The following is a 72,089-nucleotide window of genomic DNA, read 5'->3' as shown; positions in this document are numbered from 1 at the left end:
AGGGACGCATATACATATACATATTTGAGATAAAGACATGAATACATGACATGTACGCAACCATTCGAATGATGAAGACTATTTGAAAAGATCCATGGCATGGGCTCAACCATCCAATATAGAAGGATCATCTGTAATCTAACATCCAAGGCATGGACATAGCCATTCGATATAGAAGGATCATCATAAATGTAAAGTCTCATGGTATGGTAACAATCATCCATATAGTAGAAACATGTGTACAATCATGAATGACATATAACTCCACACATCTTGAGTCATATCAGAAAAGACTCAGGGTCTTGTGCTCCATACCGACCCGGTCAAAGTACGAATTCTAACATGCGAATAAACATGTTGAAGTCGAACATGATAGAAAACTACCTGATTATTGGCCATTGATTTAGACCGTTAATAGGCACGAGAGGAACCACCCATAATGACAATGGCTCTCAAGGTATGACAATATAATAAGTGAATGTGATAATGAAGCTGAAGTCGAACACTCGTGGAATCATCCAATTAGAGGCCAATGACGAAAACCTGTTGTCGAATGTGAAGAACTTTGCTCTTAAGGCATGCATGCTCTAAGGTACTGAAAGGGAGTTTCTAAGTGATCTTCTTGGATAATGAGCTGAATTCGATAGGAAGTGATCTGTCGAAGGTGGGTCATAATGATTCCCCCATCATCATCATGAAATGAGGAACAAAGTGGAATAAGTTTCAAGACTGTAACAATGACTGAATTGGTGTATAGGTAAATAACTGTAGATTGGAATTCTCTTGAACATATTGGCAACACGACTCCAAAGTGTGGCAATGTTTATACTCAACATAGGACCAACGGTCATAATGACGAGGTGAAAAAGTTAGATGAGAGGCAAAAATGGATCACCCAAACCTGGAAGGACAAGTGACTAAGCAAGGATATCCCAAACCCAACACGAGAGCAGAAGAGTGTCATGTTCAAGAGCGACATGCTGCCTATACAAAGGATGTTTCATCTTTATTTTCCCCCACTATTTCTAGCAAGTACCTATTTATTTTTAAACAATCTTGAAGAGGATACCATCTGCTTTTCATATAAGTTTATCCTTCGGATGAATCCAAGCTAGTAAGTTTTACGAGCCCTAGGAAGGAGAAGCTTGGTCTCATCATGGTGATGACTCTTTCGTCATTTTATTTTTACGAGTCCAACGAAAGAATAACTTGGTATCTTTTTCATATTTAGAGAGTTTGAAAAAGAGACGAAAAAAAAATCCATCAAGTCCCTTTTCGTAATTTGTCTCTCGAATACGAAAAGGTAGAAAACGATATTTGAGAGAACCTCCTAGCCATGTTCGACTAAGGTGTTCCTTTTTCATAAATAGTCAATCTCAACCCAAAAAAGGGGTAAACATATACTAAGGTGATGTCAATTCATTTAATTTAACGAGTTCGAAAAGACAAGTACTCGATAATATTTTCATATTTTTGGAGTCTGAAAAGAGCTGAAAGAGGACTCCTCTTGGAGGAACGAGTGGTATAAAAGGATAGCAATTGGTTTCGATAATGATGGAACTACTCAAAACATGTAATGGTCAAGAGGCTGGCTAATAAGACCACTCATCGCAGATGTTCCTCAGGCAAGGGTAAAACAACCAAGTGAAAGCGTATGATCGGCCAAAGAGATGGTGGCGATGGAATGGACAAACCAAGGCTCATCTGGAAAAAATCAGATGATAAAAATGGCAATCACGGGATGTAAAACAGGAATGGTTTCATTTTTACACAAGCTTGAAACATGAGAAAAAACTCTGCTTGGATTTGGTTTCATTTTTACACAAGCTTGAAACAAAGATAAACTATGCTTGAGATAAGTTTGCATGCCCCTAGCATAATGACTCAATTTGAGAAACATGCCCCCCAAACTTCATTTCATTCACCTAAGTGGATGGAAATAAGGTTCACTTACAAGGTCAAGTGAAATATTTGACTGGGATTTTACGAGATCTAATCAAAGACTTGAATTGGAAGGGGATTTGTTTCATTTTTTAACGAGCTTGACATAAGACAAGGAACTTTGCTCTGTCCCTTGTTTCATTTTTGAAGGAGCTTGACACAAGTCAAAGAATTCTGCTCCATCCCTTGTTTCATTTTTTAAGGAGCTTGACACAAGACAAGGAACTTTGTTTCATAGTCCTTGTTTGATTTTTTAATGAGGTTGACATAGTAAAAGAACTATCCTCATATCCCTTGTTTCATTTTTTAAGGATCTTAACACAAGACAGGGAACTCTGCTCCAAAGGTCTTGATCACAAACCAAAAGAGGCTATGGCTTCTAAGAGTTTCTCATCAGATGGGAGAACAACAGTATGGAAGGGATACATTTCCAGGGATCCAATGGAAAATTCAGGCTCCGATACCCCCAGTACATGGCGTACTACATCACCTAATAGATCATCTGTAGATGTGGGCATGGAACAGGTGGCCACGTAATTAACCTACGGTGGAGGTGATACTGCTTGCACATAAGAACCATTCAAGGATGATGGTTGAGCGGGAGTTGATTCAGGACCAATTAATGTAAGTTGATCAATGATCACAATGCTTCCTTCATGTGGGAAAAAAATCACTCGAAAGAGGGAAAAAAACAAGAGCTCTCATGACATAAACATAGTCACGACCAAGGAGTAGATTAAAATCTAAAGGGACTTGGACAACCATCATGTCTATATAGACAGTCTTTCCTCCCAAAGAAATAGGCAACTTAGGAAGGATCCCTAATGGTTGACTGGTTCCTTTGTTAAAGCTAACATATTTTGGGTGACAAGGACAAGCAGAGGAGAACCTAAAGCTTTCCAAGCAGTTGAGGACAAAATTCTAACATATGCGTCCTCGATTATGACTGTGCCAGGTACGGCCATATGGTAAGTCTGTACTATAATTTGGAAAGGCACATAAGATGGAAGATGATATCCTACCACTCAACTCCAGTCAAAAGAAGTGACTAAACTACTCAGAGGGGGTGTCATAAGAACATGAGATTTTACTTCTTGATCGATGGGCACAAGAGAAATTTTCTCATGTACCTCGGGAACTGGAGGATTGACCTCCAGTTCATTCGAAATTGAGGAGACAAGAAGAACCTGAGCAATATGAGGTTCACTCTCTATCGGAAAGGTGTGGTTAACTGAAGGTGGAGTCAAGTCTTCCAGTTACTCAACCAATGGTTGGTCGAGAATGGACTCGCGAGACTCACTTTCAGAGAGAGTGGGGTAAACCAAAGATGACTTTCTATCAAACACTGGATCAACTAGCGAAGGATCAGGGGAAAGCTTTCGATACCCAGTCGGAAGATGAGGTTGAGAAGCTGTAAGGTTTTCCAAATCTTTGGAAGCTTCATCCATAAGAGGACAAAGGTGAATGGGATGATTACCTTCACACAACTTACAAGGAAATTTAACTATTCCGTTTTTCCGGTTTGTCACCAGCATGATCACCAAAGACTGATGACAAAGGTCAACGTGAACCTGAAGACCACACTTTTAAGACCTTGGGAATACCAGGACAATTCCGAAGAAGGTGGTCGCACTTACATAACATGCAAGGGATTTTTACTTTCTGGGGCTGGTTGGAAGATTTTCCTTCATTAGTTGCATCGGTAGCAATAACTTCTTGGTTTCCCCCTTGCTTATTTTTCTTATTATTCTTCAACCTCTTCTTCTTCTTCTTAGCTTCCTGGTTACTAGAATCTAGAATTTCAGCAAGCGAAGAGGAAGAATGAGGTGAAGAAATAGGCGAAGAAGAGAAGGGGTCAACTTTAGGATCAACATGAGGTTGATGTTGTTTAGGTGGAGGAGAACTTGGTTGAAAAATAGTTTGGACATTCGGAACCACTGAGATAAAAAAACCAAACTGGTAGACCAATGGTCAATCTAGGAAGGGACAGCATCACCATATAGGGAGCACCAGTATTTTCGAAATAAGGAAAAGGACTAGGATTCCCATCAGAGGGGTTTCCTTTATTGGTAGACTCAGGAAATATTGCCATTAGTATCAACCTAATATCTATTAAGGATTATTTCCATAGGAAGGATGTTGTTCCACAGTCAATTAATTTTAGTATTTGAAACAAAAACCTGGCATTTTCATGTTTTAAGAGTCGAGAAAAGGAAGAAAAGGTGACTCTAGTCGCTTTCGTAAGTTTAGCGAACTTGAAAGGATATGTGCTCGATGATATTTTCAAATTTACAGAGTCAAAAAAGTTCGAAATGACTGCTCAGGTGAATCTAGGTAAAAAGAGTACCAAGTAACCGTGAACTACAATATACACCTTAGCAAATAAATTTACCAAGGACTTGACGTCTGTGCAGGAAATCTCCCTGAATGCTGTGTTTGGTGTATCACGTTTATAGGGTGGTAGACTCGCTTCCTATGGATAAAGGTTTGCAACCTATGGGGATCTCCCTCTATATATAGGATGGTACGGGGAGCACCAGTCCGTGCTAGCGATTTCTAATGCCGAAGCGAACGACAACTGCTAAGTTTTAAAGATGCCAAATATATCTCTAACCTAGACCACTAGATATAAACATTAATGTTTCAAATGCTCCTTATATTAATTGATAGATTTTTAAAGTTGACCTTGGAATTATGTTTCAATTTCAAGGCTTTAACAATGTCACGTGAACACCTATGATGCAACTATATGAGAAAAGGAAAAAAAACTTTTCATTTCAATGAAAGCTAGACTAATCAAGGGAAGAAATTTCAATCAATAATGCATCATGAAAAATTCCTTCCACTAACTTTCATTTTCATCTTTCAAATGCAATGCCAAAAGTACAAATATTGTCAGTTTTCACTATCCTAAATGCAACTTTCGAAATCAAAATGATTTTGACTTTACTAAGATGCATTTATATGAATTATGCTTTTTTTTTTCATTTTGAATGATTTGATACACCTAATACAGTTTTTAGCTTTCAATCACTGAAAAAATTTAATCTATTCTCAATGATGAATCTCAAAAAATAACTTTTCAACGCAACTAATCTAATGCATTTCCACGAAAAGTAAATTTTGAAATACAAGATAAAACAAAGGCAAAACGATGTCTTCAATGATTTCCACATAAAACAATACTCAATCAATCAACAAAATAAACGTCTCAACAACACCAACTAACAACAAGTGATGGCCAATTGACTAGAAACCCTAGAATTCAGTTAGATTTCACTTCGAAGCCAATGAGACAAATTTTGCAAATTAATCAAGGCAATCAATCAAAACATTGACAAATCCAAGAATACAGGATGGGAAAATACCTTAGGGGCCAAGACACATTGGATTCTTAAGAAGAAACCTAAAAAATTCTCACATTCAAGGATCATCACTACTTTATATACCCAAACCCATGATTATCACTACTTTGCATAGGAAAAACCGCAATGACATCACTACTTTGTATAGAAAAAGTAGTGATGATTTCAGCACAACCAAAAAATGGATTTTTTTTCATCGCGACTATAAAGGTGAAAACCGTGATGCCATCGAGACTGTTAAGGGTAAACCTGCGATGGGTGGGGAATATGGGAAAAAATTAAAAAGATTCCAAGAAACAATCTAGACTTAGCACTCTAAGGCAGTAATCAGTGACGGTATAAAACCAGACTGATGCAGATAAGTTGAAAAATCAACGGTTGGTCAAACTAGTCAAAAGATCATGGTGAAGGAATGGAAGGAAAGGGTCATAGGCTCCCTAGTGGATTCACAATTTTGTTGACAAGGTTAATCCTCTCTGCGGACAAAGATGATCCCTCTAGCCCAATGAGTGGGTCTAGCAATTGAAGTGACAATCAACTAGACATATTCCTAGATTATAATTGAAAAGTAGAATGAAAGAGATGTCCTACCTCATTCTGATGCTATTCTGATTTCCTTTGTCGAGATCCTCGAACTGCTTGTGTCACAGACTTGTTCCTGCTTCTTTCAATGCTTATGTACCAGCACAAGTTATCAAGATACAATAAAACATTCCAAACACCAATAGAAAATCCAATAATAACCTACTTAGCTGATCAAGGAATGCCAAGCTAATACATACATGAACATATATATTTTGGGAAGATGAACCAACAATTGTATATTATTTAAATAATAAAGGGAAGCTTACAACCATGGTCTTGATGTTGAAAGGATTTCCTTGAGTGGTAATCCAAGTCCAAGCCAAGAAACTCTCCAAACACTCCTTCTCCAAGTCTAATGAATAACCTCTAAGCATAAGCTCAGCATAGGGGTGCAAATGGACATAGACCAACCATTTGGGAATGGGAGAGGAGGAATTTATAGGATGGGAGAGGGAGTTAGGATTTCTCCAAAGATCAGATTAGGCCCACATCTCAAGGAGGTAGCTCATAGGGATAAGATAAAGAGGTCAAGTTAGGAGTATTCGACCTCATCTATGCGAAACCACCTCCAGCTCGCTGCTCTAGAAGCTTCTAGAACACGAAGGTTCTCATCCTCTTTGGGAAAATTACCTTCTTGGGATCATCATAGGTATGAAATGGAGCAAAGTGATTCTATCGCGGGTCAAACACAGTGCAACAGGCAACCATTTTGGTTTTGAGCCTCATAAGAGCGATGACCCTCATTTTAGGGTTTTAAGAGCTATTTCTTTAGAGAAAGCTCAAGACATTTCCCAAACAAAGTATTAGGAGGGATCTGAATTGTATACATGGATGAGTATATTGTATAATGATCATGTTTCAGACACTTCAGGGTATGCCACAGGGAAGTGCAGGATGCATGACAAAATACTGTGTAAAAAGTAGTTATTAGGTGAAGAAAAACTTAATTCTAGTAGGTGCCCTAGAAAAATCAACACTAAGGAATAAGAGATTAATTGTGTGTTTGATGTGCTTGTGCATTAAGATTTAGCAGGACACAAGTGTGTGGGGATTTTCACAAGGAATAAGGGCTTCTAGTTTGCAAGAGAATAAGAGTTGGGTTCAACCAAGAAGGGAAAGTCAAGGCTTCAACAGGGAAACAATTGTGTGCAGGAACCAACACCAAAATGTGATCAAGGGAGGCCAATGATCAATTGTATTAGATGAGATTTGTATGAGAAGTACAACACTTTATCAAGGGAGACAAATTTCTTTGTAATAGAATCAATTACTCCAGAACAATCAATAAAATACCACATCAAGCAAGCAAGTTTTCCCTATTGGTTTTCCTGAGAAAAAATAAGTGTGTTAATTTGTGTGATGTGTTTTTATCCCTGTGTTTTTATTCCACTATTTATAAATTGTTAAGGGGCACTGTATCTTGGTGAAAGTTAACTAGTTTCAGTTTTCAGTTATTCATCTATGTAGTTGTAGAGTTTCATGGAAATTTAACAAAAGGGTGGTGAGATTTTTTTTGCAACATAATATGGATGCAGAAGAGATCAAAATTGGTCATTAGTGATGGGGTTTTCAATTAAAGATTGGAAACTATGTTTTAAACCTCAATTTGAGGAAGCATCAATTCAACCCATATGGGTGAAATTATATGCATTGTGACTTGAACTGTGGAATGATTGAACTCTTGTGGCAATAGGTGACATCCTAGATTTGATAATAAGGAAAAAAACCAAACTCAACAAGCGATGGCCAAACTCCTAGTTGATATGGATCCAAGAGAAAATCTTCTTAGAATGGTTGAAACTGAAGTAGGCCAATGGAATTATAGTCAAACCTTGGACTATGTTAGAATTGCAAATCCATGTTCCATAGTCAAATCCTAGGCTAAGTTAGACTTCCATTTTGATGGTCCAAGTTCCATATTTAGGAGCATCCAAAGGCCAAATGTATGACTAAATAGAGGAATTTTGAATGGCACAAAGTGGATCAAAGAAATCCTAATCAAAGGGAGATTGTGTATTAAGCAACTCCATCAAGAAATGATGACGGGAGGTAAAAACCATATTCAGTTATTGTTTGACATAATGTTGGATCATAATGGAAGTGATCAACCTCTCAGTTGTGGACATTCGAAAGGCAGCTACATAAATTATGGAGAGCCTCTCCAATACATCAGAGGAGAAAAACTTCCATGGAAAAAAGTCAACAATGTTAAGATGGAAAATCCAACCTAGAAAACAATATGGAAGAATTGTCCATATGGCGATGCATCATGAAATTGGTAGGATATCATCTCCCACTTGTTTCATTAGTTTGGAATCTAAAAGTGAAAAATCCACTAAGCTCAACTCCATTCCCCTAAGAAAAGGGGGCTTATACCACGCGCTTAAGAATTTCTGATCTAAAATGATCATATGTTAAAATTGATGTAGAATTGATTATGCCATTAATGAATAGAATGTTAACTAAAAGTGCTGAAATCATGATAACTGCTCGAGAAGAAGACTTTACGATAGATGAGAATACATAAGAAAGATGCAAAACAATAATGAAAACAATAAATACACAACGATACTAGACATATATATTGATTACGGAGTTCGTCCCTGATGGACTACGTCTCCGGGTTCGCTTTCAATATGGGTGACCACTTTATTAGGATTGAAACCAAGGAGGTAGATGACACAGAAGTTTGACCAAAATGAATGTGAATGCAGACAATTTTGGTCACTTTCATGAGAAATCTCTCTGAGCTGGCTTTCCAACGCTTATCACGGTTCTCAATTCTGACTCCCGAAGCTCCTGTTACACTGAAAACAAAAACTGCCTCTATCCCTCCAGAACCTACACATGAAACTCAAAACCACTCTCCCCTTCTTCCATGAGAAAAAACTCCTATTAAAACCCTCCTAGTACATTTGAACTTCCTTAGGTAGAGTTTAGGAATGAATCAGTTGAAATTAGAGTTTTTTGGTATCGGTCTTATTAGGTTTTGACACCTTAGGGATAACACCATGGTCATTCAATTAATTGTTTAACAAAATGCAACAACAAAACCCAAATATAAACTTTGGATAAGGGTGAAACCATCAATTTTTTTCTAACCGCGTGGAGGGGAGACAACCAACATGTGACAACTGTTTGCTGACGGTCTTGGCTGATGGTGCTCCAGTGGTTACCACGTTATGGTTTCCCGCTCACCTGTACCATAACTCCAATGGTTCTGTTCACATGTCATGATTGATGTTGATGGTTACGCTATGGTCAGACTCCTGGCGCTAACCCTAATGGCTTATCCAGACTCTGCTCACATGTAATAGTCTGCGGTTATGTAACTCCGCGCTCAATACTGCGACGGTTCCTCTACATCTCTGTCTGTTCACATGGACAACGACAATGGTTTCCATACCCGCGCGGTTAAGGCCCACTATCTAGGACTGTTATCCCATTTATAATGTTTTTTTATTGATTTTAATATGGCTGAGATTTGTTTCAACTTAGGTTTTATGTGTTTAATACATAGAAATGTAATATAGGTTTAGGACTTAGGTGTATATGTATTTTTTAATACATTTAGGATTGTAATCTAGTTTAGAACTTAGGTTTAGGAGTTTGAATGCATGGATCTAGGTGTATTAGGGTTTAGTCTTGTGTTTTGACATTTTAATGCATGGCTAGGGTTTTAGATCTTTACATCAAACAGAAAAAAAACCATTTACCACCAAATGTCACAAAGTGACATTAGCAACATTTGTCTCATGATGACGACAACCAAACCTTGTAAAATGGATGACAAAACCCACGTCGACACCAAATCCCGCAAAGTGGACAACAAACACATGTCGACGACCAAATCCTAGCAGAACTGACGACAACCATATGTTGATAGTTAGGTACAAAACCATATCACCATGAAAACCATTGACATCACCTGATCAACCTGAACCATAAACAACACTGTCGAAATTGAATGACACCAGACTAAATTGCTGACGACGACACTGAACTATGTAACTGATCTTATGGGTTCCTCCTGGATCAATCCTCTCCACTTGAAAGCTTTTGGACCACAAAAGTTTGACTTAAATAATTAGTCGATGAGGGTAGAGCTCCCTCACTCTCCACCTTTCCCTGATGATGTACCAATACATTCGATCAATCACCTAAAAGTGATGAACCTAATGATGTTGACCATGGCACATTTTGAATCGATGACCTGTTCCATCCATCTGTAGTATGTACAACTTGCGACAATGGTCAAAAAACCTATTATGAACATGGAAATTGATTTACTTCCATGAAATAACATGATTTAGTGATTCATAATCATCTTTGGAAAGAGTCTCTATAGGATATTGTTCAATACCGTTGACATGTACTAAAAATCTATATTGTGGAATGACAGAGACAATCAAATATATCCTTGACATCATACTAGCTATTTGACTTGATATACTTTTCTGATTCCTGATTACTAAGTGAACTTGCTGCCATAAACCCATCAAACTATAAGGTGAAAACTGCTGCAACTTAGTTTTTTTTTGAAAGTATTGAATTAGCTATTGATTTTTTTGAATCACTATTTCTTCATTTATTAAATGATGTTTCCATTGATTAGCACTTTCCCCTGATGCATAAGTTTCCCTTAGATACTTTGACACTGCTTTAGAAAAGGCTTTGAGATGAAAACAAATAGGTTTCCTCTCCACTTGAAAAGAGGCTTCCAAACTGTTCGAAACATGAAATGGTGACACAATACAAGAGAAATTTAAAACTGACTTTCCCCAATATTGAATTGCATCCCTATAACTGTTAACTTCCAAACTTGGACTGAATTGATTCATTCTGAAATTAGGAAGAGGAGATTTAGGCATCAATTGTAATTCATGTTATATTCTCTGCTTATGAGTAAGATGTTTGGTTTCTTTAAGTAGAACTGGAAAAGTTTCTATCTATTTGATCAAACTATCTTTAAGCTGAGACTCATAACTTGAACAATCATAATGTCAATTCTTATGTTGTTCCTTTACACACATGATTACAAATATTTTATTTGAACTTATTAATCGCTTCATCTGATTAGAAAAAATATTCAAATGATTTTGTTTTGATGTGCACTGACAATAAATTGAACCCCATATTTCTTAAGGTGATATTTATGCTCTCTCCTATAAAATACTACATCACGATCATAAAGATAAGGACTTCCGGAAACAACTCCACATATGTCTACTAGAACCACATCTAATTCCACTTCATCAATGTAATTAGCTGTAATGGAAAATCTTAATCGACAACGTTCAGTGACTTTTATCCGAGTTGATTTATTTAGCCATCATAATGGGTAAGGTCTTGGATGATTCCGTGTTTCCATACCCAAACTCTTAACTAAATATTCAGATATTAGATTGGCCTGTGATCCACTGTCAAACATTGTATCTATCTTTGTGTGCTTAGAAGTTATCCTTATGTTAAACAGTTCAACTCTTTTATCCTCATTTGAAGGATTTATGTTTGATGAAGATGCAATAGTATTCAAACTTGAACTGGTGTTAGAAGTTTTACCTGTCGTAGCCATAGCAGTTATCCTCCTTTGATCACCTGAATCGGAACCTAGATCTTGCTGGATTGCTGCAATTGCCTTCTTTTCATCCTTCTCCTTAAGGAACTTTTTGGGCTTAAGTTTTCGATGAAGTTTCCAACACTTAGATTCATCATGACTGATTCTCTAGCAATGAGAACAAGTAGGTCTTTCCTTCTGAGCTATCGCTGATTTATTTCTCTTCGAATTGTTCTTCCCTTTAATATCATTGGAATCTTTGATTTCCAACTCTTTGGATGATTGTGATGAAAACTTGAATGGTCTGCCACCTGATTCAATATGTATGGCTTGAACACACACTTCATCAAAATCATCAAGATTAAACATCAATAATGTACGCTGCAAATATGAATGTAAACTCCCAATGTATTTTAACAAAATTTCATGTGTATCCAATGAAATACCAAGTGCCAATGCTTTCTTTCTGAACTCCTGAGTAAACTCCTGAACACTCTTCCCTTTACCTTGCCTTAGATGCTACCAATCAATAACATCTTGCTGCATGTATCCTAAAGGATAGAATTTTTTCCTAAGAGCTTTTAAAAACTTATACCGTGAAGAGATGACTTTTCCTTTTCACTTTACATCTATCTGAGTTTTAATTTCCCACCAGATTAAAGTTGTTCCCCCCATTCTAAGTGTAGCTAAATAAATTTTTGTTTTACCATTAGAAATGTTCTGAATGCCACAATACAATTCTAACTGCTTAATACAGTTACCTAACTTTTCATGATTCATTTCGCCATCATAAATAGGTAACTCAAATTTCACATCAAGTTTCAAAAGAGATGTTTTCTTAGGTTTCTTTTCTGCTTCATATTTTGCACTGGAAGAAGAAGAAGAAGATGATGATGATGATGGAGATGATGGAGGCGAAGGTGGTTTATTACCCTTGCCTTTACCTTTGTCCTTCTTCGATGTCTTTGAAGAAGAAGTTGCATCTCTTGCCTTCTTGTCTTCATAGAGTTCTCCAAACATCTGCTGCATAGTCAGGAATGCTTGCTGAAACTGTTCATCACTCATCTTAGTTTCAATATTTTCACCTGCATCAGATCCTGTCATGGTCAACTTATGAACGACTCGTCTCTTTCCAATCTCTGGATCGATCTGCTCAAGGATTCCTTCTCCATGTTGCAACTTTGACCTAGTTAACATTCAATGGAAAATTCTACAAACGCAACTTTCTCCGATACCAAATTATATGATATAAAATAATCATATGTTAAAACTGTTGTAGAATCGATTATGCCATCAATGAATATAATGTTATCTGAAAGTGATGAAATTGTTAGAACTGCTTGATAAGAAGACTTTATGACATATGAGAATACATAAGCAAGATGCAAAACAGTAATGAAAACAACAAATACACAGTGATTCCAGACAACAAAATTGATTACGGAGTTCGTCGCTGATGGACTACATCTCTGGGTTCGCTTTCAAGATGGGCGACCGCTTTATTAGGATTGAAACCAAGGAGGACGATTACACAGAAATTTGACTGAACTAAATGTGAACGTAGACTATTCTGGTCACTGTCATGAGAAATCTCTCTGAACCAGCTGTCCAACGCCTATCACAGTTCTCAATTCTGACTCCCAATGATCCTGTTACACTGAAAACAAAAACTGCCTCTATCCCTCTAGAACCTGCACATGAAACTCAAAACCACTCTCCCCTTCTTCAGTGAGAAAAACTCCTTTTAAAATCCTCCAAGTAAATTTGAACTTCCTCAGGTAGAGTTTAGGAATGAATCAGTTGAAATTAGAGTTTTTTGGTCTCGATCTTATTAGGTTTTGACACCTTAAGGATAACACCATGGTCAGTCAATTAAATTTTTAACAAACTGCAACAACAAAACCCAAATATAAACTTTCGATAAGGGTGCAACCATAAACGGTTTGCTAACCGCGTAGAGGGGAGACAACCATCATGTGATAGGTATTTTTCGGCGATCTCGGATGACGGTGCTCTGGTGGTTACCACATTATGGTTTCTCGCTCACCCGTATTTAACTTCGACGGTTTCGTTCACATGTCACGGTTGATGCTGACGGTTCCGTTGCGGTCAGACTCTCGGCACTAACCCTGACGGCTTATCCAGACTCTGCTCACATGTAATAGTCTGTAGTTATGTAACTCTGCGGTCAATACTGTGGCGGTTCCACTACATCTCCGTCTATTCACATGGACAATGATAATAGTTTCCATACCCACACGGTTAAGGCCCGCGGTCTAGGACTGTTATCCCACTTATAATGTTTTTGTATTGATTTTAATATGGTTGAGAGTTGTTTCAACTTAGGTTTTATGTGTTTAATACATAGAAATGTAATATAGGTTTAGGACTTAGGTGTATATGTATTTTTTAATACATTTAGGATTGTAATATGGTTTAGAACTTAGGGTTATGAGTTTGAATGCATGTATTTAGGTGTATTAGGGTTTAGTCTTAGGTTTTTGACATTTTAATGCATGGTTAGGGTTTTAGATCCTTACATCAAATAGAAAAAACCCATTTACCACCAAATGTCACAGAGCGACATTAGAAACATTTGTATCATGATGACGACAACCAAACCCTGTAAAATGGACGACAAAACCCACGTCGAAACCAAATCTTGCAAAGTGGACAACAAACACATGTCGACGACCAAATCCTGGTAGAACTGACGACAACCATATGTTGACAGCCAGGTACAAAACCATATCACCATGAAAACCATTGACATCACCTGATCAACCTGAACCATAAATAACACTGTTGAAACTGAACGACACCGGACTGAATTGCTGACGACAACACTGAAATGTGTAACTGATCTGACGGGATCCTCCTAGATCAAGTTATATGTAGAAGTCTTGATTCTAGATATAAAGATAGCTCTCCTCTACACTCTTTCGAGGACTGCCTAGATTACACCCAACCTACTAGATATTTGCTTTGTTCTATAAATAAAGAGCCCCATAATATTTGGTGGATGTTTAGATCCTGGACATATAGGAAGCACTAATACTTTTAGAAGGAAATCCTTCCTATCAAAAAGGCACAAACAAAAGAAAAGCAAGAGGTTATATTACAATATAACAAATCAATTAAAAGGGCCATTCGAGCAGGGCACACCACAAATTAAATATGGCTGGTAGATAATTCATATCTACAAGCCAGATTTAATTTTATTTTAAAAAACTTTGGGGATGAATCAAAAGTGGAAATTATTTTGTCACTGGATTCAAATGGCAAATCAAGGAGACATGTTCCAGGCTGGAACCATTCCTTCAATCTAACTACTTCCTTTGAACTTGATGCAGATATAAATTCCTTGGAAATAGGTAAAGATATTTCAGTCATAAACCTACATAATTCATATAAGAATAGACACTCCGTCTGGGAAGGCTTCTTCAATCAATGTTTACTAAATCAAGAGAATATAATTATTGGAAGGGAACACAAGATAGGAAAGAAAACATTGTGATTTTTTAAAGCTTTTCAACTATTTTTTAAGAACCCCACAAACTTCACCTAAATCTATTCAACTTCAGATGAACTCAGATGAATTTGATTGCTGAATCAGTGCATCTTGAAGTTCATGCTGAAATTTGTCTTGAGATTCGACAAACATGTTCAGAGAAGCCTGCAAATCAGCAAATTTCAAACTTAAAGCTTCTAACCACCTCTCAATCCTTCTACAATTGGAAAAGGGTGCAATAGATCTCCTTGCCCTCTTAAATTAAATCATGAGTGGTTAGAAGATGAGTTTATATCTATAATCACAAAAGACTGAAGACCTTACAATGTTGATACTAAAGGCTCCACCATGTTTCAATTCTATGAGAATCTCAAAAAATTCAAAATGGAAACTATAAATTGAGCTAACCACAAATTCAAGAACTCTCCGAAGACACTTTGATTGGGAATAGAAATATCCTTATTGTTACACCAGAATTTTACTAAGGTATTTACAAAGATGAATAGAAACAAACTTATCAATTCAAAGGCAAGAAAGAAGAACTTGCTAGGATGGGAAGAAATTAATGGTAAAATAAAAGCAGGTAAACCTGGCTAAATGAAGGAGATACAAATACTAAATTTTTTCATGCATATGCAAAGAACTGAAAGAATATGGAAAAAAATAAGGAAGATGGAAGCCAAATGAGAAAATTCAAGGCCTGACAGATCTAAGGGTTGTACATTTCCAAAAACTTTACAAGAGATCCCAACGACCCACATAGAAGAGATAACCAAAATGACTTCCTTCTTCACCATGTTCATAAATGATGAAGCCAATGAAAATCTAATGGAAGAGGTATTAAAAAAGGAGCTAAAATCGTATTGTATTCATTCCAAATGAACAAAAACATAGGCTCTGATGGTTGGAGTATAGAATATTTTATAGGATTAGATTTAATGATTAATCTTAGTGGTAGAAGAGTTAAGAGTTTCAAGGAAGATGTTGGGGGCATTCAACTCTAATTCATAGCACTAATTATCAATAGCTGGCCTAAGGGGGTAGGTTGACTATGGTGAAATCAATATTAATTACTATCCCTGTTTGTTGGCATACTCTGGCACACATTCCTAAAGGCATGCTTGAAATAATGGCTTAAATTACAAGTTTAGAAATTTAAGATTTTTGAATGGCTTAAATTTCTATTCTCTGGCAAAAAAGAAAAACGGGGGTTCCCTTTCATAAAGTGGAAAGGAATTGCCAAACCAAATGAAGATGGAGGCTGGGGGTTAATATACATTCCTTTGGGAAGGCCCTAGCTACCAAGAGTTTGTAGAGAGTAATAAAAGGTGATGATCCGTATGGATCCTCTATCATTTGAGATATGGATTAGTCTCCCAGTTAACCCTATTTCAATTGTCATGTGAAATTCTCTTCTTCATCTTTCTCTCTTCTGGGTAATTGACTTTACGTAAAGGATAGAAAATGATGAGAAACTTAGGATAGGTGAGGACTCCTGAGTAAGGTCTGAAGGAATCCATAGGATGTCTGATACAACTACTGAATTTATTCACAACAATGGTATTTTCCCTCTTGCAGATGCTGCAAATCCCAACAACCACCATTTGTAAATAGTGTTGGAAAAAAAAACATCATTATTAGCCTTGGAAGCTGATTCAAAGGATAGCTGGAATGACTATGTCAGAAGAGTACAATCTAAGTTCAATAGAATTAGAGATGAGGAACAAAATCTTGTCCAAAAACCTAGGTACAGAATTAGAGATGAGCAATGTTTACTGAAGAAGTGCAAGGGGAACCAACTGGTGGTGGAAAAACGTATGGAAAATCAAAGAACAACTCAAAGAAAAATTGTCCCATTGATTAGACCTGAGGAAAAAAAATATTAGGCCTAGGTAGATGTGTTTTGTGCAAACCTGCAGAAAAGACCATCAACAACCTTTTGGTTTGTAGTCCTTTCACCAGAGTAGTCTGGAATGAGACAAAAGCACTCTTTGGCCCTATAACCATCATAAGGTAAACATATCTGATGGAGTGTTTCTTTTTGGATGTCCTGTGAAGTAGCAAGGGATGCCTTAGTAGCTTTTTGATAGGCAGGTTTGATAAGATTTTTGAATATGCCCTAGAGATGAATATTAATGTATTTAAATTTCTGCTTGAAATTTGAAATACAAAAAATATAAATCCTCCCTTGGAAAAAAAATAAAATCTTCAGTTGGAATACACTCTTTTATAATGTTTCCTCAACCTTATAGACTTAAGCTAAATCATTTCCTCAAATTACAAGCAAATGATTCTCTTTTGGTGGATAATTTTCTATATGCAAAGTTAGAATGATTCTCTATTTCCTATTGTAAAGGTTCTAAAACAAGTAGCCTTTATGGGTATAATGGATAGCCTTTAAGTCATATTAAAGGTAATAAATATATAATCCTAAAATCATATTAAGGGATAAATATATATAAATAAAATTTTAATGGAAAAACAACAAAATAAAGGGAAGGGATAATTTATATATATATAATCGTAATATCGTAATAAGGGAAATAATAACTAATATAATGGATCATATATAATGAGGAGTTAGGTGAGAATAAGTAAGAAAATTGTACTTGTAAATTATTATTAAAAATAAATAAGATATTATTAAAATAAAGTTATAAAGAAAGGGAGAAAATAAAACAAGAAAAATAAAAGGCTAAGGGAGAAGAAAAACAACAAGAGTCATGGCGGGAGATAAATTAGGAAGAGAAAGTTGATGAAAGAGCAAGAACCTATTTTTTACTGATTTCCAGTTGTCATCACTATTAAGGTTATTGGTTGCACGCTTCTCAATCTCAATAGCTTCCCTGAACTTTATGTGATGATAATGAGAAATCTTTGCAAGCATACGAGCATCTTCTATACAAATGTGATACTTAGTGTTAGAAGAATGCTCAGCCAAAGGCGAAGATCTAGAGTGATTATTTGAATTTCATTAGAACATAGATATATTAGATATGCTTCCTTTCAAGATCATTAAAATATAGCTCCTTTACTTGTTCAATAACATAGAGTTTCAATTCTGCAAAGTGGCATAGATTTTTAACTGTGCAAAATAACATAGACTTTTGAATATGTTCATCAGTGTAGTATTTTAAACCTTCTCAATTAGAATAGAATTTTAATTCCAGTTTGATACTCATTCCAATTCCTACATCAATGTGCTTTAATTTCTTGCAATTTAGTTTAATTGTTTGATCTTACAAAAATAACATGTGCATAACTTGACAAGAGCTAGTCTTGAATAATTGAACTTTACACTTTTCCTTTAAAATTGAAATCCTTAATAAATAAAAACCTCCTAGCATATATAATGCATATACACTTCCTAAGGATACGAACCCCGAGTTTGACAATTTAAAGAAGCAATTTAACTGATAATTAAATTACCAAACAACAATACATGTAACGATTGCATATTAAAATTTTATTTAACGTGCTAGACATATCATCTATATTGGATGTGGATAAGTTATCATGAATAAGTGTAACAATTATATATTGGTTGCATTTTGATTAATGTGGACCTTTATGTTGTCACATTTTATATAATATTGGGTCTCCTATATATATATATATATATATATATATATATATTAGTTTCTTATATTATTGCATTGACCAATAATGTAAAACATTTTTCAATTCTCAGGTCCCTAACAATGGGTGGAGTTTCCACCCGAAACGTTGGACAAGATCAAAACTCCTTCACACAATTTCACCTGCAAAATTTCTCTCAAAATATTGTGTTGCTCACTAATTAATATATGATGATTTACATTGTTACCAATAACAAAGTTTTATCTTGTAGATAACATATGAATGTAAACATTATATTTAAATGCAATAGTTAACATACAAAAATCAATCTTATTATAAACATTATTTGATTTTGACATCATTAAATGAAAATTTGTTAATAATAATAATATTATAAATAAACATGTTACTGCATATCAATGCATTGTATTCTTTTGAATTCGTTCGAATTGGTCTACCATTGAATAGGCATTGGTATGTTGTAACTTGTAACATGCCCTAGTTCCAAGTATTTAAAATACCATAATGATGATTAAAAATGTGAAAATGCTACTAGTTTAAATGATATATCCATGATTATATTTATCTATTTAAATTGTTATGGTGTGCATAATTAACTAACATATGCATTGGTGTGATGAATAGACATACACATCGATGTGGTAAATATACATACACATTGGTGCTTAGTAACAAAGACAATCATCGAGATCTCACCTCAATTTTTTAAAAGTTCATGTCTATACAATGTATATAGTAATATAGACATTGATGTGCCAAAAAAAGACCCAAGATGTGATAATAGTAACTTCACCAATACATTATATAAAAGGGAAACCAGAGCATCATATAAAAATATGTATATAGTGCGTAAAAACTGATACATTTAATTCTATGTATGGACCGATGCTTTTTAATAGGGTACCATTATTGATGCATAATATATGCAATTGAATTAGTTCCTTGGACATTTATTTATGTACTAGTGTGTTTATAAATATTGCAAGCACAAAGAAAAACCTCCACCTATGCATTTTTTTAAGTATCACAACATTTGTTTGAACTATCAAAAAATAATCCACTACAAATGATAGAGTTTGTAGCAGAGGCTTTTTTAAAAATGTTGATCAATGTTTTCATACTAAAAGTCACCACAAAAACTTTCATTACAAGGTGTTTCCTTGTAATTATTCTAAACCCGAGTTATTTTATGGAATTATTGTTCATCTATATGTAGTTACTTATCATCACGAACAACCTTGTGTCTTCCTCACATGTTGTATGTTTGTTCTTAATTGATGCTTCACTCTTTTAACCTTTCATCAATTTTGAAAGGTCATTTATATTGTCTTCACATTTTCTTCCAAATGGTATGTTGATGGGTTTTTAGTTCAACCTTTCATATACTTTTCTCATTAGGAAATTCACTAGAAGAAATCATGAAAAACATCACAAAGAAATTTTAAACTCACACATAAAATGATCAGCAAAGCTAAGATAAATTGCATAATGTTTTATTATTCACAAAGATGTACATATAAATACATTATGTGACCCTTTCTTTCATATTCCAAGAGGTCTCTTGGCTTTCATGACTATCGAATTTATTACAAGCCAAACCTTATGGATTAGGTATCCAACAGTCCTCCCTTAATTTGAATGGGTGTATATGAGGCCAAGAAGAGAGATAAAATAAAAAAAATGCAAAGATGCATCGCAAATAATGGTTGAATGTGTTAACACCCAGGTTGTTCCCTATGACTCCCAAGGGAATACGGCCGGGGTAACCACTAACCAATCTTTTAATCACTGTTTCTAGCCAAACAGTGATCAGAGAGGGCTCTCTCTTTATGATTTATATCTACAGTGATGGTGTTTTAGGCTAGGTATTGAGTACAGGTTATGTTTGTGTTTCGGTTGATGAAATTCCCTTAGACTTCAGTGATGTAGTTTTTAGATATGTTGAATATCATTGGGCAATGGAGTCTGTGGCTTAATGTGTTTGAATCTGTGAGATGAAAGATGGAACTTACAGGGCCTTTTGAGTGCTTTGTTAAAACATATTTTGGCTAAGTGACAGGAAACAGGCAACACGAAGTGAAAGCATTTAAGAATTTCCACTTATTGTTTACATATTTCCACGTGACAGAATTTGGAGCAGAAAACAGAGGTCACAGGGGCAATAATTTGAATCCCTGGGAATAGTCCGTTACAGCAAAGAGACAGATTGAAGTGCAGCAGTTAAGAATTGCAATTTCTATTACTGTTTCTGAAGAAAACATAGATGACAGTTCAGGTTTGAGTTCAGGGTAATGCTTGATTAAATCCTGAAACTATTCTTTCACCTTACTATCAAGTGTAAGACATTTAAACAACCAAAGAGAACAAAAGACTCAAAAAAAAACACATAACAGAAGATTTGAAAATACTTATAGTTTTATGCAACACCCATGGAATCCTGTAACATGCATCCTTCACCACCAGACATCAAATACACCAAACTTCTGGAAGTTCCATTCCTCCTTTGTATTAATTCTCTGAAAATATTACAGCAGATGGAAGTTATCCAAGAGAAAATTCCAGCAACCCCTTATGCGTTACTAAGGGGGGTATATATACAGATTTACATTTGGAAAAATATCTGAAAGAAGAGTAAATGCCTCATAAATATGCTGCCAACTGCTAGTGAGCAGTAGCCAAAGAAGTAAATGAAGAAGTAAATGCAGTAATAGCTCTTAGTCCTTTAGCTGTCAAAATCTGTCAGATGCTGTTGAATTTGTAGAGGTTGTAGTCGGCTGAAGGCGTGTGTTTCAAAATGTGGCTAGCTGTCACTGTTAGTGATGAATCACTTTTTAGATATTTTCCAGTCACTGACCACTTTATACTTGTCTTGCGGTGACCTGAGCTGGCTTTTGACCTGGAGTTTTGAAACTACTGTGGCAGAATCTGGAGCATGGCTTGCCACCAGTCCTCCTTGGGCATTTGATGCCTTCGCATTTTAATCAATGTCTCATCAAGCTCTGTGTATTTGAAAAAACTGGGAGGAGTTTCAAATAGATGATTAACTTCATTTTCAATAAAAAATGACCCTTCAAGCTGAGTGTACAAACTCTGTCCTGTAGGAGGAACAGTTTCTTCAGAAGCACTGCTGGATGCAGTGATTTGATTTTCTATGTACGCGGCCATCCTATTTGTAAATTGATCTCTGTTGATCAATTTCCCTGTACCGCTCAATAGGCTAGGCATTCCTCTTGCCTGTAGCATCCCCATTCTGAGCTTGAAGTCTTCAACTTCAGTCTGTATCTCATAGCTCCTCCTTTCTGCTGTCTGCACATATCCTCTGAGTGTTAGCACCTTTTTGGTCATAAGGATGGCCTCCGTTCTGTTGGTGATTCCAACTGCTGCCAGCTCATCTTTGTCTTGCCTGTTCAGAAAGTCTATCAGTTGGCTAGCTTGTTCAGGTCTATTTCCTAGTGCTGTCTTAGCCCTCTGGATATCTATCTGAGCTTGCACAATTAAATCCATATGTTCATGGATTGTTTTGAGTGATTTCCACTGTTTAATCATGCTTTGGGTGATTTTATTCCATAAGATCCTCTTGATCTCAGCCATGGTGTTTTTGAGATCAAGCTCTTTCTCCAGGGCTTTGATTCTGTCCTTTTGGGTCTTGATCTGTCTGCCCTGTTCTGCCACTGTCATTTTAGACTGGTCATACTTGGCATCTATCTCTGCCAGTTTTTCTTTTGCCTTCCTTATCTCATCTGCTTGTAGCTCCATTTGCTTAACAGCCTTAGTTAGTTCTTCTATGCTGGGCTGGTCAACTGTATTTGCTGTTGTAGGGGCCACTGCTGCCCCAGAGCCTGTTGCTGCTGTAGAATCTGTTGGGGGAGTTGGTAGTGTGGATTCTCCCTGTTTGTCCTGTAATGACTTCTCCAGCTCCTCCTCTAGCTCTTGGATCCTTTGATCCTGCTGCAATAGTAGATCAAGTTGTTGATCAACTTGTTTTTCTTTTTGCAGTTCAGTTGTCTGAGGATGTTCTGTAGGTGACAGCTTCAATCTCCTCTTCATGGCATTGAGATCATCCTCTTTTTTCTTCAGGAGGGCTTTTACCCCGGTTGGGTCACTAGGGTTATGCCCTAGATCAACAATAATCTCTTCAAGAGATTTTATCCTGTTATCCTTGGCCCTGGAAGACAATCTCTCAAAATCCAGTTGAGTATTTGTGTGCTTCAAGGATTCTTTCAGCTCATGAGCTAGTGTGGCCTTATCTACCAAGGTGGCATAGACCATTTCTCCAGTCTGCTTATGGAGCTCAATTTGGTCCATAGGATGTATGTCTTTGGCCAAGACCTCCACCCTTGTTTTGATGAAATCAGCAGTGGACATTGGGTTGGGCCCCTTAGGTTTGAAATGGCTGAATATCATCTTCTCCTCTTTGAAGTCGTAGACCGACATCAATCTTTCTTGTTGGGCTGGAGTGGCATCTATAAATTGTTTGTAAACCTCAGCCCTCAATAGTTCATTTGCTGCCTTGATTTCTTTGAAGGTGGCCTTAGCACCTTTGAGCTTCTGGCTTTGTTGAGAAGAAGATGATACCTCCAAGCCAAGTTGTAAATTCTGCTCCTGCTGAAAGGAGCTAGTCCCTGTGTGTTGGCTGCCCTCCCTATCCTTGGCTGTATCATTGAAGACATCTTCAGTAATGTCTTCTACTTCTGGGGAGTCTGCCCTCTGCCTTTTAGCTTCTGGTTGTTGGGAGGATCCACTGAGGGGAGTGGACTCTTCTCTTTGTCTTTTGGTCCCCCTTTCTTCATGTGCCGGGGTCTGTAAAATTGAAGTGGTTAGGGGCTCCACTTGAGGGGGTGGTGTCTGCAATAAGGTGGTTTCTGGCAGCCCAGTTTGTGGCAGACCGGTTTGTTCTTCTTGCTGCCCTGTTTCTTGCTCTGGTTGTTGCTTTCCCTGCTCTGACTGCTGCTTTTTTGCTTCATCTTCGGCGTCCATTTTTCCCTTTCCCTTATCCAAGCCTGGTGCTGTTGTTGGCGGCGCTGTCCTGGTAACTGAGGTTCCTCCTCCTGATGTTTGAGGCAGCCTGAAAGGTACCTGGATCACATAGTCCAGGTCAATAGTTTTTTCAAGTTCTTTCATATTTTTAGCTATTTTTTCCTCTTCAGACAAGCTCTCAACAAGGGTATCCAACTGCCACTCTTGTAAGTTTGCATACTGTTCTAGATGTGGATAGTGGCAGTGTTTGATGGCTAGGAGTCTGTACTTTGTTCTCCTGGCAGTGATGAAACCTTGAGGGTCATATGGGACCCACCGGAAACTGTAAGACAACTTATATTTGTCTTTTAGGATCAAATCTGCAGCCTCCCATCCTTCCTTCTTATTCATGATAAAAGGGCCCAGCTCATTTTTGAAGTTAAGGTGTGCTTTTTTCTTTGAGCTGTGGAAGTGAGTGAGGTCTGACTGGATTAATTGCCTGTAATATTCCAAGGCAAATAATCTCATGGGAACATACTTGGGTAGTCTGTATGGACAGAGCTCACACCCATACACTCTGAACACAGTGTGGTGTTCATATAGGTACCAATCACCTATTTTGTACTTCTTAGAAAGCTGTAAAGCTTTCTTGATCTCATTTGATATTCTAGGTGGAGGGGATTTCATAAGTATGCTGGAGACTGGGTATACAAACTGATCTACAAATTCACAATAGCTGTAGGGTGAATTTGTGATTTCATGATAGACTGAGGTCCAGAATATGACTGATCTTCTCTCCCCTTTGTTGTCCAGCCTTCTGATGTAGCATGGGAAAGCTTCAGAGTGATGATACATGAACAGGTGGTAGATGTATGCTGAATATCTAAAGACTCCTTGTCTGTCCAATTTGCACAATTGATCATGGATCCTATTGGCTATGAACTTGGCAAAGTTGTACTTTCGGGCAGGGGGTTGTCGTGGGCTGTAGGCAGATAGCATTACGAGCATGGCTAGATCCACATGCTTGCTGTTCTGGTAGCCTAGCACATAGGCTATCATGTCCAGGAGCAGCCTGCCTGAGTCATTGAAGTGCTCATGTGGATAAGGAGGTGGCCCTGTAGGCTGGTTCTCAGGCCACATGTAGTTCCTGGTGACCTTCTGCAGCTCTTCACTGGTCATCTTCTCACCTGCTTCCATTAAAGATCTCATGGAGAAAGGGACTAATAACTCTGTCTGTTCAAAGTGCAGCATTTTGTTGATGGTGTCAGCGTTTATATAGAACAAAATCCTCCCTAGTTGAGTGTTGACAGCTCTGTGCTCCTGATCATAATTTTGAGCACATAAGTGAATGATTTCAGGGAAAACATTCACAGCTGGGAGGCAGTAATAGGGCAGGTTTGACTCCCATATCCCATCTGTACCAAGTCCTGCCTTATAGTCTTCCCTTAATGTGGTGAAGGTCTTCAAAAAGTTTCTGTTTCCCTCAAAATCATTTATGAGACAGTCTTTGTCAACTAATGGCATAGCTTCCAGTTCCTTATTGGTTTGACTCAGTGGAGTGACACTGAGGGAGGAGGATGCAGATGCTGCCATGATACAGTCTGAAAGTGTGCAGTAGGATGCAGAGCTTTGATGAATCTCTTGAAGACTTTGAGCAGCAGGTAGGTGCAATTGGTGTGATGTCTTCTTCTGGTGTGAAGTTGTTCTGAAGCTAGCAAAGTACTGATGATTTTCAGGAATGTGGATTGTCTAAGGGAATGCTTACTGAGGTATTAGTATTTGTACAGGAAGAGTGTAGGTAACCAGTACTTGGCAAAAAGGAACAATGCCGGGTACTTCAGGGCGATTTCTGCAGTTTTAACCCGCGAGCTGGTTTGTACAGAGCTAAATTGGGGCTAATGGATGGCACAGGTTGCTTATGTCTGATTTGGGTGCTTAGGTAGAGCTAAATTTAGAGTTTTTAGCAGACTTTAATGGTGATTTTGCAGAAAATTGGAATTCACGGGCAGAATGGGAGAAGACGGCAAAATACCTGGCAAATCGACCTGGAAGCTTGCGGGCTGGGTTGCAAAGGCTTAATGCAGTCAAGCCTCGAACTTTGAACGGTTTACTTGTCGAATTTGATGGCTGAATGCAAGATTTCGCGGCAGCAGGCTTGACAACGGCTAGTTCAGCTTCGCATGCAAAATAAGCGAAAAATATGCGTTTAGCCGTTTAAATCGGTAAATTTGGCAAAAGTATGAATTTGGCGCTTTTCCGCCGATGACGTCAGCATGACGTCATGGCGGGGCCCAGGTGAGGGGTGACGTGGATGCTGAGGTGTTAGCCAGGTCGGCAGGACACGGTGGCGGGCGGGCGCAAAGGCGGGCCCGCGTGGAGGACCAAGGGACGATGGGGCGGGCACCGGCGGGGTGACGTCAGAGCGGCGTGGACATGACGTGTAGGCATGACGTGTGGGGTAGCGGTATACGGGGTGGCGGTAAGTGGGTTCCCCGCACCACCTTTGGGCAAAGGCGGTAAGTGGGAGGAGGGCTCCGAACAACCTTACCGCCCGCCACGCGTCCATTGTACGGGATAGGTAAAACCGCTTTCCCCGGACGCTAAATGTCGGCACATCGAGATCTGAAATTGACCGCCCACCCTTAGATCTGGGCGCTGGAGATCTGACGGCTGGCGGGCCTCCCGACTGGTCGAGCATGTTGGGGAAGGGTCCCGCCAGCGGAATAAAATATTCCATTTAATATTTGGGCGCAAAACTATAGGTTAGTGGGTTTTGAATGGTTTTTCATCTTTTCTCGCTTAACCCGTAATGTGGTGGGATTGGGAAACGTGCCAGAGGCGGGTTTTTTACCTTAGGGACTTTTGCAAAGATTTTTGTAGGCTAAAGGGTCTTGGAGAGGGGTTTTGCCCATGCAGAGGTGAATTTGAGGGTAAAATAACTTGCAGCAGAGGGGAAAGGGGTGGAAAAGGTTCACCAAAGTGGCCAGGTGCCATTTGGTCCCTTTTGAAAATACATGGCTATTATGCCTAGGGGAGGGAATATACATAAAATTTGGGGCTTTATACACCTTAGTGTTAGTATTATTAGGGGTAGGGGTAAAATAGGGGAGCTAAATAGTAGAATTAGGAGTTAGTATAAGTGAAGGTGGGGGATTTAGAAAGGGGGTGTTAGCAATGGAGTAGGGGGGAAGAGAGAAGTTAGTGATGCTCTGCTGTGAGACCATGAATTTCACCACCTTTTTGCTAATATATCCATTGCCTTGGCAAAACATCTTTGACCACTATGTAATGGTGAACATGTCCTTTCTGCAACCACAACTGCCTACCCAACTATTTCCCCTAACATTTTTTGTTTCTTCTTGGAGAGGCACTTGGACTTGCAACCCTCAATTGCCTTTTCTTTTCTTTGGCTTTTTTCCTTTTCTCCCTATCTACTTCTACCCTTATCTCTTCCAAGGTCCCAGATTAGACTTTTGGGAACCTTTGTTTCTCTACCTGAACTATTTGTCTGCCAAGATTAAGCTGTTTGGACAGACTTCTTTCTCTATTCTACAACTCAAAATTGAAACATGGCATGATCCAGTTTGAACTGTTGAATCACCCAAAAAATTGTAATAAGGTCCTCAATATTTGAAATACTTCACACACCTCTGATTTTCTGGAAATATGGGATCTTTGTAGTAGCAAAGCAGAGCATATTTGGATTTTCAATAATCAATCATGAAATATGAAACCTATTACTATAGGTATCTAACAGTGGCTCCACATGGGGATGGTTTTTCTTTTGAAAGACCAAGAACAGCAGGTCAGATTGCCTTGTTCCTTGACTGTCCATCTTAATCTTTGGAATCTGATGCATGCAACCTGTCAAAATTGTGTGCTTTTCCTTGGGGAACCTTTGATTCTATCTGCCTATTGCTGCTAGGTGCAGCACTTGAAAACATCTTTTTACAAACAAAAAACATATGTGGGCCTGCATATATACAATGAACCTTTGGATCCCTATCATAGTGAACCATCATAATAGTGCTTCAACATCCTGCCATTGACAGGACCTTCATCCAGTTCAGTTACAGTCAAACTTTTAAGGAAATAAGTGTTATTACCTTGTACTGCTTGGACAGCAAATGGTCCTTTCCACAAAGAATCAAATTTCCCATGTTTCCCTTTCTCTTCTCTTCTTGCATCCCACTTTAGAACTTTGTCTCCCATATTGAAATCTTCTGCTTTGGTTCTTCTGTCAAAGGCCTTTTTCAGTTTTTCTTGTAATATTTGCACTCTGCTGAAAACTTGTTCTCTGGTCTGCTGTAAACAGATTATCTGGTTGATCCTTCTTTGCATATCATTTGGCTCTGCTTGACTTTCTTGTAGAAGTTTCATAACTGGCACCCCTAGTGATGAAGGAAATCTGGCCTCTAATCCATAGACCAACTCATATGGGCTGGTACCAATTGATCTTTTGGTGGTTAATCTATCTGCCCATAAAGCATTTACTAGTTTCTTGTGCCAGTTCTTTTTGTTCTCTTCCAATACTTTCTTTATGATGTTTATCAAGCTTTTGTTTGATGATTCAGCAAGACCATTTCCCTGAGGATAGTAAGCTGTAGAATGGCCCAAAGTAATGTGAAATTTATGGCAGAAGTTTATCATTCTCTTGGATTTGAAGGCAGCAGCATTGTCTGTTATTATCTTATCTGGGCAGCCAAATCTAGCCAGTATATTATTCTCCAAAAATTGAATGATCACTGAATCATTTGCTTGTCTGCATGGGGCAGCTTCAATCCACTTGGTGAAGTAGTCTGTTGCAGTCAAAATCCATCTGTGTTGTCCTGAAGATGAGGGATGAATCTCCCCAATGAAATCCAAACCCCATTGTTGAAAAGGTCTTTCTGTTGAAATGGGCCTCAAAGGAAGTGGCAGCAACTGTCTTCTGCCTTCAAACAGTTGGCACTTGTGGCATGATGTTGTGAATTTCTTCACATCAGAGAACATAGTGGGCCAGTAATAACCAGCCCTTAATATTTTGTCTACAGTGGACTTCCAGTATAGATGTCCACCACAGTCTCCAGCATGGAATTCTTGCATGATGTTGTCAGTTTCACTCTCAATAAGACAGTGCAGCAAAATACCTTCATGGTTTTTCCAGAGTAGATTCTCATCCATCACACAAAACTTAGATGTTTTCATTTTCAGAAACCTAGACTTAGTTCTGGACAGTCCTGGGGGAGCACACAGGTTTTGTAACACATAACAGACATCAGAGTACCAAGGAGATTGTTCAAAGGCTACATTGATCTTTGGAGTCGCCATCTCTGTTTCACTGTCCAGTTGGTTGATATCTAAGGCTTGGAAATTTGCTTCTGTCATTAACTTGGCCAAACCTTGCCCTTTAATCAGCTTTGTAGGTTTTATTTCAATGTCAAATTCAAGTATGTTTGCAATCCATTTTCCTCTTCTACCCTCTAAGTTTTCTTGGGTGAGAATGTCTTTGACAATAGGACTTGGTACATAAGCCACAACATGAGAGTAAAGGATATAGATCCTAAAATCTTTGATAGCTTTGATTAATGCATAGGCTTGTTTTTCCATTATTTGGTACTTCAAAGGAGCATCTCTAAGAGCTCTGCTGAAGAAGGCAATGGGCTTTTCATTCCCTTGATCATCTTTCTGCAATAAAACAGCAGCAATAGTATGCTGGGAGGCAAAAGAAAAAATAATAAAGTCTCTGTCAAACTGAGGATTAGTTAATACCGGGGTTTGGGTTAAAGCCAGTTTTATGCTTTCAAAGGCTTGCTTTGCTTCCACAGTCCACTTAACCTTTGAATCTTTCTTTAGCATATTGTTTAGTAGTCTGATCAATTCTGCTAAATTTGGGATGAACCTTCTTAAAAAATTGAGTTTTCCTAAGAATCCTTGCAACTCTTTGACATTCCTAGGGTGAGGCATTTGTAGGATCGCTTGTATCCTATCTGGATCAATTCTTATGCCATCTTTTGAAATGATGTGTCCTAAAAGTTTCCCTTCTTCCAAACCAAATAAAGACTTCTTGGGGTTTAAGGAAATGCCATATTTTCTGCATGTTATGAAAATCTGTCTTAAATGTTTCAAATGTTCTTGGTCAGATTTTGAGAAGGGTGTAAGATCATCTAAGTAAATGACCAAGAAATCATGAATTTCTTTTGCAAAAGCAATGTCCATTGCTCTTTGAAATGTTGCCCCTGCATTCTTCAATCCAAAGGGCATTTTCACATACTTGAAAGTTCCCCATGGGGTAGTAAATGCAGTTTTGTCTTGATCATCAGGGTGCACTAAAATTTGATTGAAGCCTGAGAATCCATCAAGCAGTGATATCCTTGAGGCTCCTACTACTCTTTGGAGGATGTGATCCATTTTTGGTAAAGGGTAGTTATCTTTGAGTGAAACTTGATTCAGATTCCTTAAGTCTACACAAAGTCTGATTTCACCAGTTTTCTTTCTGGTAGGGACTAAATTTGAAATCCATTCAGAGAATCTGATTGGTGCTATAATACCAGCCTTGAACATTTTATGCAACTCTTTTTCAATGGAAGGAAGGAGCACAGGATTGATCCTTCTCAATTTCTGTTTGAATGGTTTTTGATTAGGCTTGAGGGGATGGTATGCTGGATGACAGATGTGTCATAGGACTTGAGATCTTCATATCCCCAGGCAAAGACATCTTGAAACTCTTTAAAGAGATCAATGTACTTGGGCTTTTGATCAGGGGGCAAAGAGGCAGATAGCTTTATTATCTTAGGCTTTTCCATAGTGCCAATATTGCATTCTTCAATTCTTGCATCTAATGGCTGCATCTTTGGCTTCCTAGGGATGTCATTTGAGTCAAAAATATCCTCTAATGGGGTAAGGCCCACTGGGAGGAAGTTGTCTTTGAGTTGTATGATTTCAGTTTCAATGTTACTCATCTCTTCACAGTCCATTTGTTTAATTTGTTGAATGTTTTCATTGTTGAAAATGGTTGGGCTGAGTAGTTGTTTTGCTGTCCTAGGTGACATTGGGTGAGCAGATTGTTGAAACTGTATTTGTGATTGACATGCTTCATTAAATATTTGTGATTGACTTGCTGTCTCAAGATCAATATTTAATCCTGTGAACTCCTGTTGCAGGGTTAAAAAATTGTTTATTTGCATGTCATCCTCAAATACTTGCCATTCTCTGACATTGTTTGGAATAGAGGGTCTGTACCTGACCTCAGCTGTGAAACAATTATTAGGTTCCAGTGGGAATTTGAAAGTGCTGGCAAATGTTGCCAAGCTATGTGCATGGAGGTTATGGCCCCTTGGAATTTTTGTGATAGCAAACTCATGAAAGGTCTCTAATATTTCGATTACAGCAGCCCTGTAGGATCTCAGCCTCTTGTCATTAGTGACAAAATTGCCTTTTACTTGTTGAATGACCAGATCAGAGTCTCCCCTGATAGAGAGGCTAGGTGCTTGTAATGATTTTGCAATCTTGAGGCCTAGTAATAGAGCTTCATATTCTGCCATGTTGTTGGTGCATCTGAAATTCAATCTGTAGGCCTTGCCTGTTGCACAGCCTTTCTCTTTGTTATGTATCCATACTCCCGCTCCTGCTCCTAACTTGTTAACCGAGCCATCAAATTCTAAGACCCACAAGATGCCTTGCTGGTCAGGAGGTTTGAGGTTCTGTTCATGGGGTGGTAGTGTGAGCATGAGTTGGGGTTTCTTCTCCCATTTGTTTTCTAGGATAGCTTCATCATTTGCCTGACCATCTTTGACCCCTAGGGGAGAGCTAAAGTGTTTTGTTGTACTGATTGATGTTTGACAGGTGCTACTTGTTAGAATGATGTTTTGTTCTGGTTTAAATGTCTCTGTGCTAATGTGACTGTCGGAGAAGCCAATGCTGTCATTAAAGAGGATGTAAGAGTCTATGTCCGAATGAACAGCATATATTGGGAAATTTTGGGGTTTTTCTTCACTGCTAACCATATACTTCATGAGTGTTTCCCTATAAAGTCTTTTTGGTTGTCCAAAGACAGAGATGGTTGCATATGACATGTCTAACTGCAGGGAGCCTTGAAGCTTTGCTCCCCATGATCTTGATAATAGCATCCCATACTTGGGTGGGATATCAGCAACAACAACATCCATCAAAATGGTCTTGTTGGGGAATTGGACCAGGGACACACACAAATCCTTAATTAGACCCAGGCACTTGACTTGACTAGAATCAAAAGAAAACAAGTCTTTGTATGGTCTTGTGATATCTAAGTTTAATCTTTCCATGACTGCTTTTGGCATCAGATTATGAGAGGCTCCTGAGTCAAACATTGCATTGTGCAGAATTTTGTCATGTACATGTAAGCTGACATAAAACGGTAAAACCCCTGTGACTACTGTTTTTCCATCTACCTCTGGACCAAATAGTAACTCTGGAGTGTCATCTAATACATTTACATCATCTTTGCTATTGGTGAGCTGAAGGGATTTTTTAATCTGTTGTTTGTACATGTCATGCTTTGCTAGCTCTGAGAGGGGAATTGCTACCTTTAACTTGCCAATCTCTACTCCTAGGTCAAAGGGTTTGTCAATTTGCAATTTGGGATCACGGGTAGCAGTTCTTTCTTTGTTTATTACATCTTCTGGTGGGATTTCATCTTGATTTTGGAACCTGCCCCTAATATTGATATCTTGAGGGGCAATATTTGGGTTAGGCTCAGAGGATAAGGTTGCCATGGGTTGTTTTGATGGTGACAGTGGTTCAGTAACCTCTTCAACCACTACTTCCTTTGTAGGCAAGTTTGGCACATGATCAGGTTCAGTGACTGAGCTTTCTTTGGTTTGCTGTTTTTCTTTTATCTTTTCGGGTTGATTTACATTTACAGTCCTACTCCTTAGTTTGTATTGTTTGTGGACTTCATAGACAGCAGTGTCATATCCTTGTTTAAAATCAAAGGATTCCCCTGACTTAGTTTGAAATGTATTGCTCTCATCCTCCTCATGGTCTTCTTGGGTTAAGAATACATGATTTTTGCCATCCAGACCTATTAAATTGATTTCAGGGTCCTCATTTAGCTGATTTGCAGTAGAAGTTTCTGCATAATTTTCTTGAAAAGGGGGTCTGATATCTTGGTCAGCATTAGTCTTTCCTATATTGGGGTTTTGGGCTCTCCTGAAATTTGGGTTTCTAGGAGGATTGTTTTGTGGTGCCTCCCATGATGATTTTCTTTCTACTGATTCCACTCTCTCCCCCAACCTCTTCATGCTATTTAGAATTGCATCTAGCTTTTGGTCGAAACCCGAGGTTTCTTCTTTGAAGCCAGTTTTCTTTTCCAGCTTTGCCCTGTTTCTTTTGGCAATTAGGTTGGCCTCTACAGTGACTGCAACCCTTTGAGCTTCTGCAAGGGTTGGAGGGTCTCTTTCTCTCAACTGATAGGCCATATCAGAATCAAAACCATCAGGGAAATTATAAAGGGCCAAATCAGGAGGGGGTCTTAAGTTCTGAGGGATAGCATTGTATATGTTGTTAAACCTGGCACAATACTCTAACACTGTCTCTTGGGGACCTCTTTTAATAGTGTTATATTCACCAAGTATGTGGTGGGGATCTCTCTTTTTCTCCCATCTGTTAGTAAATTCCTGGTATAAAACTTCAGGGGTTGCAATTGAATTTGCATTTAAGGACCTAAACCAAGTCCTGACATCCCCAGTTAAGCTTTGAACAAAGATTCTCATCCTGACACTATCATCATCAATTTCATAGGTCTCAAAGTGGTCTTGCATCTTTTTAGCATGCTGGATGGCCGTCAAAGGGCCATGGGAATCAAAAAATGAGAGTCTGGTTTGATAATCTTGGGGTAGGGCTGGAGCATTGGCTGGAATCTGCAATGGTGCATATCTGTTAGCCATGTTTATAGGGTTAATAGGGTTGATAGGAACAAATGGGACAACTGGGATTACAGGTGTACTGGGGTTAATAGGATGGGTAACAAGTGGAGAACTGGTTGAGTGAGTATGTGCAGATGGTGAAGATGGAAAGGTAGGACTTTGAGGGGTTGAAGATGAACTAGGGGAATTGGGTGTGGAACGAAAAAGGACTTTGCAAGGAGTGGGAATGAGGATGGGTTGGTCTGACCTTATATCTGAATCAGCAGGTTTATCCTGCTTGTGCTGTTTCCTTATGTTCTTTGGGATGATATTTGGGTTATCAACAATGATGGGTTGATCAGGGTCAGGGTGTGCCCTAGTATGCCTTGGGTTTCTTTTAGGAGCCAGCTTCTAAGTGTTCTTTCAGAACTTTATACAGAAGTTTTGTATTTACAAGGGCAAAATAAGAACTCTGGAATGACTATATATGTTTCAAGGCTAGGATAAGTTTCCCTAGTTAGCTCTTCCCTAAGACTGCCCCTGTATTAGAGAAACAGTCCTAAGATGTCTTGGCTAGTTTCAGGCTTGATGAAAGCTTTGGAAGATAGATAGTGATTGAATAGTCTTAGTTCCCCAGTGGAGTCGCCAATTATGTTAACACCCAGGTTGTTCCCTATGACTCCCAAGGGAATACGGCCGGGGTAACCACTAACCAATCTTTTAATCACTGTTTCTAGCCAAACAGTGATCAGAGAGGGCTCTCTCTTTATGATTTATATCTACAGTGATGGTGTTTTAGGCTAGGTATTGAGTACAGGTTATGTTTGTGTTTCGGTTGATGAAATTCCCTTAGACTTCAGTGATGTAGTTTTTAGATATGTTGAATATCATTGGGCAATGGAGTCTGTGGCTTAATGTGTTTGAATCTGTGAGATGAAAGATGGAACTTACAGGGCCTTTTGAGTGCTTTGTTAAAACATATTTTGGCTAAGTGACAGGAAACAGGCAGCACGAAGTGAAAGCATTTAAGAATTTCCACTTATTGTTTACATATTTCCACGTGACAGAATTTGGAGCAGAAAACAGAGGTCACAGGGGCAATAATTTGAATCCCTGGGAATAGTCTGTTACAGCAAAGAGACAGATTGAAGTGCAGCAGTTAAGAATTGCAATTTCTATTACTGTTTCTGAAGAAAACATAGATGACAGTTCAGGTTTGAGTTCAGGGTAATGCTTGATTAAATCCTGAAACTATTCTTTCACCTTACTATCAAGTGTAAGACATTTAAACAACCAAAGAGAACAAAAGACTCAAAAAAAACACATAACAGAAGATTTGAAAATACTTATAGTTTTATGCAACACCCATGGAATCCTGTAACATGCATCCTTCACCACCAGACATCAAATACACCAAACTTCTGGAAGTTCCATTCCTCCTTTGTATTAATTCTCTGAAAATATTACAGCAGATGGAAGTTATCCAAGAGAAAATTCCAGCAACCCCTTATGCGTTACTAAGGGGGGTATATATACAGATTTACATTTGGAAAAATATCTGAAAGAAGAGTAAATGCCTCATAAATATGCTGCCAACTGCTAGTGAGCAGTAGCCAAAGAAGTAAATGAAGAAGTAAATGCAGTAATAGCTCTTAGTCCTTTAGCTGTCAAAATCTGTCAGATGCTGTTGAATTTGTAGCAGTTGTAGTCGGCTGAAGGCGTGTGTTTCAAAATGTGGCTAGCTGTCACTGTTAGTGATGAATCACTTTTTAGATATTTTCCAGTCACCGACCACTTTATACTTGTCTTGCGGTGACCTGAGCTGGCTTTTGACCTGGAGTTTTGAAACTACTGTGGCAGAATCTGGAGCATGGCTTGCCACCAGTCCTCCTTGGGCATTTGATGCCTTCGCATTTTAATCAATGTCTCATCAAGCTCTGTGTATTTGAAAAAACTGGGAGGAGTTTCAAATAGATGATTAACTTCATTTTCAATAAAAAATGACCCTTCAAGCTGAGTGTACAAACTCTGTCCTGTAGGAGGAACAGTTTCTTCAGAAGCACTGCTGGATGCAGTGATTTGATTTTCTATGTACGCGGCCATCCTATTTGTAAATTGATCTCTGTTGATCAATTTCCCTGTACCGCTCAATAGGCTAGGCATTCCTCTTGCCTGTAGCATCCCCATTCTGAGCTTGAAGTCTTCAACTTCAGTCTGTATCTCATAGCTCCTCCTTTCTGCTGTCTGCACATATCCTCTGAGTGTTAGCACCTTTTTGGTCATAAGGATGGCCTCCGTTCTGTTGGTGATTCCAACTGCTGCCAGCTCATCTTTGTCTTGCCTGTTCAGAAAGTCTATCAGTTGGCTAGCTTGTTCAGGTCTATTTCCTAGTGCTGTCTTAGCCCTCTGGATATCTATCTGAGCTTGCACAATTAAATCCATATGTTCATGGATTGTTTTGAGTGATTTCCACTGTTTAATCATGCTTTGGGTGATTTTATTCCATAAGATCCTCTTGATCTCAGCCATGGTGTTTTTGAGATCAAGCTCTTTCTCCAGGGCTTTGATTCTGTCCTTTTGGGTCTTGATCTGTCTGCCCTGTTCTGCCACTGTCATTTTAGACTGGTCATACTTGGCATCTATCTCTGCCAGTTTTTCTTTTGCCTTCCTTATCTCATCTGCTTGTAGCTCCATTTGCTTAACAGCCTTAGTTAGTTCTTCTATGCTGGGCTGGTCAACTGTATTTGCTGTTGTAGGGGCCACTGCTGCCCCAGAGCCTGTTGCTGCTGTAGAATCTGTTGGGGGAGTTGGTAGTGTGGATTCTCCCTGTTTGTCCTGTAATGACTTCTCCAGCTCCTTCTCTAGCTCTTGGATCCTTTGATCCTGCTGCAATAGTAGATCAAGTTGTTGATCAACTTGTTTTTCTTTTTGCAGTTCAGCTGTCTGAGGATGTTCTGTAGGTGACAGCTTCAATCTCCTCTTCATGGCATTGAGATCATCCTCTTTTTTCTTCAGGAGGGCTTTTACCCCGGTTGGGTCACTAGGGTTATGCCCTAGATCAACAATAATCTCTTCAAGAGATTTTATCCTGTTATCCTTGGCCCTGGAAGACAATCTCTCAAAATCCAGTTGAGTATTTGTGTGCTTCAAGGATTCTTTCAGCTCATGAGCTAGTGTGGCCTTATCTACCAAGGTGGCATAGACCATTTCTCCAGTCTGCTTATGGAGCTCAATTTGGTCCATAGGATGTATGTCTTTGGCCAAGACCTCCACCCTTGTTTTGATGAAATCAGCAGTGGACATTGGGTTGGGCCCCTTAGGTTTGAAATGGCTGAATATCATCTTCTCCTCTTTGAAGTCGTAGACCGACATCAATCTTTCTTGTTGGGCTGGAGTGGCATCTATAAATTGTTTGTAAACCTCAGCCCTCAATAGTTCATTTGCTGCCTTGATTTCTTTGAAGGTGGCCTTAGCACCTTTGAGCTTCTGGCTTTGTTGAGAAGAAGATGATACCTCCAAGCCAAGTTGTAAATTCTGCTCCTGCTGAAAGGAGCTAGTCCCTGTGTGTTGGCTGCCCTCCCTATCCTTGGCTGTATCATTGAAGACATCTTCAGTAATGTCTTCTACTTCTGGGGAGTCTGCCCTCTGCCTTTTAGCTTCTGGTTGTTGGGAGGATCCACTGAGGGGAGTGGACTCTTCTCTTTGTCTTTTGGTCCCCCTTTCTTCATGTGCCGGGGTCTGTAAAATTGAAGTGGTTAGGGGCTCCACTTGAGGGGGTGGTGTCTGCAATAAGGTGGTTTCTGGCAGCCCAGTTTGTGGCAGACCGGTTTGTTCTTCTTGCTGCCCTGTTTCTTGCTCTGGTTGTTGCTTTCCCTGCTCTGACTGCTGCTTTTTTGCTTCATCTTCGGCGTCCATTTTTCCCTTTCCCTTATCCAAGCCTGGTGCTGTTGTTGGCGGCGCTGTCCTGGTAACTGAGGTTCCTCCTCCTGATGTTTGAGGCAGCCTGAAAGGTACCTGGATCACATAGTCCAGGTCAATAGTTTTTTCAAGTTCTTTCATATTTTTAGCTATTTTTTCCTCTTCAGACAAGCTCTCAACAAGGGTATCCAACTGCCACTCTTGTAAGTTTGCATACTGTTCTAGATGTGGATAGTGGCAGTGTTTGATGGCTAGGAGTCTGTACTTTGTTCTCCTGGCAGTGATGAAACCTTGAGGGTCATATGGGACCCACCGGAAACTGTAAGACAACTTATATTTGTCTTTTAGGATCAAATCTGCAGCCTCCCATCCTTCCTTCTTATTCATGATAAAAGGGCCCAGCTCATTTTTGAAGTTAAGGTGTGCTTTTTTCTTTGAGCTGTGGAAGTGAGTGAGGTCTGACTGGATTAATTGCCTGTAATATTCCAAGGCAAATAATCTCATGGGAACATACTTGGGTAGTCTGTATGGACAGAGCTCACACCCATACACTCTGAACACAGTGTGGTGTTCATATAGGTACCAATCACCTATTTTGTACTTCTTAGAAAGCTGTAAAGCTTTCTTGATCTCATTTGATATTCTAGGTGGAGGGGATTTCATAAGTATGCTGGAGACTGGGTATACAAACTGATCTACAAATTCACAATAGCTGTAGGGTGAATTTGTGATTTCATGATAGACTGAGGTCCAGAATATGACTGATCTTCTCTCCCCTTTGTTGTCCAGCCTTCTGATGTAGCATGGGAAAGCTTCAGAGTGATGATACATGAACAGGTGGTAGATGTATGCTGAATATCTAAAGACTCCTTGTCTGTCCAATTTGCACAATTGATCATGGATCCTATTGGCTATGAACTTGGCAAAGTTGTACTTTCGGGCAGGGGGTTGTCGTGGGCTGTAGGCAGATAGCATTACGAGCATGGCTAGATCCACATGCTTGCTGTTCTGGTAGCCTAGCACATAGGCTATCATGTCCAGGAGCAGCCTGCCTGAGTCATTGAAGTGCTCATGTGGATAAGGAGGTGGCCCTGTAGGCTGGTTCTCAGGCCACATGTAGTTCCTGGTGACCTTCTGCAGCTCTTCACTGGTCATCTTCTCACCTGCTTCCATTAAAGATCTCATGGAGAAAGGGACTAATAACTCTGTCTGTTCAAAGTGCAGCATTTTGTTGATGGTGTCAGCGTTTATATAGAACAAAATCCTCCCTAGTTGAGTGTTGACAGCTCTGTGCTCCTGATCATAATTTTGAGCACATAAGTGAATGATTTCAGGGAAAACATTCACAGCTGGGAGGCAGTAATAGGGCAGGTTTGACTCCCATATCCCATCTGTACCAAGTCCTGCCTTATAGTCTTCCCTTAATGTGGTGAAGGTCTTCAAAAAGTTTCTGTTTCCCTCAAAATCATTTATGAGACAGTCTTTGTCAACTAATGGCATAGCTTCCAGTTCCTTATTGGTTTGACTCAGTGGAGTGACACTGAGGGAGGAGGATGCAGATGCTGCCATGATACAGTCTGAAAGTGTGCAGTAGGATGCAGAGCTTTGATGAATCTCTTGAAGACTTTGAGCAGCAGGTAGGTGCAATTGGTGTGATGTCTTCTTCTGGTGTGAAGTTGTTCTGAAGCTAGCAAAGTACTGATGATTTTCAGGAATGTGGATTGTCTAAGGGAATGCTTACTGAGGTATTAGTATTTGTACAGGAAGAGTGTAGGTAACCAGTACTTGGCAAAAAGGAACAATGCCGGGTACTTCAGGGCGATTTCTGCAGTTTTAACCCGCGAGCTGGTTTGTACAGAGCTAAATTGGGGCTAATGGATGGCACAGGTTGCTTATGTCTGATTTGGGTGCTTAGGTAGAGCTAAATTTAGAGTTTTTAGCAGACTTTAATGGTGATTTTGCAGAAAATTGGAATTCACGGGCAGAATGGGAGAAGACGGCAAAATACCTGGCAAATCGACCTGGAAGCTTGCGGGCTGGGTTGCAAAGGCTTAATGCAGTCAAGCCTCGAACTTTGAACGGTTTACTTGTCGAATTTGATGGCTGAATGCAAGATTTCGCGGCAGCAGGCTTGACAACGGCTAGTTCAGCTTCGCATGCAAAATAAGCGAAAAATATGCGTTTAGCCGTTTAAATCGGTAAATTTGGCAAAAGTATGAATTTGGCGCTTTTCCGCCGATGACGTCAGCATGACGTCATGGCGGGGCCCAGGTGAGGGGTGACGTGGATGCTGAGGTGTTAGCCAGGTCGGCAGGACACGGTGGCGGGCGGGCGCAAAGGCGGGCCCGCGTGGAGGACCAAGGGACGATGGGGCGGGCACCGGCGGGGTGACGTCAGAGCGGCGTGGACATGACGTGTAGGCATGACGTGTGGGGTAGCGGTATACGGGGTGGCGGTAAGTGGGTTCCCCGCACCACCTTTGGGCAAAGGCGGTAAGTGGGAGGAGGGCTCCGAACAACCTTACCGCCCGCCACGCGTCCATTGTACGGGATAGGTAAAACCGCTTTCCCCGGACGCTAAATGTCGGCACATCGAGATCTGAAATTGACCGCCCACCCTTAGATCTGGGCGCTGGAGATCTGACGGCTGGCGGGCCTCCCGACTGGTCGAGCATGTTGGGGAAGGGTCCCGCCAGCGGAATAAAATATTCCATTTAATATTTGGGCGCAAAACTATAGGTTAGTGGGTTTTGAATGGTTTTTCATCTTTTCTCGCTTAACCCGTAATGTGGTGGGATTGGGAAACGTGCCAGAGGCGGGTTTTTTACCTTAGGGACTTTTGCAAAGATTTTTGTAGGCTAAAGGGTCTTGGAGAGGGGTTTTGCCCATGCAGAGGTGAATTTGAGGGTAAAATAACTTGCAGCAGAGGGGAAAGGGGTGGAAAAGGTTCACCAAAGTGGCCAGGTGCCATTTGGTCCCTTTTGAAAATACATGGCTATTATGCCTAGGGGAGGGAATATACATAAAATTTGGGGCTTTATACACCTTAGTGTTAGTATTATTAGGGGTAGGGGTAAAATAGGGGAGCTAAATAGTAGAATTAGGAGTTAGTATAAGTGAAGGTGGGGGATTTAGAAAGGGGGTGTTAGCAATGGAGTAGGGGGGAAGAGAGAAGTTAGTGATGCTCTGCTGTGAGACCATGAATTTCACCACCTTTTTGCTAATATATCCATTGCCTTGGCAAAACATCTTTGACCACTATGTAATGGTGAACATGTCCTTTCTGCAACCACAACTGCCTACCCAACTATTTCCCCTAACATTTTTTGTTTCTTCTTGGAGAGGCACTTGGACTTGCAACCCTCAATTGCCTTTTCTTTTCTTTGGCTTTTTTCCTTTTCTCCCTATCTACTTCTACCCTTATCTCTTCCAAGGTCCCAGATTAGACTTTTGGGAACCTTTGTTTCTCTACCTGAACTATTTGTCTGCCAAGATTAAGCTGTTTGGACAGACTTCTTTCTCTATTCTACAACTCAAAATTGAAACATGGCATGATCCAGTTTGAACTGTTGAATCACCCAAAAAATTGTAATAAGGTCCTCAATATTTGAAATACTTCACACACCTCTGATTTTCTGGAAATATGGGATCTTTGTAGTAGCAAAGCAGAGCATATTTGGATTTTCAATAATCAATCATGAAATATGAAACCTATTACTATAGGTATCTAACAGTGGCTCCACATGGGGATGGTTTTTCTTTTGAAAGACCAAGAACAGCAGGTCAGATTGCCTTGTTCCTTGACTGTCCATCTTAATCTTTGGAATCTGATGCATGCAACCTGTCAAAATTGTGTGCTTTTCCTTGGGGAACCTTTGATTCTATCTGCCTATTGCTGCTAGGTGCAGCACTTGAAAACATCTTTTTACAAACAAAAAACATATGTGGGCCTGCATATATACAATGAACCTTTGGATCCCTATCATAGTGAACCATCATAATAGTGCTTCAACATCCTGCCATTGACAGGACCTTCATCCAGTTCAGTTACAGTCAAACTTTTAAGGAAATAAGTGTTATTACCTTGTACTGCTTGGACAGCAAATGGTCCTTTCCACAAAGAATCAAATTTCCCATGTTTCCCTTTCTCTTCTCTTCTTGCATCCCACTTTAGAACTTTGTCTCCCATATTGAAATCTTCTGCTTTGGTTCTTCTGTCAAAGGCCTTTTTCAGTTTTTCTTGTAATATTTGCACTCTGCTGAAAACTTGTTCTCTGGTCTGCTGTAAACAGATTATCTGGTTGATCCTTCTTTGCATATCATTTGGCTCTGCTTGACTTTCTTGTAGAAGTTTCATAACTGGCACCCCTAGTGATGAAGGAAATCTGGCCTCTAATCCATAGACCAACTCATATGGGCTGGTACCAATTGATCTTTTGGTGGTTAATCTATCTGCCCATAAAGCATTTACTAGTTTCTTGTGCCAGTTCTTTTTGTTCTCTTCCAATACTTTCTTTATGATGTTTATCAAGCTTTTGTTTGATGATTCAGCAAGACCATTTCCCTGAGGATAGTAAGCTGTAGAATGGCCCAAAGTAATGTGAAATTTATGGCAGAAGTTTATCATTCTCTTGGATTTGAAGGCAGCAGCATTGTCTGTTATTATCTTATCTGGGCAGCCAAATCTAGCCAGTATATTATTCTCCAAAAATTGAATGATCACTGAATCATTTGCTTGTCTGCATGGGGCAGCTTCAATCCACTTGGTGAAGTAGTCTGTTGCAGTCAAAATCCATCTGTGTTGTCCTGAAGATGAGGGATGAATCTCCCCAATGAAATCCAAACCCCATTGTTGAAAAGGTCTTTCTGTTGAAATGGGCCTCAAAGGAAGTGGCAGCAACTGTCTTCTGCCTTCAAACAGTTGGCACTTGTGGCATGATGTTGTGAATTTCTTCACATCAGAGAACATAGTGGGCCAGTAATAACCAGCCCTTAATATTTTGTCTACAGTGGACTTCCAGTATAGATGTCCACCACAGTCTCCAGCATGGAATTCTTGCATGATGTTGTCAGTTTCACTCTCAATAAGACAGTGCAGCAAAATACCTTCATGGTTTTTCCAGAGTAGATTCTCATCCATCACACAAAACTTAGATGTTTTCATTTTCAGAAACCTAGACTTAGTTCTGGACAGTCCTGGGGGAGCACACAGGTTTTGTAACACATAACAGACATCAGAGTACCAAGGAGATTGTTCAAAGGCTACATTGATCTTTGGAGTCGCCATCTCTGTTTCACTGTCCAGTTGGTTGATATCTAAGGCTTGGAAATTTGCTTCTGTCATTAACTTGGCCAAACCTTGCCCTTTAATCAGCTTTGTAGGTTTTATTTCAATGTCAAATTCAAGTATGTTTGCAATCCATTTTCCTCTTCTACCCTCTAAGTTTTCTTGGGTGAGAATGTCTTTGACAATAGGACTTGGTACATAAGCCACAACATGAGAGTAAAGGATATAGATCCTAAAATCTTTGATAGCTTTGATTAATGCATAGGCTTGTTTTTCCATTATTTGGTACTTCAAAGGAGCATCTCTAAGAGCTCTGCTGAAGAAGGCAATGGGCTTTTCATTCCCTTGATCATCTTTCTGCAATAAAACAGCAGCAATAGTATGCTGGGAGGCAAAAGAAAAAATAATAAAGTCTCTGTCAAACTGAGGATTAGTTAATACCGGGGTTTGGGTTAAAGCCAGTTTTATGCTTTCAAAGGCTTGCTTTGCTTCCACAGTCCACTTAACCTTTGAATCTTTCTTTAGCATATTGTTTAGTAGTCTGATCAATTCTGCTAAATTTGGGATGAACCTTCTTAAAAAATTGAGTTTTCCTAAGAATCCTTGCAACTCTTTGACATTCCTAGGGTGAGGCATTTGTAGGATCGCTTGTATCCTATCTGGATCAATTCTTATGCCATCTTTTGAAATGATGTGTCCTAAAAGTTTCCCTTCTTCCAAACCAAATAAAGACTTCTTGGGGTTTAAGGAAATGCCATATTTTCTGCATGTTATGAAAATCTGTCTTAAATGTTTCAAATGTTCTTGGTCAGATTTTGAGAAGGGTGTAAGATCATCTAAGTAAATGACCAAGAAATCATGAATTTCTTTTGCAAAAGCAATGTCCATTGCTCTTTGAAATGTTGCCCCTGCATTCTTCAATCCAAAGGGCATTTTCACATACTTGAAAGTTCCCCATGGGGTAGTAAATGCAGTTTTGTCTTGATCATCAGGGTGCACTAAAATTTGATTGAAGCCTGAGAATCCATCAAGCAGTGATATCCTTGAGGCTCCTACTACTCTTTGGAGGATGTGATCCATTTTTGGTAAAGGGTAGTTATCTTTGAGTGAAACTTGATTCAGATTCCTTAAGTCTACACAAAGTCTGATTTCACCAGTTTTCTTTCTGGTAGGGACTAAATTTGAAATCCATTCAGAGAATCTGATTGGTGCTATAATACCAGCCTTGAACATTTTATGCAACTCTTTTTCAATGGAAGGAAGGAGCACAGGATTGATCCTTCTCAATTTCTGTTTGAATGGTTTTTGATTAGGCTTGAGGGGGATGGTATGCTGGATGACAGATGTGTCATAGGACTTGAGATCTTCATATCCCCAGGCAAAGACATCTTGAAACTCTTTAAAGAGATCAATGTACTTGGGCTTTTGATCAGGGGGCAAAGAGGCAGATAGCTTTATTATCTTAGGCTTTTCCATAGTGCCAATATTGCATTCTTCAATTCTTGCATCTAATGGCTGCATCTTTGGCTTCCTAGGGATGTCATTTGAGTCAAAAATATCCTCTAATGGGGTAAGGCCCACTGGGAGGAAGTTGTCTTTGAGTTGTATGATTTCAGTTTCAATGTTACTCATCTCTTCACAGTCCATTTGTTTAATTTGTTGAATGTTTTCATTGTTGAAAATGGTTGGGCTGAGTAGTTGTTTTGCTGTCCTAGGTGACATTGGGTGAGCAGATTGTTGAAACTGTATTTGTGATTGACATGCTTCATTAAATATTTGTGATTGACTTGCTGTCTCAAGATCAATATTTAATCCTGTGAACTCCTGTTGCAGGGTTAAAAAATTGTTTATTTGCATGTCATCCTCAAATACTTGCCATTCTCTGACATTGTTTGGAATAGAGGGTCTGTACCTGACCTCAGCTGTGAAACAATTATTAGGTTCCAGTGGGAATTTGAAAGTGCTGGCAAATGTTGCCAAGCTATGTGCATGGAGGTTATGGCCCCTTGGAATTTTTGTGATAGCAAACTCATGAAAGGTCTCTAATATTTCGATTACAGCAGCCCTGTAGGATCTCAGCCTCTTGTCATTAGTGACAAAATTGCCTTTTACTTGTTGAATGACCAGATCAGAGTCTCCCCTGATAGAGAGGCTAGGTGCTTGTAATGATTTTGCAATCTTGAGGCCTAGTAATAGAGCTTCATATTCTGCCATGTTGTTGGTGCATCTGAAATTCAATCTGTAGGCCTTGCCTGTTGCACAGCCTTTCTCTTTGTTATGTATCCATACTCCCGCTCCTGCTCCTAACTTGTTAACCGAGCCATCAAATTCTAAGACCCACAAGATGCCTTGCTGGTCAGGAGGTTTGAGGTTCTGTTCATGGGGTGGTAGTGTGAGCATGAGTTGGGGTTTCTTCTCCCATTTGTTTTCTAGGATAGCTTCATCATTTGCCTGACCATCTTTGACCCCTAGGGGAGAGCTAAAGTGTTTTGTTGTACTGATTGATGTTTGACAGGTGCTACTTGTTAGAATGATGTTTTGTTCTGGTTTAAATGTCTCTGTGCTAATGTGACTGTCGGAGAAGCCAATGCTGTCATTAAAGAGGATGTAAGAGTCTATGTCCGAATGAACAGCATATATTGGGAAATTTTGGGGTTTTTCTTCACTGCTAACCATATACTTCATGAGTGTTTCCCTATAAAGTCTTTTTGGTTGTCCAAAGACAGAGATGGTTGCATATGACATGTCTAACTGCAGGGAGCCTTGAAGCTTTGCTCCCCATGATCTTGATAATAGCATCCCATACTTGGGTGGGATATCAGCAACAACAACATCCATCAAAATGGTCTTGTTGGGGAATTGGACCAGGGACACACACAAATCCTTAATTAGACCCAGGCACTTGACTTGACTAGAATCAAAAGAAAACAAGTCTTTGTATGGTCTTGTGATATCTAAGTTTAATCTTTCCATGACTGCTTTTGGCATCAGATTATGAGAGGCTCCTGAGTCAAACATTGCATTGTGCAGAATTTTGTCATGTACATGTAAGCTGACATAAAACGGTAAAACCCCTGTGACTACTGTTTTTCCATCTACCTCTGGACCAAATAGTAACTCTGGAGTGTCATCTAATACATTTACATCATCTTTGCTATTGGTGAGCTGAAGGGATTTTTTAATCTGTTGTTTGTACATGTCATGCTTTGCTAGCTCTGAGAGGGGAATTGCTACCTTTAACTTGCCAATCTCTACTCCTAGGTCAAAGGGTTTGTCAATTTGCAATTTGGGATCACGGGTAGCAGTTCTTTCTTTGTTTATTACATCTTCTGGTGGGATTTCATCTTGATTTTGGAACCTGCCCCTAATATTGATATCTTGAGGGGCAATATTTGGGTTAGGCTCAGAGGATAAGGTTGCCATGGGTTGTTTTGATGGTGACAGTGGTTCAGTAACCTCTTCAACCACTACTTCCTTTGTAGGCAAGTTTGGCACATGATCAGGTTCAGTGACTGAGCTTTCTTTGGTTTGCTGTTTTTCTTTTATCTTTTCGGGTTGATTTACATTTACAGTCCTACTCCTTAGTTTGTATTGTTTGTGGACTTCATAGACAGCAGTGTCATATCCTTGTTTAAAATCAAAGGATTCCCCTGACTTAGTTTGAAATGTATTGCTCTCATCCTCCTCATGGTCTTCTTGGGTTAAGAATACATGATTTTTGCCATCCAGACCTATTAAATTGATTTCAGGGTCCTCATTTAGCTGATTTGCAGTAGAAGTTTCTGCATAATTTTCTTGAAAAGGGGGTCTGATATCTTGGTCAGCATTAGTCTTTCCTATATTGGGGTTTTGGGCTCTCCTGAAATTTGGGTTTCTAGGAGGATTGTTTTGTGGTGCCTCCCATGATGATTTTCTTTCCACTGATTCCACTCTCTCCCCCAACCTCTTCATGCTATTTAGAATTGCATCTAGCTTTTGGTCGAAACCCGAGGTTTCTTCTTTGAAGCCAGTTTTCTTTTCCAGCTTTGCCCTGTTTCTTTTGGCAATTAGGTTGGCCTCTACAGTGACTGCAACCCTTTGAGCTTCTGCAAGGGTTGGAGGGTCTCTTTCTCTCAACTGATAGGCCATATCAGAATCAAAACCATCAGGGAAATTATAAAGGGCCAAATCAGGAGGGGGTCTTAAGTTCTGAGGGATAGCATTGTATATGTTGTTAAACCTGGCACAATACTCTAACACTGTCTCTTGGGGACCTCTTTTAATAGTGTTATATTCACCAAGTATGTGGTGGGGATCTCTCTTTTTCTCCCATCTGTTAGTAAATTCCTGGTATAAAACTTCAGGGGTTGCAATTGAATTTGCATTTAAGGACCTAAACCAAGTCCTGACATCCCCAGTTAAGCTTTGAACAAAGATTCTCATCCTGACACTATCATCATCAATTTCATAGGTCTCAAAGTGGTCTTGCATCTTTTTAGCATGCTGGATGGCCGTCAAAGGGCCATGGGAATCAAAAAATGAGAGTCTGGTTTGATAATCTTGGGGTAGGGCTGGAGCATTGGCTGGAATCTGCAATGGTGCATATCTGTTAGCCATGTTTATAGGGTTAATAGGGTTGATAGGAACAAATGGGACAACTGGGATTACAGGTGTACTGGGGTTAATAGGATGGGTAACAAGTGGAGAACTGGTTGAGTGAGTATGTGCAGATGGTGAAGATGGAAAGGTAGGACTTTGAGGGGTTGAAGATGAACTAGGGGAATTGGGTGTGGAACGAAAAAGGACTTTGCAAGGAGTGGGAATGAGGATGGGTTGGTCTGACCTTATATCTGAATCAGCAGGTTTATCCTGCTTGTGCTGTTTCCTTATGTTCTTTGGGATGATATTTGGGTTATCAACAATGATGGGTTGATCAGGGTCAGGGTGTGCCCTAGTATGCCTTGGGTTTCTTTTAGGAGCCAGCTTCTAAGTGTTCTTTCAGAACTTTATACAGAAGTTTTGTATTTACAAGGGCAAAATAAGAACTCTGGAATGACTATATATGTTTCAAGGCTAGGATAAGTTTCCCTAGTTAGCTCTTCCCTAAGACTGCCCCTGTATTAGAGAAACAGTCCTAAGATGTCTTGGCTAGTTTCAGGCTTGATGAAAGCTTTGGAAGATAGATAGTGATTGAATAGTCTTAGTTCCCCAGTGGAGTCGCCAATTATGTTAACACCCAGGTTGTTCCCTATGACTCCCAAGGGAATACGGCCGGGGTAACCACTAACCAATCTTTTAATCACTGTTTCTAGCCAAACAGTGATCAGAGAGGGCTCTCTCTTTATGATTTATATCTACAGTGATGGTGTTTTAGGCTAGGTATTGAGTACAGGTTATGTTTGTGTTTCGGTTGATGAAATTCCCTTAGACTTCAGTGATGTAGTTTTTAGATATGTTGAATATCATTGGGCAATGGAGTCTGTGGCTTAATGTGTTTGAATCTGTGAGATGAAAGATGGAACTTACAGGGCCTTTTGAGTGCTTTGTTAAAACATATTTTGGCTAAGTGACAGGAAACAGGCAGCACGAAGTGAAAGCATTTAAGAATTTCCACTTATTGTTTACATATTTCCACGTGACAGAATTTGGAGCAGAAAACAGAGGTCACAGGGGCAATAATTTGAATCCCTGGGAATAGTCTGTTACAGCAAAGAGACAGATTGAAGTGCAGCAGTTAAGAATTGCAATTTCTATTACTGTTTCTGAAGAAAACATAGATGACAGTTCAGGTTTGAGTTCAGGGTAATGCTTGATTAAATCCTGAAACTATTCTTTCACCTTACTATCAAGTGTAAGACATTTAAACAACCAAAGAGAACAAAAGACTCAAAAAAAACACATAACAGAAGATTTGAAAATACTTATAGTTTTATGCAACACCCATGGAATCCTGTAACATGCATCCTTCACCACCAGACATCAAATACACCAAACTTCTGGAAGTTCCATTCCTCCTTTGTATTAATTCTCTGAAAATATTACAGCAGATGGAAGTTATCCAAGAGAAAATTCCAGCAACCCCTTATGCGTTACTAAGGGGGGTATATATACAGATTTACATTTGGAAAAATATCTGAAAGAAGAGTAAATGCCTCATAAATATGCTGCCAACTGCTAGTGAGCAGTAGCCAAAGAAGTAAATGAAGAAGTAAATGCAGTAATAGCTCTTAGTCCTTTAGCTGTCAAAATCTGTCAGATGCTGTTGAATTTGTAGCAGTTGTAGTCGGCTGAAGGCGTGTGTTTCAAAATGTGGCTAGCTGTCACTGTTAGTGATGAATCACTTTTTAGATATTTTCCAGTCACTGACCACTTTATACTTGTCTTGCGGTGACCTGAGCTGGCTTTTGACCTGGAGTTTTGAAACTACTGTGGCAGAATCTGGAGCATGGCTTGCCACCAGTCCTCCTTGGGCATTTGATGCCTTCGCATTTTAATCAATGTCTCATCAAGCTCTGTGTATTTGAAAAAACTGGGAGGAGTTTCAAATAGATGATTAACTTCATTTTCAATAAAAAATGACCCTTCAAGCTGAGTGTACAAACTCTGTCCTGTAGGAGGAACAGTTTCTTCAGAAGCACTGCTGGATGCAGTGATTTGATTTTCTATGTACGCGGCCATCCTATTTGTAAATTGATCTCTGTTGATCAATTTCCCTGTACCGCTCAATAGGCTAGGCATTCCTCTTGCCTGTAGCATCCCCATTCTGAGCTTGAAGTCTTCAACTTCAGTCTGTATCTCATAGCTCCTCCTTTCTGCTGTCTGCACATATCCTCTGAGTGTTAGCACCTTTTTGGTCATAAGGATGGCCTCCGTTCTGTTGGTGATTCCAACTGCTGCCAGCTCATCTTTGTCTTGCCTGTTCAGAAAGTCTATCAGTTGGCTAGCTTGTTCAGGTCTATTTCCTAGTGCTGTCTTAGCCCTCTGGATATCTATCTGAGCTTGCACAATTAAATCCATATGTTCATGGATTGTTTTGAGTGATTTCCACTGTTTAATCATGCTTTGGGTGATTTTATTCCATAAGATCCTCTTGATCTCAGCCATGGTGTTTTTGAGATCAAGCTCTTTCTCCAGGGCTTTGATTCTGTCCTTTTGGGTCTTGATCTGTCTGCCCTGTTCTGCCACTGTCATTTTAGACTGGTCATACTTGGCATCTATCTCTGCCAGTTTTTCTTTTGCCTTCCTTATCTCATCTGCTTGTAGCTCCATTTGCTTAACAGCCTTAGTTAGTTCTTCTATGCTGGGCTGGTCAACTGTATTTGCTGTTGTAGGGGCCACTGCTGCCCCAGAGCCTGTTGCTGCTGTAGAATCTGTTGGGGGAGTTGGTAGTGTGGATTCTCCCTGTTTGTCCTGTAATGACTTCTCCAGCTCCTCCTCTAGCTCTTGGATCCTTTGATCCTGCTGCAATAGTAGATCAAGTTGTTGATCAACTTGTTTTTCTTTTTGCAGTTCAGCTGTCTGAGGATGTTCTGTAGGTGACAGCTTCAATCTCCTCTTCATGGCATTGAGATCATCCTCTTTTTTCTTCAGGAGGGCTTTTACCCCGGTTGGGTCACTAGGGTTATGCCCTAGATCAACAATAATCTCTTCAAGAGATTTTATCCTGTTATCCTTGGCCCTGGAAGACAATCTCTCAAAATCCAGTTGAGTATTTGTGTGCTTCAAGGATTCTTTCAGCTCATGAGCTAGTGTGGCCTTATCTACCAAGGTGGCATAGACCATTTCTCCAGTCTGCTTATGGAGCTCAATTTGGTCCATAGGATGTATGTCTTTGGCCAAGACCTCCACCCTTGTTTTGATGAAATCAGCAGTGGACATTGGGTTGGGCCCCTTAGGTTTGAAATGGCTGAATATCATCTTCTCCTCTTTGAAGTCGTAGACCGACATCAATCTTTCTTGTTGGGCTGGAGTGGCATCTATAAATTGTTTGTAAACCTCAGCCCTCAATAGTTCATTTGCTGCCTTGATTTCTTTGAAGGTGGCCTTAGCACCTTTGAGCTTCTGGCTTTGTTGAGAAGAAGATGATACCTCCAAGCCAAGTTGTAAATTCTGCTCCTGCTGAAAGGAGCTAGTCCCTGTGTGTTGGCTGCCCTCCCTATCCTTGGCTGTATCATTGAAGACATCTTCAGTAATGTCTTCTACTTCTGGGGAGTCTGCCCTCTGCCTTTTAGCTTCTGGTTGTTGGGAGGATCCACTGAGGGGAGTGGACTCTTCTCTTTGTCTTTTGGTCCCCCTTTCTTCATGTGCCGGGGTCTGTAAAATTGAAGTGGTTAGGGGCTCCACTTGAGGGGGTGGTGTCTGCAATAAGGTGGTTTCTGGCAGCCCAGTTTGTGGCAGACCGGTTTGTTCTTCTTGCTGCCCTGTTTCTTGCTCTGGTTGTTGCTTTCCCTGCTCTGACTGCTGCTTTTTTGCTTCATCTTCGGCGTCCATTTTTCCCTTTCCCTTATCCAAGCCTGGTGCTGTTGTTGGCGGCGCTGTCCTGGTAACTGAGGTTCCTCCTCCTGATGTTTGAGGCAGCCTGAAAGGTACCTGGATCACATAGTCCAGGTCAATAGTTTTTTCAAGTTCTTTCATATTTTTAGCTATTTTTTCCTCTTCAGACAAGCTCTCAACAAGGGTATCCAACTGCCACTCTTGTAAGTTTGCATACTGTTCTAGATGTGGATAGTGGCAGTGTTTGATGGCTAGGAGTCTGTACTTTGTTCTCCTGGCAGTGATGAAACCTTGAGGGTCATATGGGACCCACCGGAAACTGTAAGACAACTTATATTTGTCTTTTAGGATCAAATCTGCAGCCTCCCATCCTTCCTTCTTATTCATGATAAAAGGGCCCAGCTCATTTTTGAAGTTAAGGTGTGCTTTTTTCTTTGAGCTGTGGAAGTGAGTGAGGTCTGACTGGATTAATTGCCTGTAATATTCCAAGGCAAATAATCTCATGGGAACATACTTGGGTAGTCTGTATGGACAGAGCTCACACCCATACACTCTGAACACAGTGTGGTGTTCATATAGGTACCAATCACCTATTTTGTACTTCTTAGAAAGCTGTAAAGCTTTCTTGATCTCATTTGATATTCTAGGTGGAGGGGATTTCATAAGTATGCTGGAGACTGGGTATACAAACTGATCTACAAATTCACAATAGCTGTAGGGTGAATTTGTGATTTCATGATAGACTGAGGTCCAGAATATGACTGATCTTCTCTCCCCTTTGTTGTCCAGCCTTCTGATGTAGCATGGGAAAGCTTCAGAGTGATGATACATGAACAGGTGGTAGATGTATGCTGAATATCTAAAGACTCCTTGTCTGTCCAATTTGCACAATTGATCATGGATCCTATTGGCTATGAACTTGGCAAAGTTGTACTTTCGGGCAGGGGGTTGTCGTGGGCTGTAGGCAGATAGCATTACGAGCATGGCTAGATCCACATGCTTGCTGTTCTGGTAGCCTAGCACATAGGCTATCATGTCCAGGAGCAGCCTGCCTGAGTCATTGAAGTGCTCATGTGGATAAGGAGGTGGCCCTGTAGGCTGGTTCTCAGGCCACATGTAGTTCCTGGTGACCTTCTGCAGCTCTTCACTGGTCATCTTCTCACCTGCTTCCATTAAAGATCTCATGGAGAAAGGGACTAATAACTCTGTCTGTTCAAAGTGCAGCATTTTGTTGATGGTGTCAGCGTTTATATAGAACAAAATCCTCCCTAGTTGAGTGTTGACAGCTCTGTGCTCCTGATCATAATTTTGAGCACATAAGTGAATGATTTCAGGGAAAACATTCACAGCTGGGAGGCAGTAATAGGGCAGGTTTGACTCCCATATCCCATCTGTACCAAGTCCTGCCTTATAGTCTTCCCTTAATGTGGTGAAGGTCTTCAAAAAGTTTCTGTTTCCCTCAAAATCATTTATGAGACAGTCTTTGTCAACTAATGGCATAGCTTCCAGTTCCTTATTGGTTTGACTCAGTGGAGTGACACTGAGGGAGGAGGATGCAGATGCTGCCATGATACAGTCTGAAAGTGTGCAGTAGGATGCAGAGCTTTGATGAATCTCTTGAAGACTTTGAGCAGCAGGTAGGTGCAATTGGTGTGATGTCTTCTTCTGGTGTGAAGTTGTTCTGAAGCTAGCAAAGTACTGATGATTTTCAGGAATGTGGATTGTCTAAGGGAATGCTTACTGAGGTATTAGTATTTGTACAGGAAGAGTGTAGGTAACCAGTACTTGGCAAAAAGGAACAATGCCGGGTACTTCAGGGCGATTTCTGCAGTTTTAACCCGCGAGCTGGTTTGTACAGAGCTAAATTGGGGCTAATGGATGGCACAGGTTGCTTATGTCTGATTTGGGTGCTTAGGTAGAGCTAAATTTAGAGTTTTTAGCAGACTTTAATGGTGATTTTGCAGAAAATTGGAATTCACGGGCAGAATGGGAGAAGACGGCAAAATACCTGGCAAATCGACCTGGAAGCTTGCGGGCTGGGTTGCAAAGGCTTAATGCAGTCAAGCCTCGAACTTTGAACGGTTTACTTGTCGAATTTGATGGCTGAATGCAAGATTTCGCGGCAGCAGGCTTGACAACGGCTAGTTCAGCTTCGCATGCAAAATAAGCGAAAAATATGCGTTTAGCCGTTTAAATCGGTAAATTTGGCAAAAGTATGAATTTGGCGCTTTTCCGCCGATGACGTCAGCATGACGTCATGGCGGGGCCCAGGTGAGGGGTGACGTGGATGCTGAGGTGTTAGCCAGGTCGGCAGGACACGGTGGCGGGCGGGCGCAAAGGCGGGCCCGCGTGGAGGACCAAGGGACGATGGGGCGGGCACCGGCGGGGTGACGTCAGAGCGGCGTGGACATGACGTGTAGGCATGACGTGTGGGGTAGCGGTATACGGGGTGGCGGCAAGTGGGTTCCCCGCACCACCTTTGGGCAAAGGCGGTAAGTGGGAGGAGGGCTCCGAACAACCTTACCGCCCGCCACGCGTCCATTGTACGGGATAGGTAAAACCGCTTTCCCCGGACGCTAAATGTCGGCACATCGAGATCTGAAATTGACCGCCCACCCTTAGATCTGGGCGCTGGAGATCTGACGGCTGGCGGGCCTCCCGACTGGTCGAGCATGTTGGGGAAGGGTCCCGCCAGCGGAATAAAATATTCCATTTAATATTTGGGCGCAAAACTATAGGTTAGTGGGTTTTGAATGGTTTTTCATCTTTTCTCGCTTAACCCGTAATGTGGTGGGATTGGGAAACGTGCCAGAGGCGGGTTTTTTACCTTAGGGACTTTTGCAAAGATTTTTGTAGGCTAAAGGGTCTTGGAGAGGGGTTTTGCCCATGCAGAGGTGAATTTGAGGGTAAAATAACTTGCAGCAGAGGGGAAAGGGGTGGAAAAGGTTCACCAAAGTGGCCAGGTGCCATTTGGTCCCTTTTGAAAATACATGGCTATTATGCCTAGGGGAGGGAATATACATAAAATTTGGGGCTTTATACACCTTAGTGTTAGTATTATTAGGGGTAGGGGTAAAATAGGGGAGCTAAATAGTAGAATTAGGAGTTAGTATAAGTGAAGGTGGGGGATTTAGAAAGGGGGTGTTAGCAATGGAGTAGGGGGGAAGAGAGAAGTTAGTGATGCTCTGCTGTGAGACCATGAATTTCACCACCTTTTTGCTAATATATCCATTGCCTTGGCAAAACATCTTTGACCACTATGTAATGGTGAACATGTCCTTTCTGCAACCACAACTGCCTACCCAACTATTTCCCCTAACATTTTTTGTTTCTTCTTGGAGAGGCACTTGGACTTGCAACCCTCAATTGCCTTTTCTTTTCTTTGGCTTTTTTCCTTTTCTCCCTATCTACTTCTACCCTTATCTCTTCCAAGGTCCCAGATTAGACTTTTGGGAACCTTTGTTTCTCTACCTGAACTATTTGTCTGCCAAGATTAAGCTGTTTGGACAGACTTCTTTCTCTATTCTACAACTCAAAATTGAAACATGGCATGATCCAGTTTGAACTGTTGAATCACCCAAAAAATTGTAATAAGGTCCTCAATATTTGAAATACTTCACACACCTCTGATTTTCTGGAAATATGGGATCTTTGTAGTAGCAAAGCAGAGCATATTTGGATTTTCAATAATCAATCATGAAATATGAAACCTATTACTATAGGTATCTAACAGAATGTGCTCTCTGAAATTATGGTATAAGGTGGGAGAACTCGAGATCTCAACTGATGGTGGTTTAAGGATGACCACCAACTATGGAATGCTTGACGTAGTTCCTAGTATATTTTTGACTTTGGCTAGAAGTTGAAGTCTTATTCTAGTGGAAGTGCTCCTTGATAATGGTTTGAAGATGACCGCATAATTTTGTAGGTGGTGGTTTAAGGAAGGAAAATAATCAAAAAGCATGCTCATGGAGCATTACTCTGTCTCTAGCTACAACCCGAAATATGGGTATGTCTGACTCTATCTCTAGGCTCAAGCAACATTATTAGCTTGTAGCTCAGGATCACTTGTTTTGGCTTCAAATCTAGTAACTGACTATCATTTTGCCCCTATCATATACAAGTTGATAAGACTAATAAATATCAACTGCAAGACATGTCAATATTTGATAATGAAATCTAAAGTATGATTGAAATATCTTCTTGGTTGTTGAAACCCATTGCCAAGAAGCGATCCATCCAAGGTGAATCTTCGTTCTTCTAGGAGGCTTGTTTCAGGAACATGTGTTTCAATGATGAGTTTGCACAATCCTCACAAGAGTGAATATCAAAACACTAATCTTTTAGATGGCCAACTCTATCACAATGTTGACATCTATAAATCTGACATTGTTGCATAAGAGGAGTAGGTGAAATTGAGCTTCCTTGAAGAAACCAAACACTTTGAAAAATGAATGGGCTTGGAGTAGTATAGAATATAAAAGGAAAAATCCTTGTCATATCCAATACCAATTATATTCCTGTTGTTTACAACTTCTTCCCAAGTTCTGATGATGTGCTTGGGAAGAGCAGGTTGAATCTCTACATCTTTATCCAAAACTTCTCCTGAAATGGGCACTTGATGTGAATCAACCTCAATGTCACTAATTTTGTCAATATGTGACTGCAAATGGGAGTCAAATTTAGAATAACAAGGGATGTTGTTATGAACAAGAACCAATTCAGAATGACAACTCTATTGAAACTCATCTTGGTGTAGCTGAGATTTAAGTTGCAGACACTCGATCTTTTCCTGTGCATTTTGCAAACAAGTTCGAATGTCAGTGAGGATGGATATGTTGATTGTGATTGTACCATGAAAATAGAATGTATTAGAGTATTCAATAACTACGAAACTCCCTCAATTATGGCCATTTTATCAACAAATAAAACTTTGTAAATGAGGAGTGTCAGGTTCACTTGAAAATGTGCCTATTTAACTTATTTTCAAAGAAATTAGAAGTTGTTTTAGTTCCAATATGCACCAATTTTTGGCTTGGTGGAGAAGCGATACATAATTGAAATAAGGGGATAACTTTTGTACACTTTGATGCTCTAGACGATTCAATTTTGACTGCAACAATAACTAGGAAAATGGAAACTAAAAGTGAAGTAAATACTAGTGCCACAAATGTAGCCAAAGTAGTAATTTCTATACACAGACTAACATCATGTTTATATAAGAGTCCACATCTTTCTGGAGATTATTAGCCAAATCACAAAAAATGAATGAGAGATTTGAATAAAGTGTTGAAAGGATGGAATATGAACCTACCTAAACTTCACAAACTGCACACCCTTTTTCAAATTATATACACAAAATTACAAAGTTAATCCGGGCAGACAAGATTCCATCCATTGTTTTAATGTGCATACTAGCCAACACGCATGTGAAAATAAAGAATAGTCAGGGAATACCGACATTGTATGGAACTACTTCAAGCGTTTCCACCAGGTTGTGGGTAGTGAGATAATGTGAGGTTGAAACACTAGGATTTCTCATGGCTTAAACGTTTTGGTATTCTTTAATTTTGTAACCTTCCATTGCTCCAAAGGAGAATCGTCAATGGATTGGTAACAATCCCTTCAACATTTTCTTGAGTTTCATTGCGACTAACTCTCATTTCTAAGTTATTCAAACTATTGGATTGCCTTTATCATAGAAATCCAAAGTGTATTTAAAGGCATGTAGTCCAGATTGATGGCAAAATGATACCTAACATTCCCTTTCTCTCTGAACTTTTTCCAAGATTTCCACAACAACTAGGCGTGTGAGAAGAATTCTAGAAATGAATGCCACAAGTAGATGAGAAATTTAGTGTCTCCTTAACAACGACTACAAAATAGTTGAACTCATGCAAAGTATGTTGAATGACACTACTACTACAAAGGGAATTCAAAATATGGATGCACATCAGAGACCAAAGAATGGTCGAATATCTAAAGTTTCTAGATATAGCTCCCACTCCCTATGGAAGAGATGAAAAGGGTTTATTCTATGTTAAGCCACTTAGAAAGAATTTAGGGTGCTTATACCCCCCAGTCCATGTATCAACGATAAAACCACATTAATGCAGCTAAAATATTCATTTCTATATAAGAAAAAGCTAATGTGTAGTGTAAAAGTCATTGTGAACCCCATAGAGCATCAAATATGCTTTTTATTTGACACCACAAAGAGGGAAAACATGGGCAAAAATGACGTTGCTTCTCTATTATAACCCCAGCTATCCTTCAAAGGAAATTCCTATCTACAATTCATCATCCCAAAGCGCATATGAATGTTCGAGTGAATTCAGAAAGAGAAACAAATTCACCATCCACGGATTGGAGGAGAACCTATAAGGATTACTCTTGTATCACCATTAAATATCTTAATATGCATGACTAGAATCTACGTTGTGGAGGACTAATTTCTTAAGAGCTCGGGTCCAAATTTTTCTTTTTCGTGGGCATAGAATTCATGCATACTTGGTTGGTACCAAAATGATACCAGAAGGTAGAGAATGGCACCATGTAGAGAAATGACAACAAATAAGGAATGGTTAGTAGGCATTGAGATAAAAAACTACTGAGTAGAAAAATGGGCTTGGGAAAATACTGGGCATGTAATACTCATGATTTTGAATGCTTAGGAGATAAACCATTATGCACCTACAACAAATATGACAATAGGCATTGCTATGCACATAAAAAAAATATTAAATATTGCAGAGATGGGAGGGGAAGAACAACCAAATAAATGCTTACAATTCGGGCGCAGATAATGGAGATAGTTCAAGTTTTGATCCCAATGAACCTTTAGGAGAAAGAATAGGAAACCTATAGATAAATGGAAGTTTAGATGCATTACACATCATTTTCTCACATCCATGCAAAATGATGCCAAATATATATATTTCATTGTCCGAAGAACTATTTTCATCAATCCTTGAGAAAGATGGAAGAAATACCTCTCCATGAAGTATAAGAATCTTGGATTACATATCTTAAAATGCTAATTTTGGAGACCATCGTAAGTGCCAATATTACAACCACGATGTCACACCTTGCATAATAAACATGTTGCAATGTTGTCAGTGACTTTCCTTCATTAAAAGTGTGATGACCATTTTACATGGGTAAAAAATAAAAAAACTATGAAGCTTCCATTCTAGAAGCCTTGTGAAGGTATCTTTCCAATTGGTGAGGATATGGTATCGAATTCCTTCCATAATGGATCTCATCCCTACCATAATGGATCCCATCCCTTCCATTATGGATATAGCTCCTATCTAAGTGGATATGAAACTTCCATCCTTAGACGATAATTACAATGCACTCAAAGGAAAATGGGTTGGTTTTTCGACTCTTGAAATTATACCTTCCCTATGTTGAAGTATCCACTGAAGGATTTTGACTACAAGGTTGGAATTGAGGACTATTGGGAGGAAACTATCAAGATAAAGGCTTTGGTTGTGACTCTCTCCTTTTCCTTATTAATACAAATTCATATTTCTTTCCCAAATTCATTGTTATGGTTATTGTTATGAGATTCTTTGATCACATGTACAGATTTTGTTAAATCATTTTTGTATCACATGATTCGTTAATTTGTATGTTTGTGTCTTTGAAAATATTTTCTTGGAGCATTGGGAACAAGATTGAAAGCTATAACAAACAAAAACGAGGACAAACATTTAGAAAAAGGTAATGAGTATTCACCCAATCCTACGTCTATGATTTAATGGTAATCTAGGGAGTGTCTTGATGTATTTTATTGTTTTGTTTTAGAACCTATGGATATTGCTATTGATTGAAAGAGCAATTTGTTTACCAAACAAAATTGGTGAATCCATTGGGGAACAATTTTTTCTTCAATATTCCTTGCTTTCTTAAGGCAAACCTTTCCTGAGTCTCTAGTGAACTGTATTTGATTCTAAAAACCTAGATTTTTAGATATTTTTAATTTTTTTTTCATTTTTTCTTGGTTTTTTATGATCATTGCGCCCTACTGTGGGAGATAGTGCATTGACATCGCAAAGTGTATATTTTAGAGACCGCAACTATCTTTATTCATCGCACTGATATGCACTGAGTACCTATTTTGATCTCTAAAAAATTGGAATTTTCCTAAGGTTTCATCTATGTGGTCTTGGATCTGTTGGTTACTGTGGTTTTTGGGTCTGTTCTCAGTTTGTTGTAGGTCAATATTTTCATTTTGGTTTCATTTGGCTATCTTGTTGTGGGAAATATTTTTGTTTTTGTGAAAAGTTTCCATTTTAATTCCTTTGATGAAATTATTTTTTATTTGATGATTGAAGTATTCACTGTCTTCTTGAATCTACATTTGAATTACTTTGTGAATTATTTATTTGTTGGAGTGTTTTATGAAAAGAGTTCTTATTCCTTTCCATATAATATTTATTTTTCAAAAAGGAAAATTTTGTATTGTAGTTCATAGTAAAATGATTTTTTAGCCCACGTTTTTAAGTAAAGTAAGTTGCGTTTTTTTTTACTTCCCCCTCATGGCCGCAGGGGTGGGGGTGCAAGGATCGTGTATCCTACAATTTATTTTATTTTCATTCAAAGAATAGTTCATGTTTCTTGTTTTAAATGTTATACTCATTTATTTTATTGAAACCTCTCACCCCTTGCTATAGTCAGTATTCATTGAACTGAACAATATTATATTTTCATATTTGTTGTATTATATTTGGAGTTGAGTCATAATATCATTAGTTTCATCTCTGTGGACCCACTTGAGTAATTAATAACTTAAGAATAAATACTTGATCAAATCAATTAGAAATTTTTATATTTCTTTGGTAGCTACACCTACATTAGATTAATTGTAGGGCTTTGGAATAAGTGTTGAAAGTAAATGCTCCAAAGCTACAAAAAAACATAAAAGCTTGTGATAGGGAGAGATCCATTTATTGCATCTTGTCTCTAGGAATCTCCTCTTACATAGGAGTCAATCATGAGGTCACATTGGACCCAATGAAGTAATCTACCTTGCTTCATTGGTTACGGTGGCATTGAGCTACATGAATTACAAATGGTGTCAAAATGAACTTAGGGGTCACTTGAAATGACTACCTCATTTTGATGGATATTTGAAGGGGATTTTGAGCTTTGATACCATGCCCTTGCATGTATATACGGTTTTCAATTGTCCCCCTACGCTAGGTTGTTTTAGGTGGTGACCTTAGTGACCATAATCTTAGGGCTATTACATAAGGTGACGATGAGGGGGAAGTCCTTACTATACTTGGGATAGATGTTAGCTAGACTCACTCAGGCCTTCTTAGAGGGTACTTCACTATATGTGAGGTTACTTGCACCAGGTCATGACCATTAAGCAGTTTGTCAGTGTAACTAGTTCCACCCACTCTATCTCTAGCCACTTTTCATATTGATCCTGTGATGTTGGATTCCATCACCAACTAGTGATTTCTTTGTGAAAGTTTATTGTATTTTTTTGTACGCTTGCTACCCTTTATTATTTAGCATGTGTTGTTTGTTTTTCAGTTTAATAGACCTTAGATTGAGTCTAATGGCAACAATTCCAGATTTTTCTAATCAAGGAACCCCTTTTAACGGGGATCCTAGTCATTTTCCTTGCTTTGGAAATATTGGTCCTCATTATATGGCTACATTGTCCCTTCCTGGATTCACAATAGGTTTACTAGTATGGTTATTTTCAACTTTTGTGGTCCAAAATACCCAAGATTCTCCACCTCAACCATGTTCATCACCTCAAAAACACCAACCTCATGTTCACCCTTTACCTTATTTTCCCATCATGTCTTCTTCCCTTTCTTCTTCTTCTCCTAGTGAAAGTATTAATTCTAGTAAGTAGCAGGCTAAGAAGAAGAAGAAAAGGAAGAAGAAAAATAAGCAAGGGGTAAACCAACCAACCATTGTTGTGAGTGTTGATAATGTCAAGGAACCCTCCAACATGCATAGTAAGCCCAAATACCCTTGCAATATTTGTAAGGGGGGCCACCTTCGTAAGGATTGTCCTAGTATTACAAAAGTCTTAGAAGTGTGGTCTAATATTCTCATCAACTTGTTGTTGGTCCTTCAACTAGTGATTATTGTTGCACAATTGGCATTGTTAGGATGGCTAGTGGCATCTGGTGTGTTGGAATTGATGTCAACTAGGATAGAATTAATGTCAAATAAGCTATCAGTGATGGAAAATAGGCTATCATTGATGTGCATGGTGTGTTAATCTTAGGGGGAGTTCTAAGCCTTAAAGAGTCTCTACCTCATGAGATCAACTCAGATGCTCCTGAATGTGGCGTAGTTGGATTGTGCTAAAAAAAAACAAAGTTTCAATGGTATGCTAGAGTATACAAATGGCCCTGTGGATTGAAAGTTATTGCTAGTAAAAGTTGGGTGCCCCAAAGGTCAAGTTATTGAATTAAAATTGGAGTAGGGTCAAAGCGATGACCATGTTTGGCATTTTTCCTAATGAAACAGAGCAAGTAGCAGAGTTTTTAAAAGAGGGCCAGGAAAATGTGGGTAGAAAACAAAGCAGGGGAGTGAATTCTCATTGGTTGGCAGTGGAGCCCATAAGATATTTAATCCCTGTGAAGAGCTCCCTGGATGGTTCAAAAGGTGTGAAAGTATTGAGTGCCCGAGATGATGTAAGGTTGAGTGAACATGGCACATATAAAAACAACCAAAATCATTTTTATTGGTTAGCGAGAGGTCCCACAAGCAAATCATCTTGATGGATTTTCTCAAAAGTTTCAATGGGCGCACAAGAGGTGAAGCATGGGATCACATAAGCCTAGGATGAAATTAGCATGATGTAAGAAGAGATGACGTGGCAGTACAATATAGAGTACACATTTTAGGTATATTCAGTGCTTTTAGGAGTTCAAAGAGGCAAAATCTAGCTAACACATGTCACCACTCAGGAGGTACCATGTGGGTTTGATGTCATAAGCATGATTTCATCCCAGAGTGACTACCAAGAAAGGTTTACAAAGGCACATAGGAGGAGACTCTAAGCTGACTAGGCACCAGGCTAGCATGGTAGAAAGCTTATTGGTCCATGAACATAATGCAGGTCCTACTGAGACACATCATCCTGGAATATTGACCCCAAAAGGTTTCAAAAGAGTGCAAAGAGAAGGTTACAGGCTAACTAGGCATCGCGACACGGAGGCATTGTGGTGGTTGTGACATGTCATCCTGGTGGGATACTGATTGGTCATGCATGTAGTGGGTGGACCCACTAGACATATAATCCTGGAAGGCTTACCATGGAGGAAAAAAACGTGTGCTGGGAGCTTTGGCCTAGATAGTAGAGTTGGACAACAAGCACTTTTTGAGTGTTGATAGTTTCGTCAAATAATGGAAGGCATGCCCAGGACTTGGTTTTGTGGGCGCTATGTGACCAGGGGAACCAAAGGTTTAATGCACAATATTTAATCCCTTGGGGCTATAATTTAAAGCGGTACCCAAGAGCCATCTTTGTGGTGGTTTTTCATGTTAATGAGATCATTGGACTTCAGGCTATTTTCAATAAAGAATCATTTTGAGCATAAGCACTTTGGGCCACTAATAATAAATAGAGGGATTAGCATAAAAACGAGTTGAAAACTCTTTATGAATTAAGGGTCAAGTTAGAAGAACCATGGGCATAGATTTAAAGGCTTGAACAGGTTAGCAACATCTTGGAAGGATCCCTCCATATTTGGTAGGTGTGCCATATGTGGCATAGTGCCACACTTATGGATAATGGAGCTTGAACAGATGGAAAATTCGGTGATGATCCATTCACACTTGGTAGTTATGAAAAATGGATAAGAGTCATAATTTTTTATACAGGAAATGAACAGGTCGTCAACGAAAGTTGAGAACTGGTGGCAATCCCAGAATTGACTATTGGGATTAATTGGATCAAGAAAGCATTTTAAGAATGAATGGCTCAACAGTTGTTTGGTATGAATAGGTTGTTGTTGCTAATGAGAAATAATGGGAGATTATCCAAGAATAGTAAAATAAGGTTGCAAGGACCACAATTTGTATAATAATCTTAATGGGCCTGGTTCAAGCATAATTCGCCATACTTGAGTGTCCCTCATGCCAGGAAGAATTAAATAATAATCAGAATTGGAATGGAGAGTTTGTCCTTAGTATGGTTGCACCATCCCTGATCACATTATATGTATAGAAGACCAAACCAAAAGCTCATATTTCCATGTCAAAGTACATCCTGAGCATTGAAGATCCATGCTGCTAGTATAAGTTGAATTCAATAGAGGAGTTCTTTGAGTCTATAGATTGACTGAGAATTAATTCTCATTATGGAAAACACTCAAAATCCATTCTCTAATTTAATGAAACCGTAGTGGCCAAGAAATTTGATGCATCAACAAGATGGAGATCCATGTTGATGTATGCTCTTGGGTAGAATGATGTGGTGACAGAGACTGCATCATTCCCTGTGTTATAGAGGAACAAACCCCATGATTACAATTGTGCAAAGTGGGGGAATGTAGCATTGTGTTTTGAGCTATGGAGAGATCTCTATGAGTTTGTTTATTTTAGAGAGAGAAGCAAAGGGTGCTTATGCAGAAAAGGGGTTGAGAGTTTTTATGTTGAGAGTATGAGGGTTGAGAGTTGAGCTAGTGTATACTTCTAAAAAGTTGAAGGGCAAGAACTGAATATGTGTTGTAGTAGTGTGAGTAGAGTGAGAAGGAGATAGATTGTTGTGTCGATTGTCCATGAGTGAAGGAAGATAATGAGAATAGAATGTTGTTGAGTAGAACAAAGGGTTGACTTATTAAATGCAAACCTGAAACAAGATAGAGTTGCTTCCAATTACAAAGAGTGTTGAGTTCCTTATTGAGTGTGGGTTGGAGCCTGCAAAATAGGGAGTTGGAGATTCTGTATTTGTGTATGTATGAGTATATCTTGGGAGTTGGTGCCTTCTACAATTTGGTGCTTGTAGAAATCCAAGAAGCTTCAAGTTGGTGTTTGCGACAAATCCAAGAAGTCGGTGCTTCGGTTAGTGCTTCTGGTAAGCTGGTCATGTGTCTACAAATGAAGGGAGTTGGTGCTTCCTTCTAGTGGGTGCTATAAAACAATCTAAGGGAGTTGATGCTTCCTATGAGTGATGGATCAAAAAAAATGATGTCATATAGTAGGAGCTCATATTTACATCAAATAACAAACAAGCTTTGGTGGCTTCTCCATTTTGGGTTTCCACTGTTAAATCCTTTGTGTCACATGTGCTTGTTTAGGCTTGGTGTGTGTCTGTTTATGTTTTTATTTATTCATTTTTTGCACATGTTATGATAGTGATTTCTCACACAATGAATTCCAAGTTTGAATGAAAAAATAAAAATTGGCCAATAAGTTAAAATTAGCCTAAAATTTGATTCACCCCCCTCTCAGTATTTAACATTATTTCCAACAATTAGTATCAGAACTTTGTTCCTTCAAGAACAACTTAATTTCTTGAAGGTAGATCAAAAGGAAACAATGGCTAATCAATTTTGGCTAACATCGGAGGGAGTTCCATTTTTTAATGGATCATACTATGAGTTATGGAGGATTAGAATGGGAGCTTGTTTGATGGTCATCAATGAAGATGTTTGGTTATCTATAGAATATGGAGAGGATAATGAGTTTAATATAGAATCCAAGAGGATTATAATGAAAGGGCTATCAAAATCAAATGCTGATAAAATAAGACATTATGAGACAACAAAGGAAATGTTAGACAAGTTGCAATATTTGTATGGAGAAGAAGGTCATGAGGCTCAAGAGAAGGTTGATGGACCTTGTTGTTCAAGTAGTGGACCAGAACTTGCAAATTATGTTGTTGGAGATAAGAGGAGAAGGGAGAAGAAGAAGAAAGCATCTCAAAGGAAATATGATCATAAGTCTGAATATCTTCTTCCAAATGTGCAAGTTATTGCACATCACTCTTGAGATGATGATGAAGAATTAGGAGGTAAGCTATTTTTCAATAATAAATGCAAAGAGACAGGTCATTTAGCTACTAGATGTACACATTCCTTTTCTGAAGAAAAAGGTAGTCATACATCTAGTAGTTGTGAATACATACGTACATTTGTAGCAACAACTAATCAAGGTACCTCTAAAGAAGAGGAAATAACACTCCATAAGGGAAATATAGAGAGATCCCAAGTGTGCTCATCCATAGGAGAAAATGAAAGTACCCCTGGTAGTGATGAAGAAGTTATACTCCTCAGGCCTAAGTAAGATTCCATGGACCCAGAGAGGAATTTATATCGCTATGGTGGCTCAACTAAAGGATCTATTTTAGGAGGAAACTTATGCTTTAAAAAAGATCAAGGACCTACTAGAAGAAAATATCAAGCAAAAGGAATAGTTGCATGAATATGAGCTTGAGAATGATAAGTTGAGTAAAACAAATATTGATCTAAATGCTCAACAAGGATAGCATAGTAGATTGAATGGGATGTTGACCAATAATTTGAATGAAAGAGAAGTCTATTGTGAGAGACTACAAGTTGAAGTAGTCTCATTGAGACATGACCTAGAAAAGAAAAATAAAGATTTTTATCAATATAGGAAGCTTGAGGAGAGCAGAAAAGATTTAGATGATGCTTGCTAAGTAGGGATCCCCTCTCATCAAGACTAGTTTGGGTTTCAAATAATATTCAATCTCCAAGATGGAAAAGGTTGAAGGGTCAACTACCCAAGTAAAGGTAGTTCAAGGTCTAAACAAAAATAAAGGAAAAGGAGTTGTTGGAAAGTGACAACAACAAAGGAAATAAAATCAATAGAGTAACAAGAGAAGAAAAAGGAACGGAAATGAGGATAGCACCAGAAGAAAGTTAACCAGTAGCTAGAAGAGAAACAACAACAACGATGAAGACATCGGCAATAATGAGTAAATGCAGTAGGAAATTAATACCTACAAAAGAGAAGAGAAACAACAACAACGATGAAGACATCGGAAATAATGAGGAAATGGAGTAGGAAATGAATACCTACAAAAGAGAAGAGAAAAGAGGAACAACTAGAAGAGGCACCATCAAAGAATTGAAAAAGGCAGTAATTCAAACATCCATGGAAACAAAATGAAGAATTAATAAAGGCCATTTCCCCCTCTAGGATGAAACTCTGAAATAAAGGGTATCTTTTGTCATCAAAATCCTTTTCATGGTTATTGGTTTTCTTGCAACAATTATGGGCATAGGGCCATATATTGCAGATGCCTTGCAAAAAAACAAAGCAACAAGAACAAGAATTTTGGTCACAGTGGTAGCTCTGATAATAATATTGTCGGTTGTTGCAAGAAAATGCATCAATCAAACAAAAAAAGAAGCAATAAGCATACACCTCATACTAGAAAAGAAAGAGGCAACCCATTTAATTCTTATTTGGAAAGAAAGCAAAAGTGCAGCAAGAAGATTTAAGCAAAGAAAGGAGAAATTAAATAAGAGGTGAAGGAGAAGTTCCCTCTAGCCCTGCACAACCAAGAGAAAACCAAAACAATGGCTAAGAAGAAATTAAAAGATAATTCTCCTACCAGGACTCAACAAATGAAGGTTTGGAAGAAAAAGGGGAACAATTTTCTCAAGGGGAGTAGATCCTCATTTTCTTTGCATTAAAAGAAGAGAATGGCCTCAACTGAGGCCAAATAAATCAGATGTGGGGGTCAAAAGGAATCATACAAATAGGTGCATCTATGTAATGGAGGTAAGGATGATCCCCTATGTTGATTATGATGATAAGTTTGTTTATTTCAAATGTATCAACATTTCAAAAGAGATGAAAATGCAGCCAACATGGTTTCACGGGGAGTACACACCATTTTAAGTTGTGAAAAGAAGATGAGTTAGAGTAGGAGTATGGAATCAAAAGAGGCACAAAGTTAAAACAGGTCCACAAGATTAGTCACCAAGAAGAAGAAAAGAAGCAGATGCAAGATATTAGAAAAGGGAGAGAAAGAGAGAGAGAGAGAATTGGCTCAGGGGGAGTTACTTTATTAGTAGTATCAGGCCAAAATCCTTAGCCTCGGGAAGAGGCAATTGCTCACGAAATGGAAGGTTTGCATCTTGGGTGAAATATCCTTATTTCATGTAAGATTGTGAATTTTATTATTCCTAAAAATCTTGTGTTCATGAACACAATTGGTGGAAGTTGTACATGTTCCTTGGTTTTAAATTGGTATTGATATGTCAATCGGTAGTCTTTGATTCATGTGGAGTAATCTTTTATGTAAATGGGAATTCCTTTTTGAGAAGGAGTTATATGAGTTTTCTTGGTATATTATCCAATTTGTATCATCTTTTTGGTGCAATTGGTATTATTTAAGCAATGTTCCCTATTTGGATTAGCACGATATGAGGGGGAGAAGTGTTGATTATTCAGATTCTCAAGAGAAGTGAGCATTGTCTCAGTAGCAAGAGAAGTAGTGGAAGATAAAGCTAAACACATCACTAATGGTTGGTATTTTCAGCAACAACAATACCATTTGAAATTTTCATTGGTATCAATTTATTTGTAATTGGTACAAAATATGCATTTGCAGAGAGAGTATTCAGCCAACAGCCATGACGTGTCCATAACTGGAAGCATTCAAAGAAGAGGCAATATATGTTCAAGGGGAACATATCATAAATATTCAGTTCTTAGAGGGGCAACAACTATAAGAAGGCACAAGGATATGTTTACTATTTTTTTATTCTTGCAAGTGTCTTTGTTTATGATGTTTGTAGTTGAGTTTGAATGGCAGACTTCAAGTGCATCATCAAGGAGATATCAACCCTGAAGAGAAGTACGAAAAGAAGAATGTGCATTAACATCTAGACCCTCACTCAGTAATCTGGGGGTTGTCTCTTAGAGCTACAACATCTTTTGGTGTCGTTGTTGGGGATGCCAATTTTTGTGGAAGAACCATTTAGGAAATCGGATTGGATTTTATCGGAAAATTCACCCACCTTTGAGTGGGTAGCATAAATGGATTCTAATAGCCACTGATTACTTCACTAAGTGGGTTGAAGCCATCCCTACCTGGGTTGAATTGATTCAGTGGTCATGAAATTCCTTGAATAAAATATTTTTGTCAGGTTTGGATGTCTATAAAATATAGTTACTAATAATTCCCAGGTATTTAAGTGTACGAGACTCATTGATTTATGTCAAAAGTACAATGTCATGCTTGGTCACTCAACCACCTATTATCCACAGGGAAATGGGTTGGCTGAATCATCAAACAAGACATTGGTATGAATTTTAAAGAAAGCCATTACAGAAAACAAGAAAAACTAGGATTCCCAACTTAATTTTTCTCTTTGGGAGATAGAGTCATAAAAAAGATATCCACTAGGAAATCACCATTTAAGCTAGTATATGGCATTTTTGCATTTTTCCTAATCCAAGTGGCTATGCCAGTGGCTCAATTAATTCAAGATGCAGAGGAGGTTCTAAATCCACTGACTTGAAGGATTTACCAGTTAGTTTAATTGCAAGAGAACAGGGAGCATGTGAGTCATAATTTTCTCAAATATCGAGATAAAATGGAGGCCATGTTTGATAGAAAGGCCAGAGACAGAGTTTTCTAGTTAGGGGACCTTATGCTCAGGTGGGATGTCAGGAGGGAAGACAAAGGTAAGCATGGGAAATCTAACCCTTCATGGTTTATACCATTCAAGGTAGATGAGACCAAAGGCAACAATACATTCCTACTATAAAATATGGATCGAGAAGTATTTGAGTTTCCTATCAATGGGAAATATATAAAGCACTACTTTCAATAAAAAAAAATAGGTACCCACTTCCGTTGTAAATATCAACGAGTCATTATAAATACCAGGGTGTTTGTTTCATTTTTAGTTTTGGGTGTATGTTTTCAAAGTCGATATTGTAAGAGTCAAAACATGAAATCCCACAACCCATTCAAAAATTAATTGTGAGAGGCTTTGAGAACCAAAGATTAAAATTCCATCCATTTTTAGAGCCAGGGGCGTCAATTTACATAACCCCATAACGCAAATTAGAGGTCAATATAACCCCACAACCCCAAATCCATATGATGCTTTGCTAAGCCAATTCTTGAAAAATAAGGGATTACATCATTCATGTTCCAGAATCTCGCGACCCGTTATAAAATTAATTGTGAGACGCTCGCAAGACCAGAGATTAAAAATACGCTCATTATCGGAGTCGGGGGTGTCAATTGACAGAACCCCGTAACACAAATTGGAGGCCCAATTTGGCTGGAGTTGCACACGTGGCAAATGGTTTCAGAGTTCTTAGGTACTTAAAGGACCATATATAAATGACATTTGTACTAATCACATGTCGACATGTGGTTTGGTTAATGTCAATATGAATTCATCTCAGTGGTATACCTCGGAGGGTCAAGAACCCCATTTCTAATTTCATTCTAAAGGGGGTTGAGCTTCCAGGCTCTAGGGGGCCAAGGCGCTTGAACTACTTGGTTACAGCTCATCAATGACAAGAACTGCTTTCAGCAAGGAGAAGTCTCCAAATGGCAGAGAAATTTCCACATGTCACAGATATAAACAATTAATGAGTGGCCACATATGGAGAGGATCATCACCTATCATGAAGCAATATCATTCGAAAGGGAGATCCGATGGGTGGACAAGTGTGGCCATTAAGCTAGTGTTGGTCCTCGAGAAAGTCAGAATCAACAAAGAAATATATGTATATCAACGGTCACTATTGATTCTATAAGGGTGAAATTTACCTCCAATTCTGCCTAGGTATCACACCAGGGAGATTAAAAGGGCCCACCACCTGTTATACTAGCACAATAACTTCGTTAGTTGTTGGAACCATTATCAAGCGAGCGTGGCAAGTGAGTGTGGAAATAAGTTTATATATATCCTTCCTCCATTGTCTTCCACCCAAACCATCTCTACCACATGTCTCCCTTCACGTCATCCCAGTATATTTCCCGCATAAAATCCCCGCAAACTAACCGTTGTAGCCCACGTGCCTATTGTTTCACTTTAAATCGTCTAATTAAAACCATTATGTGTCAAGCCCTTCCATTAGTTTATAGCTACCTCATATTTATTGCTCACTGGAGTAAAATACATCTGTGTATTCACAAAAATATATCCTCCCACCATACCTAGAATACTTCCATCAACCTTATTAGTAAGAAATGAATAAGGCTAATGGGAAGTCGAAAACGCCTATGCAACAACCTAGTGGCCCATTTAGGGAGACAATTGATGAAAAGTTGCTCAGGGTAAGATTATTTTCGAATACATTATGCACCATATATGCAAGTCACTCCTCATGGGAGGAAATCTATAGGTATTTTGAAGATGAAGGTCCTTGAGTGACCCTTGGGATAATATTTTTCGATTATCAAACCCCCACCTCAGAGGCAACCCCATAGGATGCGGCGAATTATTTTTTGCATAGAATTAGACTAAGACCTAGGATCCTTCCCTACACAGACATGGTCATATGGGTGATTGAAACATTGGATATCCTGGGGAGGAATTTCCACACTAAAAATGGCACAAAAATTGATCATTCACAACAGAGGCGTTTCAGGAGATGTACCAATTGCCAATCCCTCAATATGTCGACGATAAAACATATGTGGCAGAGTTTTGTAATAAGCACGAGGATATAGAAGATTTAATTAAGGAGTGGAGGAGCGACTTGAACAAACATAAGAAAGAAAAAGAGGTTAAGTATTCCATAGACTCACTAGCTTCTCCCTTCAGTCAAGTAGTTACCATTCTTTGCAGGCTATATGCATACCCTAATGTCTCCAAATTTCCTGAAGATTGGGTCCCTCTTATTGATGGGGCCTCTAATGGATATATCTTTGATGGGGCCACCATGGATAAATCCATGAAAGTTCAAGAATTGTTGAGGGAGAAGGATGAAAATATTACCTCCTTGTAATAGGAACTCATTGACAAGGAGGAGAAACTAGAGGCACAATGGTAAGTACAACTAGATCAAAGGGAGACTGCAGTAGCGAATATTAAAAGATAGTTAAATTCTCTCCAAATTCAACGTGTAAAGGAAATTAAGACCAAGGATGAACAACTCCAAGAGTCCCAGTAAAAGATAAATAAATTGCAAGGGGGAACCCTTTGGATGAAGGAATTCAAGTAGGAGACTCATGACTTAAATGAACGGTTGTGAACACAACGACAATTATTCTATGAGAAATTGAATTTGATTCGGGAGCAATGCAGGTTGGGGAATAATTTAACTGATGATATAGTGGATATGATGTCACATTTTGAACAAGCTAAGAAGGACCTAAATGAGATGTTGGAGTGCCAGTACAGTATGGAGTGTAGGAAATATGACTTTCCTGAAATTTATGCAATGCACAAATAAATTATCCTCAAAGGATGGAAAACATGAACATGGTCAATTAAAAATCTTATCGGTGATGCAAGGGAGATGTCTAACACCCTAGTGGAATCCGTCAATGATTCCTTACTTGAGTCAAATCTCATTTCCAGATGTCTCAAATATTTTGGGGTTGAGTTCACAGAGAGGGTTAATTAGCTAAGCAAGATTGATCTTGAAGCTAATTGAAACTTTCTGGTTAAAGCCCATTCCAATTAGCTGGTTTGAAATTTCTCACCTGTACTTATATTTAGATGTTGCCACTATTACGGGAAATGTTATTTAGTAGTCAGATGTAGATCAAGCCTCATTCTCTTCTTGAGTTGGCAATGCTCCTGAATTTGGAAAAATCATGGAAAAAGTGGATAGCGGAGCATGGGACCACCTCTAAGGATCAAGCAGGCCAACATTGAGGATCTCTCCTGATCTTAAAATCATATCATATCTTTGTAATTGTGGAAATTTGTATATATTTTATTTTCAAGAGGGCATCAAATTGTTATGTAATGATTAGAGCAATTAGGCCTCTGACACGCGGAAACAACTAATCAATTTAGCCAGTTGTCGCTCTATAAGATATTATTGTAATTGTTTTTGTGAGTATTCTCCCTATAAGAGGGAAGAGGGAA

Source organism: Pinus tabuliformis, chromosome J, assembly GCF_031772625.1.
Source record: "Pinus tabuliformis cultivar Carrire ecotype Pingquan chromosome J, CPIR1, whole genome shotgun sequence".
NCBI lineage: Eukaryota > Viridiplantae > Streptophyta > Pinopsida > Pinales > Pinaceae > Pinus > Pinus tabuliformis.
This window is presented reverse-complemented; position numbering follows the sequence as displayed.